The sequence below is a fragment of the Chelonoidis abingdonii genome, chromosome 14 (assembly GCF_003597395.2).
Source record: "Chelonoidis abingdonii isolate Lonesome George chromosome 14, CheloAbing_2.0, whole genome shotgun sequence".
Taxonomy (NCBI): domain Eukaryota; kingdom Metazoa; phylum Chordata; order Testudines; family Testudinidae; genus Chelonoidis; species Chelonoidis abingdonii.
Genome location: NC_133782.1, coordinates 39738956 through 39804722, shown reverse-complemented (window position 1 = coordinate 39804722; position 65767 = coordinate 39738956). Strand labels below are relative to the sequence as shown.

Sequence of the window (65767 nt, the reverse complement as noted above, 5' to 3'; positions counted from 1 at the left end):
TGGTAGAATACTCTGGAGGGTGGGATAGGGAACAGGGACTAAACAAATTAAGGACTGGGCCAAAAGAACCTGTGTGGTTCAACAAAGACAAGTGCGGTTCTTGCACTTTAAGCGTTAGCGAGTAGTATCATCATGCACAACTAGGGACAACATGGCTAGGAAGCAGGTTCCAGAAAGTTGGACGAGAAGTGTGATGTTGAGAGCAGCATGTGCCCTGTCGTGCCAAAGGCTAAAGGATTTTGGGTGTAAAAGAGCGGGCATTGCCCAGCAGTCGCAGGATGATCATTACCTTATTCAACATTGTATGAGACCTCATCTGGTATCTGCTCAGTTTTGGGCTCAATACCAAGAGGATGTTGTAAAAATTGGAAAGAATCCACGGGAGGGAAGGAAATGATCTGGGCGGAACTGTATTGCACATGACATGAAGGACTGATGACTGGTGTTTTAGTCTGCTCAGAAGAAGATCGGCGGGATCTTGACTAGCTGGTTTCAAGTACCTGAAGGGAGTTCAGAAGAAGGGTCTAGACTGTCTCATGGTGAGTGAAGACCAAGAGTGAGGTGTAGGAGTGAGAGGTTAGGGTAAAGAAAACTTTTTCATTAGGGTGATGAAGCACTGGAATGGCGTTACAGCGAAGCTGGTAGAATCTCTTCTTAGAGAGATTTTTAAGATGAGGCTGACAAACCTGGCTGGGAGATTAGTTGGATTCGTCTCCTTGAGCAAGGGGTTGGGCTAATGACCTGCTGATGTCTCTTCCACCTGATTTCTCTGAGAAAGATCGATTGTGGCATTAAATAAAACGTGTTGAGCGTTTTTAAACTAGGTGGGAAGAGCTGACCTTGTTGGGGAGGAGACATGGTTCAGACGAGAGTATCCTTATGGAAGATCTACTAATGGAGATTCTCTGTGTCCTAATAACAATATGGTGTATAACGATAGTGGAGTTTATAGACAGAAATACTTTATATCTCTTTTGACTGTAAGGGTTAACAAGTTCCAGTAAGTGGCTTGTCATCTGATCAGAGAACCTCGGGACAGGATACTTTCAAATTTGAGGAGGAGTTTTGTGTGGTGCTGTTAGTTTTTGGTTGTTGTTCCGCTGGGGCTCAGAGGACCAGACTGCAACCCAGGTTTCTCTCCAATCTCTCCGTTACAGGCTCTTTAAGTTCAGAATAGTGAAGTACTAGGTTAGATAGGCAAGTTAGGACTTTGTTGTTTTCTTTATTTGCACAATGTGCATTTGGCTGGAAGAAGTTTAATTGGTATTTGGCTGGGGAGTTCAAATTTGTATTTTGCTGAAAGGATTTATTTTGTACTTGTATAGTTAGGCTGAGGGATTCCCAGTGTCTATAGCTGAAAGACCTATACCTATTCCATCTTAAATTTACAAAGATAATTTTACTGTTTTCCTCCCTTAATTAAACGTTTTCTTGTTTAAGAACCTGATTGTTTTTTTTTAATTCTGGGTGAGCACCCCAGGGAGGGGACCCTAACTCGCGTAGAGTGAACGCCTGTGAAGGGATTCACCAGGACTTTGGTGGGGAGAAAGGAGATAGGGGGGAGAGAGAGGCTTAATTTCTCTCTGTTATTAAGATTACTGTCTCTGTCAGCAAGAGTCGGGGTAAAGGAGGGGGAAAGAGAAGGAGGGGGGAAGGTGAATTTTCCTCTCTGTTTAAAGATTCAAGGAGTTTTGAATCACAGTGATTTTCCAGGGTAACCCAGGGAGGGGAAGCCTGGGAGAGGCAATGGTGGGGGAAAGGATTTACTTTCCTTGTGTTAAGATCCAGAGGATCTGCGTCTTGCTGTCCCCGGGCAAGGTTTTGGGGGGACCATAGTGTACCAGGCACTGGAATTCCTGGTTGGTGGCAGCGCTACAGGTTCTAAGCTGGTAATTGAACTTAGAGGAATTCATGCTGATACCCCATCTTTTGGACACTAAGGTTCAGAGTGGGGATTTATACCATCACAGGAGGAGAGGATGGAAGAAGATAAAAAACAGGTAGAATCTGATGAGAAACAGTCAAATGAAGAAAAAGTCCCATTCAATTACATCATGTAATGGCAGACAGCTAACTAGTGACAAGTTTTTAAAGTGCTTAAATACCAAACTTAGAAGCCTAAATCATAAGATGGGTGAACTAGAGTGCCTCTTATTAAAGGAGGATATTTATATAACAGAAACTTGGTGGAATGAGGCTAATCAATGGGACACAGTAATATCAGGGTACAAAATATGTTGGAAGGACAGAACAGGTTGTGTTGATGGGGGAGGGGCACTATCTGTGAAAGAAAGTACAGAATCAAATCTTAAATGAACCAAATGGTACCATAGAATCTCTATGGATAGTAATTCCATGCTCAGGGTATAAGAATATAGCAGTAGGGATATATTACCGACCACCTGACCAGGATGATGATAGTGACTGTGAAATGCTGAGGGAGATTAGAGAGGTTATTAAAATAAAAAAACTCAATAATAATGTGGGATTTTAACTATCCCCATATTGACTGGGTACATATCACCTCAGGACTGCAAAGATAAATTTGCTTGACACCTTAAAGGCCTGCTGCTTAGAGCAGCTAGTCCTGGAACCCACAAGAGGCGAGGGAATTCTTGATGTAGTCCTAAATGAAGCACAGGGTCTGGTTCAAAAGGTGAATATAGCTGGACTGCTTGGTAATTGTGACCATAATATAATTAAATTTAACATCCCTGTGGTGGAGAAATCACCACAGTGGCCCACACTGAAGCATCTAATTTCAGAAAGGGGGAACTACACAAAAATGAGGATGTTAGTGAAATTAAAAGGTACAGGGCCAAAAGTGAAATCTCTGCAAGGTGCATGGAAACATTTTAAAGAGACCATAATAGAGACTCAAATTAAGTGTATATCCCAAATTAAAATAACATAGTAAGAGAACCAAAAAAGTGCCACTGTGGCTAAAGAACAAAGTAAAAGAAGCAATGAGAGGCAAAAAGGCATCATTTAACATGTGGAAGTTAAATCCTAGTGAGGAAAATGGAAAGGAGCATAAACTCTGGCAAATGTTGTGTAAAAATATAATTAGGAAGGTCAAAAAATAATTTGAAGAACAACTAACCAAAGACTCATAAAGTAATAGGAAAAATTTTTTAAGTACATCAGAAGCAAGAAGCCTGCTAAACAGTCAATGAGGCCACTGGACAATCAAGATACTAAGGGAGCACTCAAGGATGAAAAGCACATTGTGGAGAAATTAAATGAATTCAGTGCATCGGCTTTCATGGCTGAGAATTTGAGGGAGATTCCCAAATCTGAGCCATTCTTTTTAAGCGATAAATCTGAGCAACTGTCCCAGATTGAGATGTCGTTAGAGAAGGTTTTGGAACAATTTTTTAAATTAAACAGTAATAAGTCACCAGGACCAGATGGTATTCACCTAAGAGTTCTGAAGGAATTCAAATGTGAAATTGCAGAACTACTAACTGTACTCTGTAACCTGTCATTCAAATCAGCTTCTGTACCAACTGATTGGAGGATAGCTAATATGATACCAATTTTAAAAAAGGGCTCCACAGGTGATCCTGGCAATTACAGGCTGGTAAGCCTGACTTCAGTACCGGGCAAACTGGTTGAAACTATAGTAGAGAACAAAACTGTCAGGTACATAGATGAAGATAATTTGTTGGGGAAGAGTCAACATTGTTTTTGTAAAGGAAAATCATGCCTCACCAATCTACTAGAATTCTCTGGGGGGGTCAACAGGCATGTGGACAAGGGGGATCCAGTGGATTATAGTTGTACTTAGAGTTTCAGAAAACACCTTTGACAAGGTCCCTCACCCAAGGCTCTTAAGCAAAGTAAGCTGTCATAGGATAGGACGGGAATCCTCTCTCATGGCTTAACTGGTTACAAGACAGGAACAAGAGGTAGGAAAATGGTAGTGTCAGAATGGAGAGAGGGTAAATAGTGTGTCCACAGGGGTCTGTGTTGCACCCAGTCCTATTCAATACATTTCCTAAATGATCTGGAAAAGGGAACAGTGAGATGACAAATTTGCAGATGATTCAAAACTACTCAGGCTAGTTAAGTCCCAGGCCAGACTGTGAGAGCTATTAAAGGAATCTCTAAATTATGGTGATCTGGACAATAAAATGGCAGATGAAATTCCGTGTCCGTAAACGCAAGTAATGCACCCTGGAAATAATCCCAATTATACATATGAAATGATTGTGGTCTAAATAGCTGTTACCACTCAAGAAGAATCTTGGAGTCATTGTAGATTAGTTCTCTTGAAAACATCCACTCAATATGCGTTGTAGTCAAAAAGCAAAAGAATGTTAGCGATCATTAACAGCGGGATAGTAATTAGAAGAAAATATCATATTGCCTCTATATAAAATCGATGGTATGCCCACATTTTGAAACTACATTGCAGATTGGTCGCCGCACCAAAAAAAAAAAAGATATTCAGAATTGTAAGGTACAGGAAAATGGCAAGAAAATGATTAAAGGTATGGAACAGCTTCAGTATGAGGAAGAGATAACAAAAAATGTGACTTTTCGCTTGGAAAGAGATGAGTAAAGCGGTGAATGATTGGACTATAAAAATTACGACAGTGTTGTAGAAAAATAATAAGGAAGTGTTATTCACTCCTATAACCACAAGAACTAGGGGTCACGACATGAAATTAATAGGCAGCAGGTTTAAAACAAACAAAAGAAAGTACCCATTGGCCTGGTATGTTGTGAAGGCTAGGCTATACAGTTCAAAAGAACTAGATTAATGCATGGAGTATAGGTCACCAATGGCCTGTTAGCCAGTAATGAGCAGGGATGTTCCTAGGCCTCTGTATGCTAAAATGCTGGAATGAGTGGGACCGGGAAATGGATCACTGATGTATTACTGTTTGTTCTTTACCTCGGGGGCACCTGGCATTGGCACTGTTTAGATGACAGATACTAGCTAGATGCGACCTTTTTGATCTGACCCAAATTATGACCGTTCTTATGTTTGGTAATTTAGATATAGAGTTCCCAGTGGCCACTTGTCTGTCTGGAGATCTTCTGATGTTCTACAAAGCGATTGGCTGACCCAGCTCCTAATTCCCCTTTTGTATACACTAGTTACATAAAACATGTAAATCAAGAGTATTGCATAGCTGGTCAAATGCGAGCAAAAGCATAGGTGAGGAAGGCATGTGTTGTTATTTGGTTGTCATGGTTTTTGTTCTATGGCAACTGAGTTAGATATTAAGGATAGCCCAGCCAGCTCTCGGCCGGTTGGCGAGCTCTGTGATGTGTTAATAAATCGTAGTTTTGTAGCTGTCGCTGTCTGCTCTCAAGTGATTTCTTTCCATAACCGGCTGCCCCCAAATATAACAGATATCAAAACAGGATGCGGGTTTTGGTTTCTGGGTCATTTGTCTGGCAGATGTACATATTTCCCGACTGCCTGTTTTTCACAGAGTTGAACCCCAGCTCCAAGAAAACGCCAGAAGTTAGGTAGAGCACAGAGGGTCAGATTCACCCCTCCTCCCTTCTGAATTTCTAACTAACCTAAGTTATGCAAAGATCTTATCTAAATAATATTCCCTAGCAATAAGCAAAGTTATTGATGGACCTTATCCCAATAGCTAGCAGTGCTTAGGCACTAGTTTTTCTTATTTTGTCCCTTACAGTGGCAGCATTTCTAAAACAAAATATTTCCATTTGGATGCGGGCCCACAGACTGATCCCAGAAATTTTTATTCTCATTTCAAATGATTTCTTTTCTGTTCCCTTGAGAGAGGCAGCAAACATCTCCAAAATGAGAATCCAGCAGAGAGAATGCGACAAGGAACCCATACAACTCTCTCCAGAACTACATGGAAACTTAGAAACGGGACTGAATAGCAATTAGCAAACTGTTCACCGCATACCGTCCCATCAGTAATACAGTAGACCTCAAGTAGAACACCTCAGGTAATAGAGATTGTCATAACCACTAACAAATATTATTGTTGATTTCAAAGTTTACACCTGAACATTGACTTGATACAGCTTTGAAACTCTCTATCAGACAGAAAATGCTGGCTTTTAACCTACTCTCAATTAAATGAAACAAGCACAGAAACAGGTTTCCTTACCTTGGTCAAAGTCTGTTTTTCAGTTTCTGTCTTTTTTTTTAAGTAGTTTTTTTAACACGGTACTTGTGGGACTGCGAAGACTCTTTTACGGCGCTAGCTAGGGGTTATTTCCGCTTTCTCGGCAGCCCGGTCACTGCTTAGGACACGGCCGCCAAGTAAACTCCATTTTAGACAAGAAATAAGAAGTCTCTTTTGTACTGGCCGTTAAGCCAGTGGGCGGCACACGCCTGTGGAAAGCCCCGGCTGGACCGTTAGGCAAGAGGTACACCGCCTTTGGAAACCATTTGTTATGTATAGCTGTTTATTGCACTCTCTATATATAGCTGCCAAAGCTTCGATCCCGCCTTTGACTCCACATCAGGCAGAGCATTCGGTTGCGCTGTGGTTCCCACTCCGTGACAGCAATTTGCCCAGGATTCCCGTTGCGGGTGTGTCATTTACCTCATTAAAGCAATAACTCAACAGCGGTGTGTGTGTGGCCTCATTGGTTGCAGAGCACCTGGGTAGGCCCCGTACCTTCCCAAGAACCTCTACAGTACTTTACTAGGGAGTACTGCATTATTTTATTTATTGTATCTGTGTTAGCAGGTTGACCACCCGCTCCAGCTGGAAAGGGCGCTCTGGAAACAGCCGCTTGGCGTGAGCTCGAATCTCTGCGGTAAGTCGTAGCAAACAGATCCAAAGACAGTGATTACCTAATTAATAAACAAAACCACAATTGAGGCGGCTTAACTGGGGCTACTTATAAGGTGGGATATGAATTAGCATCTCCACTCATGGCTTAGTGTAGAGTGCTGGCAGCTTCTTAATGCACAAACTGCCTTGGCCTTTCCAGCTGTGTGTTCCGGGTTCATACATGGGTAGCAATCTTCTTAGCCGGGGACCCCTCGCTTCCCCCCCAATTATCTTATTCCGTGCAGGTGGTGGTTTTGTAGGGGGAATGATGAGGTTCATCATGATGTCATTTTCTCCCATCTATATACTCTTTTTCCCATTTCTTGGAAAGCTCTTTTGCTGCTGCTCTGGGGTAGATGTTCCCATGTGTGTGCTGTTCTCTGAGGGTTGCTTTCTATGTACACGTCCTGGTGGGTTAGTCCTTGTGCTTGTGGACAAAAATGCCACACTGGGAAGCCCCGGAGAGGGGGGCGTGGGGGATGGAAGGGCATTGATTTGGCCTGGGGTTTAACGTCGTAGGGACCTGGGAATAAGGCCTTTCTTCGTTGGGAGGGGTGTTGGACGCCTCAAAAACGTGTTTCAATAACACACACAGCCAAACTTCATAACTTCGCAGGGGGGGGGTGTGCGGGGAGGGCTAGCGACATACAATGCGAACGGGGGGGGGGGGTCGCTGGGATGGTGCGGGGGGCGGGTGGCGGTGGGGCAGGGCGGCGGAGCAAGAAGACGGAGGTGTGTGGAGGGAGGCGGTGGGATGGTGGAGCGTGTGGGAGTTGTGCGGGGGTGGGAGGTTACTGCAGCGGTCTGGGTGCGCACCGTTGAGTGCCCCCCTCCGCCCCCAAGCTGGTGCCGGTAAGACCCCTGGCGCGTGGATGGGGGAAGTGGGCTGCACGGGGCAGCTGGGGCCATGCCCCTGTGAGAGCTGGGAGCAGGGGAGAGTGGGCCTATGAGCAAAGAAGCCAATGGGCCGAAGCGCGAGAAGATCTCCAGTGTGGTCTCTGACTGTGGATGCCGGAGAATTTGACAAGGCACGTCGCGACGTTTTGCTGGGCCGGAAACTCCGCCCACTGGGCGGACTATGAAGCCTTAGAGTGAGTGCAGGGCTGGGGAAAGGCCTTAGGAGCTGAGAAGCCCTAGGCCGGCAACTCCCCAGGATGCAGGGCCTAGTTCTAGGCCCACCCCGGTACTGGGCTTGCAGAGGGGCAGCCTGAGGGTGGGTAAAGGCAGCCAGTCCAGACCCCTTTGCCTGTGATGAGTGGCTGATACTGCAGTCAGCCCCAGTGAATGGGGGCTAGATGGAGACTGGGCAGTAGCCAAAACTGAGGTGAAGTGGGGATAGTGGGTTGGGGGTTCCCCATGGAGGGAAGACCCAGACTGGTGGGGTGCTGCCAGGGGGCAGCACCTCAGTTAAAGAGGCACTGGGGTCCAGGGAGGGACAGGGGGGCCAGAGGACAGGCGGATCACTGGCCTGCAGAGGGTTGCTCCAGGGCTGGAATGAGCTAATTCCTGCAAGTCACCAGCAGGAGGCGATGCAGGGGCTTATTTGCACGTCTGAAATCTGCTTCTACCTCGTTGGGTACTTCCGATTCCAAATGAGGTGTGCAGTTGACTGGTCAGTCCATAACTCTGGTGTTCATAACTCTGAGGTACTTCTGTATGTAAACATTTAGTTCAAGCAACAACATTAGAGCTCAGCTTTAAGCTACTCCTCAGGCAGGTGCTGTGCAATCCAGAGGGAGATCGTACCCTGCCCTTTCCCAGCTTCCACTCATTGGGATGACCCAGCATTCACCCTTACAGTTCTTGGCTGAACTCGTTCTGTGGGGGAACGTCCTGCAGGCTAGCCCTGCTCCTGAAGCATGGGGATGAGATTCCTTAAAGAGGGCATTCCCTGCCTGGTATTTGTGACCATCTCTGCTCCAGGACTGGTTCACATAGTGTCAATAAACAAGTTACACTAAGGAATTACCAGACTCCAGATCACTAGATTGTCCTCCCTGGCAAAGCAATCTGCAAGGCCCTGATTTCTGCTGCTGCTTAGCAAAAGGGAGACAATATTGAGAAATAAACAAATAAACATTAGCAGGCACTAATCACATCCAAGTTCTGTGGGAGAAATATTTCCATTAGGTTTGTGTGTGTGTATCTGTGTGTGAAAGGGAAAGAGAGCGAGAGAGAAAGATTTCCTGTCATGCAAATCTTTCATTTGCAAAGTAAAGATTAAATTTACTTTACATTCAGTCTTCTGTGTGTTTGTTAAACTGCACAGCTTCAACACCCAATCTGGCACACCTGACTGATTTCAGCCATTATTATTCATGCACTTGTTCTGCTGAGAGCAACGGGACAATTTACATGAGTGAAGGTTACTGAGCAGAGGCGGTCTCTGCAGGACCATACACTTTATGGGCACTGTTATATTTCTGCCATGAACAGCAATGACCTCATAGAGCAGGGAGCAGAAGGGCAATTCCTCTGGTTGTGGGAGGTTGGTTGCATCAGGAAAGTTGTTTGTACAATCTGCGCAGAAAACACAGCGCTAGGTCCCCAGGCTCAGTCCCTTCGGAGGTGGACTCAAGGGAGATGCAGCCTGCCATGGAGAAGGATACAAATATAAGGAGATATCTGCACTTTGTAAATGAAAGGGGAAGAGCATGTTGTAAGACAGATTATGGCAGCTGTTCGTCCATTCAGGTAGGTGCAGGTCTATTTACTGAGAAGATCCAGCCTGAATCCTGGCCGCTGAACCCTGAGATATCAGAGCTCATCTCTTCAAGCTTCTCCTGTGGTTACAGGTGAGGTCCATCTTCCTGACAGCATTTCTATAGCACCTTCCAGACAGGGCATGTGTGTGCTTTTTGAATATTAGCAAGACAAGGCGGGTGAGGTGATATCTTTTCTTGGACCAACTTCTGGTGGTAAGAGAGACAAGCTTTCAAGGCAAACAGAGCTCTCCTTCAGCTCCATTACTTCTTCCATCTTGCGTCTCTAATATCCTAGGACCGAACTGGTGACAATAAAACTGCATACAATGTTTGAATTTTAGCATTTTTGGCTGCAGCTTCTCACAGCAGAGCCAGTTGATGTTAAACTGCACCATTTAACAATGGAGATACATGTCTTATGAAATGTCCTCAGCTGGGGATCTGGCCCATTGACTCCAATGGAGCTAGGGTCGATTGACTGGGATCTGGAACAGTGTGAGTCCCCAGATCACCCATTTAGCACATGCCGGATGTGCTCTGACTTCACTGTCAGTATCTTTGTTCCCCAGTTCCCTTCTCATCAGCCCTCAATCATTATGCAGAGCGAGAGTCACACCCCAGTTAGGGTTCATAGAATCACAGAAGATTAGGGTTGGAAGGGACCTCTGAAAGTCATCTAGTCCAACCCCCTGCTCAAAGCAGGACCAATCCCCAGACAGATTTTTTTTTAGCCCGGTTCCCTAAATGATTGAACTCACAACCTTGGGTTTAGGAGGCCAATGCTCAAACCACTGAGCTATCCCCCAGATAGCACATCAGCCTGACTTTGCCCTTTCCTAAAAACCACCCTGAAGAGAGCTGTATGTTGTAATTGTTTCATAGTCAACACAGGGAATGCGACTATGAAACAGGAAAGCCATTGCCAGTGCCTCATCACGTCACCACCACCACCATCATCATTACATGAAGTAAGGAAGAACTGACTCCATTTCATAATTTATGACATAAACAGGTCTGTTGTGGAGGTAAAAATAATTATTCCTTTTCCTGTAGGACACTAAAATTATGATTTTACCAAGATTGATTATTAAACTAACTCCTGTAAATTTGAACAGAAGATCGGTGCCTAAGGACATTAGATGTTATTGAAAATCTTGATGTAAGATTTGTGTTGAAGTATTCATTGATTTTTGACTCCTTCTAAGAGATGACATGATTCTGGCAATGACCACAGTACAATGCTGCTTTGAAGTATCATTGTTAAGCCCCAATATGTCAACAGATGAGATATGACAGCATGTCAAAAAGGGGTCAGATCAGTCACATCACTAATTGGGCTACCAGAGAAATGGGCTGTTATCGTAGTTGTGGCTCTGGTATAGCAGAGGGTGAGTCTGCAATGATACCACAGTTCTGTTCTCAGACTGAGACTCCTGGCACTTTACTCTGAAGTCTCTATTTAGCCTTAACATTTCAGTGGGTAACTGGAAGCGGGGGAGGAGTTTTTCAAAGTTCATGGAATGAATTCCTGACACTTGATTAACTTTCAGCTCTTTGTTCTTCCAATTAGGTTGATACGGCTTGTTTTCTGGTTCCTAAACTCAACCCATGGCAGACAGAGACTGGGGAAACCAAACGGCCATCACAGAATTCATCCTCCTGGGATTCGGGGATCTCCCTGGGCTGCAATTTTTTCTCTTCCTGCTGTTTCTAGTAATCTACATAGCAACTGCAGCCGGAAACACTCTCATGGTTGTGCTAGTTGTGGCTGACCAGCACCTTCACACCCCCATGTACTTCTTCCTGGGGAACCTGTCCTGCTTAGAGATCTGCTATTCCTCCACCATCCTGCCCAGGATCCTGGTCAGTCTCCTGACTGGGGACAAAACTATCTCAGTCAGTGGCTGCATCACACAACTGTATTTCTTTGGTGGTCTGGTAGGTACAGAATGCTATCTGCTAGCAGTGATGTCTTATGATCGGTATTTAGCAATATGTAAACCCCTGCACTATTCAGCTCTGATGAATGCCAGGTTTTGCCTCCAGTTGGCAGCTGGGTCATGGTTCAATGGTTGTTTGGGTGTTACCATAATTGTATTACTCATGTCACAGTCAGTATTCTGTGGCTCGAATGAAATTGACCATTTGTACTGTGATCCCATCCCACTGATTAAACTTTCCTGCAGGGACACACTCCTCATCATGTTGTTGAATTTCATCCTAGCCTGTGTATTCACCCTGCCTCCGTTCCTGTTAACCCTGACATCCTACGTCTGCATCATCACCACCATCCTGAGAATCCCTTCCACCACTGGGAGGCACAAAGCCTTTTCCATTTGCTCCTCCCACCTCATTGTGGTAACAATTTTCTATGGAACCCTAATGAGTGTCTCCATGCTACCAACACTCGATACACTGAGAGTGCTAAAGAAAGTGCTCTCTCTTTGCTACACGGTCCTGACTCCCCTGGTGAACCCTCTCATCTACAGCCTGAGAAACAGAGAGGTTAGGGAAGCCTTGAGCAAAGCACTCAGTCAGTATGTGGCTTTCAAAAAAACATGCAGAGACTCCTAGATCGTTACTGAGGCCGAGGTTTGCAAAGCTGCCCGGCTGATTTCGGCAAAGAGCCACCACTGATATCAAGTTGAAAACTCCCATTGAATATGTCAGGGCTGATGGGGGGAAAGCAATGTAGATGATCTGCACGGAGTTACTGAGGCAGAATGTTTATAGTCTCCTGCTGTGTCCATCTAACAAAGAGGAAGATGAGGTTGTGGAGAATTCTATCCCCCTCTCATGTCCAGCAGCGCAGCACTGACACATACAAGATGCTTTTTTTTTCTGCATGGTTTTGACTTAACGTTCACCTTATGTGAGGAGTGTTGATGGCATCTGATAATGCACAGAGCTGTCTTGTCATGTAAAGCACAAACTCCACTAAATAAAAGTGCAAATCCCTGTGTATATTCCCTGTTGTTCACTGTTACTCTGTGTTCGACCATAACATCTGGTAATTACATTCCAACAGCCTAATGCAAATAAAACGGTGCTGGTGACTGTATCAGAAAGTTTGTTGCTGTAAATCATTTCTTGTGCCCCCAAGGACAGACTGGAGGTCAGTGTTTTCCATCTAAATGGAAGGGCCAGAGAGGGAGGTGGCCATAACCATGGTCGCATCATGGAGTTTCCAACTGGGGGTGGAGGGAGACATAATTTTCACCATTTTTTTAATTCTCAGCACAAACCCATTTTTGACGAAAATAAATGTATGAGTAATAAAAATACCAAATCCTGGTGCAGCATGTCAGGCTGTCAGCCTGGGACACCTGCCACCCCCAAAAAGGTGCCTCTAGCCATCCCCACCATACCCCCTTGCACACCAATCACCTGCATTGCACTCCCACAGCCTGGATTCAAACAGCCAGATCCCAGCAGTGACCTCTGGGTGCTTCATCAGGAACAGCTTCATAGCTCTTCTCTGGGCTAAGGCTGGCTGTGTCCAGCTCTGGCAAAGCACCAGTCCCAGGCTCACCGGGCCCATGAGTGAACGGAGGTTGGGCAACCAGAAACAAGAAGACTCAAAGGCCAGGTGAAGAGCAACAGTCCTGAGACAGTGGGGATTGCCAGGGTGCCAGGAGAGGTGCACATGTAGAACTGAGTCTGGTCCTGGGCTTGGACCTGTCTCATAGTCACTGAGAAGGAACTCAGCACATGGCACTGCAGGGCAGAAGCTGCTCAGCTGCTTACAGCTGCATTGAGCAGTTCAAAGGGAAGGAACATATCACACTTCAGGGTGCAATCCAGATTAGCAAGAGCTTGTGTCACTGTGCCCTGCAGTCTGGGGTGCCTCACAATGCTTAGCTGTTGTGGGTCCCAGCCTGGGCCATTCACAACCAGTCACCAGCATTCAGGTCACACCCCGAATGTCTATGAATAGCCATGGCCCTGGTCCAGTAGCTCTGTCCCAGAAGCCTGTCTGCTAACATCAGCCACAATCTGTCCTCCACCAGCCCTGTTTAGCACTTGCAGAGTGACCCCAACACACTCTGAGCCCTGGATCTTCATCCAAAACTAGTGTTCTGCATTGACCAGCTCTCTCCAGGACAGTTCTTGTATTATATTGTTGGGTCTATGGAGGTTAATGTATAGCAGTTTTCTAACTTCCTTGGAGTTAGCAAACAGTTCTGTTTAAACACAGACATTGGATTAGTTTGTTTAACTACAAAGAGGTAAGTTTTAAGAAAGAAGTAGAAGACATTAAGGTCAATAATGTTTAGAAGAGAAATGAAGATAAAACATTTGATAGTAATTTAACAAAGTAGATTTGGTTTAAGGTGACAGTCTAACCAAATGTTTCCAGCAATGCCCTAATTAGGATGAGGCGAGTGAGGCACTTGCCTCAGGTATGCAGAGCCTAGGGGCGCAAGTGTCAGCTGCTCTCTTGGCTGCTGGTGCCTCTGTCTATGGCAACCAGAGATGCTGGCTGGCAGAGAGCTGAGTCTGAGGGCTAGCGAGCAGCTGGCTGCTGCAAGTCAGGAAGGGGAGAGGTAGGACAGAGAGGCACACACATGCTTCTGAGACGTAGCCTTCCCCTCCCCCGGCACTCACCTGGAAGAGACACTGAGGGGGCTTCTAGTGGGAGACAGGATCATTGGGAGTGGACCTCACTCATCACCTGCGCAGCTTCTGGGGCTTTTGTGAGTGTTTGACCCTGTGATCTGCACACCCCGCCCTTAGCCATCACGCCGGCAAACTGAGCAAGGGGTAGCCCCATCCACTACCCCTAGTGAGGCTATGGCGAGAGACAGCAGAGGAGGAAGAAAGCCTCAATTTGTTAACCTGCTCACTCTCTGGTTTTCAGTTTGAAATGTTTGATGGCTGTCCCATCTCCATCAGCACCCACCACCCTCAGATCCCACACTCCTCTTCCAGCCTCCAAATTCTGTCCCAGAGCCTGCACCCCAGACTCCATCCCAGAGCCCAACCTCTCAACTGTCCTATACCTCAATTCACTGCTCCAACCCAGGACCTGCACCCCAGACCTTCTCCCTCCACCCAAATGCTTGGCAGGGTTATGCCAGGCTCTCATGATGGTAGTTACAGGTACTTGCAAGCTAGGTAAGAGATTTTTAAAATAGATGTATATGAAAGAATCAGAGCCCATTCCTGATATGGGGGTCAACTTGGGATGAGATTAAAAAGGAAATGGGGAAGGTGTTAGGGGACACAGAGGGATGGGGGCTGGCTGAGGAACCCACCCTCCTTTGTTAATGGGTAGTGGAAGGAGGTCTGTGCCCATGGGGACAGGATGCTTTCCAGGGAAAGGAGGCACTTCAGCCCATTTGTAAAAGGTTTGAAGTAAAGGCAGCATTATGGAAGGCTGCCAGTAATCTTTCAAGTGTGGTGCTACTCCAGGAAAGGCAACTGGAGGATTGTAAATTAGAGTTAGGGGTGGCTAAAGATAATTTGGCACTACAGGGTTTGGAGTCAGAAGCAGAGTCAAGAGTCCACCTTAAGAGACAGAGCTGTGACTTGGTCATAGTAGAGTGAAGGAAAAACGTTTCAAAGTGAAAACCAGAGAGCGAGCAGGTTAACACATGGAGTTACTCAGAAACAGTGAACTGCAACAGAGAAGAGCAATCCTGTAATCCATCTGGCATGCAGACAAAAGCAGCAGACACTGGGGGAACAAATTCAGAGTTTACAAGAGCAAGTAAAAACTCCCATTCCTTTCCCAGAGCAAGGATAAAAACTAAGAGTAAGTGTTCCCAACTGTTTTAACCCAAAGAGCTCTACTCTTTGCTCAGAGCTAACTATATCCTTGTTTGCTTCTTAACCGCAGTTTGCTAAATTTGGTGTTGTTAGCCTATACTTTAAAACAACCTCACTGGGTTAATTGGTTGCTTTTCGCCCCACCCCCCTTTCGCACTTTGGTTTTTCTGACATTTTAATGGAGGGTACTTTGGATACTTATGTGAAATGGTTTTGTGGACAAAGCATGACAGGGGTCCGCTGTATTCCACTGAATTTTTTAGAGTAAAAGACTCATGGGCGGCCATAGAGACAAATGTTTTCCTGCCTTTTTGAACAATCCCAAGGTAAAGAAAACACAGACTAAGGCAACTGTGTCGCCGGGATTGTACTTGGTGGCTTAGCCGTGGTCTACACTACGAGTTTAGGTCGAATGTAGCAGTGTTAGATTGATTTAACCCTGCACCTGTCCTCACAACAAATCCATTTTTGTCGACATAAAGGTCTCTTAAAATTCATTTCTGTCTTCCTCCCCGATGAGGGGATTAGCGCTGAAATTGACCTTACTGGATCAAATTTGGGGTGGTGTGGACGCAGTTCGACAGTATTGGCCTCTGGGAATGGAGGGTGGCGTGGCCGCGGTTTGTCCCTCAGTGGGGCTGTGGGGTACCCCACCGCCTCGCTCTAGCTCAGTGGCGGGCGGCCCTGCTGTCCTGGGAACTAATACACACTCGGCTGGGGGGTTCAGACCCTGGGTGGGGCTGAGTCAATAGTCTGAAATCGGCTCAAGCCCTAGGTCAGGGTGGAACAGCGAACACTGAGTCCGAATGCTCAGACCCTCAGGCAGGGCTGAGCAGTAACAGTAGTCTTAAGCCCGGCCCTAGGTCAGGGTGGGGCAACAAACACGGCTGAGCAGTAATCATAGGCTTCAGCCTCCTCAGGCCAGGGGAAGGCGGAGTCTGCCACCCTGGAATGGAATGGCAGGGGGGACGCAGACCCTTCCACTCCACTGAGTCCCAGCCCGGGGTCCTAGCAGTGACAGAGACTCGCTGCTGTCAGTGTGGATCCTGGCCACAGCACACTGACATTGGCTCTGGCATTGTTGCAGCCAAATGGGGGATGGTTGCCCCCGGGATACTTCCGCACTCCCCCTCGTAAGATACCTGAGTCGGCGTAGCATCACCGGTGGTCTTGAACACCATCGGCTCCTTGGGTAAGTAGCTGACTGTAGGCTCAGCTGCTCCTCAGGGTTGCGGGCAAGAGGCAGGCTCGGGTCTTTCTCGGTGTAGCTGGAGCACGGTGGCAGGCTCGGCCAGTCTTCCTCCGGGTAGCGTGCACAGGGCAGGTTCAGCCATCCTCCTTGGGGTAGCGAGCGCGGGGCAGGCTCAGCTGGCCAAGTGTGAGGTCCGACTGGCAGTGGCCGCAGACATCTGGCCCCTGCGGTGGCTGGGCCTTGACTGAGCTCTGCAGGCGAGCTTTTATACTTCTGGGTCTGCGCTGTGACCTCTGAGGGGCAGGCGCGGGGCCCAGTGGCTCCCCCCATGGTGGTGGTAGAGGAGGTTTGTCCCTCAATGGGGCTGTGGGGTATCCCACTGCCTCGCTACAAGGAGGGTCCACTGTAACCACTCTGGACAGCACTCTCAACTCAGATGCACTGGCCACGTAGACAGGAAAAGCCCTGGGAACTTTTGAATTTCATTTTGTGTTTGACCATGGTGATGAGCTCAGCGATAACCATGCAGATCGCATCAGCACAGGTGACCAAGGACTTCCAGAACTGCAAAACAGCTCCAGCATGCACAGAACGGGAGGTACTGGATCTGCTCGCTGTATGGGGAGATGCATCCATGCTATCAGAACTCCGTTCCAAAAGATGAAATTCTGTAACATTTTAAAAAATCTCCAAGGGCATGAAGGACAGAAGCTATAATAGGGACTCGCAGCATGAAACTTAAGGAGCTCAGGCAAGTCTACCAAAGAGCCAGAGAGGCAAACAGCCACTCCGGGTCAGAGCCCCGGATATGCCGCTTCTATGATGAGCTGCATGCCATTCTAGGGGGTGTCCCTACAACTACCCCACCCCTGTGCATGGACTCCATCAATGGATTCTCACACAACAGGGATGCAGATTTTGGGGATTAGGAAGAAGAGGAGAAGGTTGAAGATAGCATACAGCAAGCAAGAGGAAAAACCATTTTCCCCAAGATCCAGGAACTGTTTTTCACCCTGGATCTAGTACCCTCTCAACCCACCGAAGGTGGGCTCCCGGACCTAGAAGGCGGAGAAGGGAGCTCTGGTGAGTGTACCTTTGTAAATATAATACTTGGTTTAAAAGCAAGCGTGTTTAATAATTAATATGCCCTGAAGACTTGAGATGCATTCATGGCAAGTACAGCGGCTGGAAAATCTGTTAATGTGTATGGGGATGGAGTGGAGATCCTCCAGGAACATCTCAGTGAAGCTCTCCTGGATGTACTCCCAAAGCCTGTTAGTCATGTGGTGGGGGAAGAGGTGAAGTGATCATCCCAGGGAATTGGGATGTGGGGGGGAGTTAGTTAGGTTTGTGCTTCATATTAACCCAAAAACCGCAGCCCGTCCTTTTTAAATGGCCAACCCAATGGGTGCTTGGTATGTGAAATGAGGGAGCTACTGTTTGAAACCATTCCCACATGATATGAAGACTGCGGCTTACCATAGCTGCCTGCAAGCTGAATTCTGTTGCCCACCAGCCCTGTGTGTATGATCTCTTACATTAAATTGGCAGGCCTTCAATATAAGATGCAAAATGCAACTGTGTAAAGAAAGCACACGTGCTATGTAATCTTAACAGCTTGGTTCACTGTGAAACCATCTACCCTTTGTTCTCTAAAATGTGTCTTTCTCAAGACTACTCTCCTTTTTTTTCCTCCCCCAGCTGAAAATGTTTCAACACTCTCTGTATCATATTTGTCCCAGTGGCTAGTGAAGATTAGAAGTTGAAAAAACCACACTCACGATGAAATGTTCTCTGAGCTCATGCAGTCCTGTCCCCAGCAGAATGCATGGATACAGACACTGTCAGAGTGCAGGAAAGCACAAAATGGATGCAAGAACATGTGGCCGGATCAAGATGATAGGTCGCATCAGCATGATGAGAGGAGGCAGGATGCAATGCTTAGGCTACTAGAAGATCAAACTGATATTCTTCAGTGTATGGTTGAAGTGCAGGAAAAGCAGCAGGAGCACAGACTACCCCTGCAGCTCCTGTGTAACCAACTGCCCTCCTCCCCAAGTTCCATGTCCTCCTCACCCAGATCTCCAAGAACACATCTGGGGGCATCCAGGCACCCAACCACTCCACCCCAGAGGACTTCTCAAGCAACAGAAAGCTGCCATTCAATAAATAAGTTTTGAAGTGCAGCGTGAACTTGTCCTTCCCTCCTCGCTTCCTCCACCATCCCACCCAGTGCTTCCCTCCTCCCCAGCCCTCCAGGCTACCTTTGCATTTATCCCCCCATTTGTGTGACAAATTAATAAAGAATGCATGAATTTGAAACAACAATTAATTATTACCTCTGCAAGTGGTGATCAAAGGGGTGAGGGGAAAGTGGATGGCTTACAGAGAAGTAGAGTGAACAAAGGGGGTGGGTTTTCATCAAGGATAAACAAACAGAACTTTCACACCATAGCCTGGCCAGTCATGAAACTGGTTTTCAAAGTTTCTCTGATGTGCAGCGTGCCCTGCTGTGCTCTTCTAACCGCCCTGGTGTCAGCTGCACCTAATCAGCGGCCAGGTGATTTGCCTCAACCTCCCACTCAGCCATAAATGTATCCCCTTTAGTCTCACAGATATTGTGAGCACACAGCAAGCAGTAATAACGATGGGGATATTGGTTTCACTGAGGTCTAACTAAGTCAGTAAACTGCGCCAGCGCGCTTTTAAACGTCCAAATGCACATTCTACCACCATTCTGCACTTACTCAGCCTATAGTTGAACAGCTCCTTACCACTGTCCATTGTATCTGTGTACGGCTTCATAAGCCATGGCATTAAGGAGTAGGCTGGGTTCCCCAGTATAACTATAGGCATTTCAACATCCTCAAAGGTTATTTTCTGGTCTGGAAAGAAAGTCCCTTTCTCCAGCTGTTCAAACAGACCAGAGTTCCTTTAGATGTGAGCGTCATGTATCTTTCCCGGACATCCCATATTGATATCAGTGAAATGTCCCTTGTGATCCACCAGTGCTTGCAGCACCACTGAAAAGTACCCCTTGCAGTTTATGTACAGGCTGCCTTGGTACTCCAGTCCCAAGATAGGGATATGCGTTCCGTCTCTTGCCCCACTACAGTTAGGGAATCCTATTGCAGCGAAGCCATCCACTATGAACTGCACATTTCCCAGAGTCACTTCTTTTGATAGCAGCACCTCTGTGATCGCTTTGGCTACTTGGATCACAGCAGCCCCACAGTAGATTTGCCCACGCCAAATAGATTCCGGACTGACCGGTAGCTGTCTGGCATTGCAAGCTTCCACAGGGCTATTGCCACTTGCTTGTGAACTGTGAGGGCTGCTCTCATCTTGGTATTCTTGTGATTCAGGGCAGGGGAAAGCAAGTCACAGAGTTCCAGGAAAATGCCCGTACACATGGGAAAGTTTTGCAGCCGCTGAGGATCATCCCAGACCTGCAACACTATGCGGTCCCGTCAGTCTGGGCTTGTTTCCCAGATCCAGAATTGGCGTTCCATGGCATGAACCTGCCTGGTTTCCACCATGATGTCCAAATTGCCTGGGCCCGTGCTTTGAGATAAGTCTGTGTCCATGTCCTCATCACTGTCGTCACCGCGCTGCTGTTGCCACCTCACCTGCACTTGAAGTTCCTGGTTCTGCATATACTGCAAGATAATGTGTGTGGTGTTTACCGTGCTCATAACTGCTGCGGTGACCTAAGCGGGCTCCATGCTTGCTGTTATATGGCATCTGCATGGAAAAAAGGCGTGAAACAATTGTCTGCCGTTGTTCTGACGCAGGGAGGGGCGACTGATGACATGGCTTACAGGGTTGGCTTACAGGGAATTAAAATCAACAAAGGGAGTGGGTTTGCGTGAAGGAGAAACTCACACACCTGTCACACGAAGCCTGGTCAGTCATGAAACTGATTTCAAAGCCTCTGTGACGCGAAGCATGTCTTGCTGTATTCTTCTAATCTAATTGCAAACAGCCTAGTCAGCAAACAGCACCAGCAAGATTTTATACATCCAAAGGCACATTCTACCACCATTCTGCACTTGCTCAGCCTATAGTTGAACTGCTTCTTACTACTGTCCAGGCTTCATGAGCCATGGGAGCAAGGGGCAGGCTGGGGTAGGTGTGACCACACCATTCTGCCAGCTGGGAGAGCAGCCTGAGGCAAAAGCCTCCAACTCACATGATATTCCAGGCAGGACTGAATCTCCATTAGACGAAACTTAAAGAAAAGAATGACCTGGAGTCACTCCCATTTATGTCCAGCCGCCCTCGACTGACCTCACTGAGTTGGCAGGAGCAACCAGGAGACAGCAGCAGACAGTGCAATATGGCTGCTAACCATCTGTGCTAACTTGCAAAGGCAAGGAGCTGCTGCTGTGTAGCAATGCAGTACCGCATCTGTCAGCAGCACCCAGGAGATTATGGTGGCAGTGAGCTGAGTGGGATCCATGCTTGCCGTGGTATGTCATCTGCACAGGTAATCCAGGAAAAACGGCAAGAAACAATTTTTTGCTGTTGCTTTCACGGAGGGGGGCGGAGCTGACGACATGTACCCAGAACCACTCGCGACAATGTTTTTGCCACATCAGGCATTGGGAGCTCAACCCAGCATTCAAATGGGCGTCACAGACTGCAGGAACTGTGGAATAGCTACCGCAGTTCAACGCTCCAAAAAATCGATGCTAGCCTCGGTAATGTGGACGCACTCCGCCAACTTAATGCACTTAGTGGGGACACACATAATCTACTGTATCAAATCAATTTATAGAAAATCAACTTCTATTAAATCGACCTAATTTTGTAGTGTAGACATACCCTGAGTCTTTATCAGTAGACTGTACCATTTTAAGAAAAAGTGTAAGAATCAACTCAATGATGCTGCAGAAACAGCAGCTGATAAACACAGCACTCTGAGTGAGAGATTGGAGGGTTTAAGTTCACAAAATCATGGTGGCAGTGAAACTTTAAAAGCCACGGCAGCAAAGACTAATATAATAAAGCTCAGATATGATAAACTGAAGTGGAAGTAAGTGATTTAAAGAAAGAGAGTGAAGAGTTAAAAGTAGCTTTTGCAGAAATTAGTACTGCAGAGGTTGGATGGAAGTAAACAGTTGGGAACTGTGGAAATGTTAAAAGGTAACACTTGTGGTAATATAAGAAGGGAATTCTTGGTGTGATAATAAAACCCAGTTCTGTAAATGTAACTATATGTGCAACTCTGTACATTCACATTGGGTGGAACCTGGAAGCTAAACCAATGATACAAAGGGGTCAGGTAGCCACTGCGAGCGCAACTCTGTTTTATCCCCAGAAGCCTCTACAGCTATTCTGAAAGAAAACGGGCCCTTTTCCCACAGAAACAGTTTGTAACTAATCAATTCCGCGAGACAATCTGATTTAAATTATTTGAAAATTGGACAATTTAATCAAAATGACTAAAAGAATATAAGGGGTTTCCATTGGAACTTGATTGCACAAAATGGAAATGTCATCTGTGTACATTTGTATAAAATTAATTGGAGTAGTTGAAGAGATATTAAGTAATTTTTTTAATTTTAAATGTGATTGTGTATATATGTGTGTGTAATTATATAATGTTCCTTTTAAAAAATCATAAACCAAGACTCCTGGTTTGTAAAACCCTAACTGGAAAATAAGGTTATCACTCGCTGGGGGGTCCCACAGGTAATTGACTCTGACCAAGGAGCCACCTTCTGGTCAGACCTCATGGGGGACATCACCAAGGTCACCAGAATTATATATTTGTTCTGTATTGCCTGTCACCTGCAGGCTGCGGGGCAGGTAGAGTACATGAGCCACACCATCAAAAGTAAACTGAAGGGGGGAGGGATAGCTCAGTGGTTTGAGCATTGTCCTGCTAAACCCAGGGTTGTGAGCTCAATCCTTGAGGGGGCCACTTGGGGATTGGTCTTGCTTTGAGCAGGGGGTTGGATAGGTGATCTCCTGAGGTTCCTTCCAACCCTAATAATCTTAAAAAAAAAAAGAGGGGGTAGAAATGGAAGGGAGGAAACTGGTCACCATTAATGTCATTTATCTTAAGGCCAATAAGAGCGGGAGAATTAAAAGGTGCAGGATTCTCCCCCATTAGGCTCTTATAGAAGGGTGAGTGACATTACAAAACAAGCCAGCCCAATAGTATATCAGGTACAGTTTGGGCTGGCAAAGAAAACAAGCCATAGCTAAACTGGTTCCATTCCCCACAGTTGAAATCATGGAAAGGATGTTTTAAGCAATAATCTGTCTCCATCAGGGGGCTAGGAACTATTTCTTTTGTTTTTCAAACACTGTATAGAGAAGCTGGCGCCAGCGGGAGAACAGCCCAGAACACTGGCAGTGTACTCCCACCACAAAGATTGTGTTGTGTGTTTTGTGTTTGTCTTGCTATCACTGTTATTTTGGGGGATATTATATAAGGAGAGTTAACACATGTAGACCTCTTTGTCACCTGTCAGGGCCAAATAACCTCCTTAAAGGTTTCCTCAAAGGAAAGGATCGTGCACTCTGAACAACAGCAGGAAAGAAGTGCACAAGAAGCCTGGTTTAACATATTAAATTCAAATATTTTTTGTAATAAATAATTAGTATAATGAATGTACTATTATAGTTAATATAAGGTATAACTTAATTAATAATACATAATGTACATATTATTATGAAATTATATGTGTTGTTTAATAAAATAATCCTGGTAGGGCTCCATAAGTAATACCATTTAAAAAGGAATTAAAGACACTGACTACCCATTGTGACAGGGTCAGGCCAGATGGCTACAGGAGAGTGTTCCTGTTGGTTCACACAAAACTATTCAGCAAATTCAGCCCAAATTCACAAATAGTTTAGGTTGACCCCAAACAGCATTTTTCAGTGAATAAACTAGTTATCCAAAAAATTGCACTCAGCTCTACTCTGAACTAACTGTCCACAAAAGCCCCTCCACCTCCAAGCCAACATTCATAGACTCATAGACTCATAGGTCAGAAGGGACCAACATGATAATCTAGTCTGACCTCCTGCACAAAGCAGGCCACAGAACCCTACCCATCCACTTCTATAAAAACCCCTAACCTATTTAGTTTTAGTATTCAAAATGTGGTTTGAAGCCCTCAGAGAGAATCACCAGCAAGTGACCCATGCGCTATCGCGGCAGGGAAGGCGAAAAACTCCAGAGCTCTGCCAATCTGCCCGGAGGAAATTCTTCCGACCCAATTATGGCGATCAGTAACTGACGTGGGCAAGGCTCCCCAGCCAGCAGTCATGGAAAGCATTCTCTGCAGTAAATCTGATTCCCATCCCATCACCATCCCATTGCAGACTTGAGCAGACCTTGGATAATCCAAGCATAATTGCAAATAACTTCCTATATAACATCCTTCCATGAACTTATAAGCTTAGTCTTAAAGCCAATATGTCTTTGCCCCATACCCTCGAAAGCTGTTCAGAAATTCATCCTCATGGGTTAGAAACCTGTCTAATTTCAAGTCTGAACTCCTAGTGTCGTTTGTACGCCATGCTGGCCTTGTGTTACATTAAGTATAAGCTTGAATATTCCTCTCCTCTCCCTAACGTTAATCCCTGATATATTTATATATCAGCAAGCAATATCCCGGGTCTTCTTTTGGCTAGCTAAACAAGCCAAGCTCTTTTTAAGTCTCTTTCATAAGGCAGGTTCCTTCCTTGGATATCCTAGTAGCCCGTCTCTACCCTGTTCCAGTTTTGAAACTCAATCTTCTTTAACATGTGAGAACGAACTGCCCACAGTATTCCAGGTGAGGTCTTCAACCAGCGCCTTATACAAGGTACTTAACATACCCTTATCTTTCTGGAAATACTCGCTGATGCACCCTAAAACCACATTTGCTTTTTTAATGGCCATATCGCATTGGCGGCTCATAGTCATCCTGCGTCAACCAATACCCCAAGGTCCTTCTCCTCCTCTGTTGTGTCCAACTGATGCGTCCCCAATGTATATCTAAAATTCTTATTATTAATCCCTAAGTGCATGACCTTGCACTTTTCACTATTCATTCCATTTCATTCAGATCACTAAAACCAGGAGCCAGATTCTGGCACCAGACTGATGTGATAATTGGGCCTAAAAATTTACCCTGAATGTTGATGGGAAAAGTTAAGAAGGGAGGCAGAACTACTGAATTAGTCCAGACGAAAAGGCCTACTGGTATTGCTCAAGGACTGTGTTAAGATCATGATGGGCAAACAAGAAAAGTGTGGAATCAGAGATCAGTGAACCAAATTTGGTGTATCGCAAACAAGGATTAATTGGTTGATGAAATAAAGAGGACAGGGGTTATTCCATCCACCACTCCCTTTGGGGATCCTTACAGAAAGACACTTCAGGGGGTAAACCTGGCAAATACAGTGAGATTCGCCATCATGGCTGCCACCGCCACCATCTCCCAGAACCTCAGTCTTTCATCATCCTGATCTTGAAAGATGTCCTGATTTGATTAGGAAAGAGAGGGTCCCAGATGTCAATGTCACCTCTGCAGGCTTCAGCTGAATTCCAAAAGCCATTTGGGATGAAATGGGATTGGACTGTAACAAAAACAGCTCCAGACCATCTCAGGTAACTTATTCTCCTTTATCTCCATGGACAGTTATTACCATTGCACTCAGCTCTACTCTCAATACCATCTAAGAGACGGTCAGACAAGAGGGTTTTTACTTGTAACAAGTCTTTCAAGCTAAAGGGAACAAGGGATGTTGTTAAAATGAAAACCTTCTTTCATACTTTACATTTCAAATGCTTTAATAGTTTTTCCTTCTTTTCTGTATCTTTAATAAAAGGTTGAAAGAATTGTTAATGGTGTGTTTGTCATGGCACTGAAGGGGTTAGGTCTCTGTGTAGCAAACCCCAAACCTTGTTTGAGACTATTTAATGTTGGACAGTGACCAGGTTATGTTAATGCCTTTGGCTCATGCGTCCCATCTAAATTAACACAAGACCAACAAGTCAGATGTTGCCTCTTTTACTCACAAGGAGCAGTATCTTACTCCATAAGTAGACCAACTGTGCAAGTTGTGTTTTTGTCCATCTTCCCTGTTGAAGGAAAAGGCCCAGGTCGGGACCATTAAATTGTGGAAGTAAGCACGTGGTTATGCAGGTGTTGTCAGAGACAGGGCTTTGGATTCTTTGACCATGAGATGTTGTTCCAGGAAGAAAGATTGCTAGGAAGAGATGGGATCCACCTAACGAAGAAGGGGAAAAGCATCTTCACACACAGATTGCTAACCTTGTGAGGAGGGCTTTAAATTAGGTGTGCTGAGGGATGGAGACCTAAGCCCTGAGGTAAATGAGATACCAGGAGGAAACACAGAACGCATCTAAGACGACTGGGTTAATCAGCACTCCCAAGCAGAGCCCTTATAAGTCCCTGGATGCAGTAGGCTGGGTCGAGCAGCACTTCCAAGCTATCACCCTCATAGGCCTTTGGACTCAGTAGGTTGGTTCGAACAGCATCTCCAAGCTGTCAGCCTCATATGCCACTTGCACTGCACTAAAATAGAGCATGCCTGAGCAGGCTGGGTCGAGCAGCACTTTCAAGCTTCCATCTCCTCAAGTGCCCCTGGACTCAGCAAACTGGATCAAACAGCACTTCCAAACTGCCAACCTCATATGTCCCAGGTTCAGCACTTGCCTTTCCCCACATTCATGTTATAATTGTTCTGGTAGTAACCCACTTGATAAGCAAACCACACAGAATTTTTGGATGCTGCAGGGATCTTTTAGTTTAGGTACGAGGAGCGTTGCTGAGAGCGAATGAGGAAACTAAAAAACACCCGGTGTGGGGGTGAGAAGCAACCAGCTTAATTATGAAAGTTATTTATGGCCAGGTAATAATCATAGAGGAGCCAAACAAACAAAACAGTTATGATATTAAATCAACTTAAATTCAATTATAAAAGTCAGGTTTACAAAACTATAACTGATCACACAAGTCATGGTTAGAAGGCTATGACTAGAGAGAGAAAGAGAGAGAGAGATGGTTTCTCATCGCTCCATGACACTTGAATTGATCAGGGGTCCCAGGTGGTCGCAGACTTCTCTTAGAGAAGTCCGTAAGCACCTCCTATCTCTATGCATTTAATGCAATGGGCCAAATTCATCCTGAATGTAACATTGTGCACTCCAGTGGTGCTACACCAACTGAGCCCTCTGAATTTTAACAATCCCCTCTGAAATCTGTTTGAAGTTGGAACATTTTTCATCATCATTGTAAAAGACTTTTTAATAATGCCCCATGGGACCCATTAACTTGAACATCCTTCTATTGTTAGCTGATCAGCAGAGCTTCATTTTCAAGGGATCAATTGATAAAAATTACAGCTCAATAGTGTGTTGTAATAAAAGTCCATAGGGCCACTACATCAGGTAGCTATCAAGGTGCCTAGTTACCAATGTGTTGGGCACCTGAAATACAGCTAAAGTGTATATATATTTTGATTTTTTACCCATTATGTTGATCCCAGTTTCAAGCTGACTGCAAAGCTACATTTGGTATTTTCCATTGCTGTTTGCAGTGTTGCAGCTGTATTTGTCCCAGGATATTAGAGAGACATAAGAACAGAAATACTGGGTCAGACCAATGCTCCATCTATCCCAGTATCCTGTCTTCCAAAATGGGTGAGGTAAATTTTTTTTTGGACAAGCTTTTGAGCTACACACCACTCTCCTTCAGGTCTGGGAAAAATATTCACAATGTTCCAGCTAAATTCAAGATGGAACAGATTGTTTTGCATAAGTCGTTAATACTTATTCTAGGGGACCATTCAAGGTGAATTGATCTATTAACACCTCTGCAGCCATAGGAAAAGAAGGGAGTTAGTGAATTACAGATGGTTGTCATAAATCCAGTGTCTCTGTTCAGTCCATGATTTTTAGTGCCTAGCAAAGTGATGAATTTAAGCTCCTGGGCTCATCTCTTGCAAGTGTTGGGCAGGTTTTCTTTGAGGGTGAGGACTGAGAAGTCATATGTGGAGTGATGGCTTTGGGAAAAGTGTTTCCCCGCAGCCATCATGGTGTTTTTGTCTGTAATTATTTAATGAACAGAGAGGTGGCAAAATTTGCAGATGATACAAATTACTCAAGATAGCTAAGTCCAGAACTGACTGCAAAGAGTTACAAAATTATCTCACTATACTGCAGATGAAATTCAGTGCTGATCAGAGCAAAGTAATGCACCCTGGAAAAAGTAATTCCTGATATATATATAGAAAATGATGGGGTTTAAATGAACTGTTTTCACCCAAGAAAGGGACCTACGCGTCATTGTGGATAGTTCTCTGAAAATGTTCAGCAGCAGTCAAAAAAGCTAACAGAATGTTAGGGACCATTGGAAAGGGATAGACAATATCATAAAGCCACTATATAAATCCATGGTCCATCCACACTTTGAATAATGTGTGCAATTCTGGTCATCCCAGCTCAAAACAGATATATTAGGATTGGAAAAAAAATTGGAGAAGGGCAACACAAATGATTAAGGGTATGGAACAACTTCCGTATAAGTAGAAATTTAAAAGACTGGGACTGTTCAGCTTGGAAAAGGGATGACTAAGGAGTGGATATGACTGAGCCTGTAAAATCATGACTGCTGTGGACAAAGTGAATAAGGAAGTGTTCCAAACTCATAAGTACTTCTTCACGCAAGGCATAGTCAGTTTGTGGAACTCATTGCCAGTGGATATTGTGAAAGCCAGAAGTATAACTGGGATTTAAAAAGAATTATATAAATTCATGGAGGGTAGGTCCATCAATGGCTATTAGCCAGGATGGTCAGACGCAACCCCATGCTCTGGGTATCCCTAGACTCTGATTGTTAGAAACTGGGAGTGGATAACAGGATAGATCACTCGATAAATTGCCCTGTTCTGTTCACTCCCTCTTAAGCATCTGGCACCAGGTACTATATGAAGACAAGATACTGGCAGTGCTTAATTTACAGTGAAAGAGGTGCCAGGGCTCAAGAAATTAAGGTACTGAGGCTCAAGCCTTCTTTTTTTACCTGTCATATATCTGACACAATAGGTGCCAACTCTGTGAGTGCTCCAGGGCTGGAGCACCAACAGAAAAATATGGTGGGTGCTCATCACCCACCCCCTATCAATTTCACCCCTTCCCTCCAGCACCTCTCACGCACCAGTGATCATCTCTTCAGCAGCATGCAGGAGGCGCTGGGACAGAGCGAGAAGTAGCGAGGGCAGGGTGTGTTCAGGGGATGGGGCGGAACAGGGAATGATGAGGCAGGGAGTGGCAGAGCAGGGCAGGAAGAGGCAGGGAAGGCATAGGGCCTCGGGGAAGGGGAGGAGCGGGGGTGGGGCCTGAGGCAGAGCAGGGGAGAGCACCCCTGACACAATAGAAAGTTGGTGCCTCTGTCTGAAACAGCTGGGGCTGTGAACTCTCAAGCCTAGAGATGCCAGGGCCAGGGGCAGCTCTATGTTTTTTACCTCCCCAAGCACGGCAGTCAGGCAGCCTTCAGCGGCGTTTCTGCGGGAGGTCCGCTGGTCACGCGGATTCGGCAGTGTTTTTGCGGGTGATCTGCCAGTCCCACACCTTTGGCATACCCGCCACCGAAGCACAGTGACTGACATGCCGCCCTCTGTGGCTTGCTGTCCCAGGGATGCGCTTGCTGCGCTGGTGCCTGGAGCAAGCCCTGACACAAATTAAGCACTTGATCTGGGCTAGATGAACCATTTTTCTAATCCAGTAAGGCACCTGGGAGTATAACTGAGAGAGAGCTTCCATATATTTTAATTCATAATTGATATAATTCAAAGTAAAAATCACAGCACGGTCTGTTCTTAGACTAAAAATGCAGGTAGGGAGTCAGAAAAAATGAACAGTAACCTGTTTCTGCCGAGTTTCAAACCAGGGACATTTTGCATATTAGGTGAACATGAGAACCAATACACTACGGGGCTTTTGTATGTTAGGTGAATGTGAAAACCAGTACACCATGGGCTTCTCTTTTTTTGCCATAGACTTTGCCGAATGCACAGGAATGTTTTATCTAGCTACAGAAGCTACCTAATGCAATGTCTATATCTATGGCCTTCCTGCTCACAAAGCAGTCATGTCCCCGCCCAAGGCTGATACAGCGTGGAGTGCATGTGATACAGCGACCTGGCTTGGGTAGGATTGCTAGTGAGGCATGATACTTTGGTTGTTAAGCAAACACAGCATTTTTTCCTGGCCTCTGCCACTGAATCCTTCATGCATTACGCTGTGCCCTATCAGTGCTGGAGGACTACATAAGCTAGAAAAACATGTCATCGTGAGTGCATTTTTTTTGCCTTCTAATTTGCAATAACTTCAGGGATGGAGATGATAGGGGGAGGGTAAAAACATTCTGGGGACTGCATAGTCACCTGTGCTGCTGCGTGCTGCTGAGTTTGCCATGCTGCCCAAACAGGAAATGAAATTCAGAAGTTCCTAGGGCTTTTCCTGTGTACCTGGCTGGTACATGTAAGTTCAAAGTGCTGTCCAGAGTTGCCACAATGGAGCAATCTGGGATAGCTCCTGGAGGCCAATACCGTCGAATTGCATCCACACTACCCCAAATTCAATGCGGCGATGTCGATTTCAGCACTAATCCCCTCGTCGGGGAGGAGTACCGAAATCGATTTTAAGAGCCCTTTAAGTTGACAAAAATGGCTTTGTTCTGTGGACGGGTGCAGGGTTAAATCAATCTAACGCTGCTAAATTCAACCTCAACTCGTAGTGTAGACCAGGGCTCTTATTCAAAACTGATATGGCCTTAATTCAGGTTAGTTTTTAATTCCATTTTCAAAGTGAATTAAGCTAAACCAAGGTAAGGCCACTGTAATTCCAAATGAAAGTGTCCACAGTAGGGTTTAATGCAGTTTAGCTAATCCACTTTTAATTCATATCTTTAGTTTATTTGGATTAACTTTCTTGAGTATCCCCATGTGGACAAGGCTCCAGAGTGTCAACATTGGCATCATTAAATTTATTCCTAAGTATCTGTAGCAAGGGAATAAATAAAGAAAGCAAGCCTGGCTTTAGTTTTCAGACTGGTGCTCATATAACAGAATCATAGACATGAGAGGAGAGAAAAGAACTGTAATGTGAAAACTCAGGCACAAGAAACTGTTTGGTAATTATACTTTATTTTAATAAAAAGTCCTAATTTGAACTGGACAGCCCCAAAACTTCTAAATCTTTCATGAAAACCTTTTCCTCTCCATCAGTCTCCTCAGAGCAGCCTTCACCTCCTGGTTCCTTAGGCTGTAGATCATGGGGTTTAACGTGGGGGTGATGACAGTATAAAACAGGGCCACCACTCTGTCCACTTCTGCTATGTGGCTGGACTTGGGCTGCAGGTACATAGCGCAGGCTGAGCCGTAGAACAAGATGACCACAGTGAGGTGGGAGGAGCAGGTGGAGAAAGCTTTGTGCCTTCCCTCGGATGAAGTCGTCTTCAGGATGGTGTAGAGGATGCAGGCATAGGACACCAGCACCATCAGGAAGGGGATGACAGTGATTATTAGGCTGATTAGTACAATGAAGACCTCACTCCTGGAGGTGTCCCCACAGGCCAGCTTCAGCACAGGGTGGATGTCACAGAAGAAGTGGTTGATCTCGTTGGGCCCACAGTAGGGCAATGAGAAGATCCAAATCACTTTGCCCATGGGCATCAGGATTCCACAGAGCCAGCAGGCAATGGCCATCTTGGCGCAGGCTCTGGGATTCATAATGGTGGGGTAGTGCAGAGGGGAGCAGATGGCCCTGTAGCGGTCATAGGCCATCACAGCCAGCAGGTAGCACTCTGCTGTCCCAAGAGAAAGGATGAAGTGCATCTGGATGGCACACCCAGTGAAGGAGATGGTCCTCTCCTCAGAGACAAAGTTGACCAGCATCTTGGGGATGGTGACAGAGATGTAGCAGCTCTCCAGGAAGGACAGATTCCAGAGGAAGTGTTGCCCATCAGGGAGATGGTGTAGATAATGGAGAAACCTACACAAAGTATTGCTCACGTCACTGGATCCTGGGAGAAGCCAAGGAAAATGAATTGGGTCACCATGCTGTGATTCCCCTGTGCAGTTTCACTGGTATAGTTCATCTGAAGAAGGAAGAGGAAAAATATTTTGTATGTTGGCATTATGGGCCAGCTCATAGGGACACAGGAATGGAAGGGACTTCCTGGGTCATTCAGTGTAGTCCAATCCAATCCAGTCCTGTTTACTGCAGGCAGCCCTGTCATATCATCCCATTCGTAAACTGACTCAGCTCCAGTTTCTAACTGGGTAGGTTGTCTGCCCCCCACTCCTCTGATGGGGAAGCTGTTCCTGCCTATGTGTTCTTGTGGCAGCTTTGTTCTTTAGATTCGATAACTCGTCTCTCTCCCAGAGTTTACCTCTTTCATGTATTTATAAAGGGCAACCAGATCCTTCTCAGCCTGCATTCTTCTAGGCTAAAAGCGACAAGCTCTGATATTCTTTTTGGTTTCATCAGCTGGTATGAGTTGGTGGAACCACGCTGACATCTATCTATCTATCTACAAGAACTTTACATATCGGCAATGGAAAACAGCTGGGAGTCCCTGTGTAAACAGACTGGCTATTGCCTGAACTCCAGCTGGAAATAATCCTCAAAGAGGGGAGAATAATATAAGAATGGAAAGAAAAAACAAAGATCACCTCTCTCTTCCACTCCTCTCTGCTGATGGCCGCAACAATTCCTGAAAAAACACCAAACGGGGGGAGAGGTCATGGTTTGAAGGCAGCCAGTAAAGTCTGTAAAGAGCAAATGGTGAGAAAATTTTTGACTTTTATGCTTCATTACTTGTGATCACTTAAAATCTATCTTTCTGTAGTTAATAAATTTATGTTATTGTTTTATCTGAACCAGTGTGGTTGGACTGAAGTCCTTGGAATCCTCCACTTGAAATAAGAGGATTTGTGCATATCATTTTGCCTTGATCAGCCTTTTGATTATCCTCCCTTGTGTCATTAATGGGGGGGTAAGGCTGACCTAGGAGAGAAGGGCTTAAAAGCCAGAAACTAAGCCACCAAGGGGAACTAGTCAAGAGGGGACCGCAAACAGGAGAGTTTGAAAGCGGGTTTGTAAGATGGAGTTGTAATATAATTGCTATGGTTAGGAAAGGCTGCATCGCCAGTGCCAACACTGCTTCTGTCTCCTCCACCAGCACCTTCACCAGACAGACAACCTGACCATGGATGCCTCTATCCAGAGCCTGGTGTGGATTTGCAGAGACTGTGGCCTGCATTTCCCACTCTCAGAAAGCCAGGCTGGGGAGACCATCCAGTATGAAAGGTGCCTGCTTCTGCAGTCTCTCAGGAAGCAGGTGGGAGGTCTACAGGTGGAGATGGCTAGGCTGAGGAACATCCCTGCCCACGAGGAATTCCTCAAGAGTATCCAAGGCTGAGAACATTATCCAGCTACAGAAGAATGCTGTAACTCCACCGGGGACGAGGATATGTCTCTGTGACAGGGAGGACACTGGCTGCTAGTTACTTCTGGCAGCAGGCAGTACTCCACCCCTACTCCCAACCCACCCACCTTAGTGACGAGGGACTATTATGCTGCCCTGGCAATAAGCAATGATGAATCACCCCCAGAGGTGGAGGGGAAGCCATGTACCCTCAAGGATGGGATGATCAAAGCCACAACTCCCAGGAGGAAACGTAGGATTGTGGTGGTTAGTGACCCTTTTCTGAAGCGGACGGAGGCACCCATCTGTCACCCTGAGATGGTATCCCAGGAGGCATGCTGCCTTCCATGGGTCTGTATCCAAGAAGTTATGGAGGGGTTGTCAAGGATCATCTGGCCCTCTGACTACTATCCCCTGCTACCGACACATGTGGGCACTAATGATACTATGAGGTCTGACCCAGAGCAGATCTGAAGAGACTACAGAGTTCTGGGAGGAAGTGTGAAGGGGTTGGGACCGCAGGTTGTGTTCTCTTCAATCCTTCCAGTTGAGGGTAGGGCCCCAGACAGGTACAGATGCATCCTAGAGGTCAATGCCTGGCTGCGAGGATGATGTCACCAGGAGAGCTTTGGCTGACAGCCCATCAGGTGGGCAGTTGGGGAGGGAATAGCCTAGGAAGTTTACCAAACTGGGGAGTGAGGCAACTGGGAGATCTGGACAGACTTGGGCTGGGCAGCCAGGGTTGCCAGCCACCGAACAACTGGCTACCTGGGGATTTCAGGGAACTTGAGTAAATGGAGCCAGAGATCTCTGGGGAGTGGGGAGCGGGTGAATTGCGGATCTTGGACAGCCCAGAGTCTAGCTAACAGGAGAACCCAGGGACTCACCAGGAAGGGAGCTGGATGAACTGAGCAGCCTACTTGCCCATCCATCAGCCAACCAGGTGATTGGCTGGTTTCCATCAAAAGTTTTGACAAGTTCAACACATTCTGGCAGGACATTTTAATTCCATTGAATTAACGTTTTCCAGTGGAAAACTGCCAAAGGCCCTAGAGACAGAAAGAGGCTGGTGGCTCCTACTGGAGGGGAATTAGATATAATCTCTATGCATGACTAGTGTCTGTGTGGAAAGACCGTGACTAGGCAGCACAACTATTATACAAGAATTCACTGATTTTTAAGGACAAAGGGAGCCGTTATGACCACCTATGCACAGGCCAGAGAATTTTCTCAAGATTAAAGATGCCCATTTTGAGTTCAGTGGAGTTACTCCTGGTTTACACTGGAGTGAGTAAAAAGATAATTAGCCATATTGACTTATTTCTGTTTACATGGGATTAAAGGAGAAGAGAATCAGCTGCTCTGACTTCAGTGGAGTTACTACTGATTTGCAGTGGGGTGAGTGGAAAGGACCCATCTTGAGTGGTTCAGTGATCAGGTGTCTGTTGGATCATTTTCTATCTCTTGATTTACTTTTTTGGGGGGACTTAAAGTAAACCCCCTTTCTTTAAAGTTATAGTCATGGAATCCTACTTTCTATATGAGGGCCCAGTGGTGAGAGTCCAGGACTTGGTGTCAGACAAAGAGTCAGAGGAAAGTACAAGAAAAAAATGATTAACACTAGTTTATGTGAAAGGAGAATCCATTGTCCTCAGTGCAGCTTCTCCTGGTTAACACAATGGTGAGAGTATGTATGTAGGATGAGTCCCATTTACCTAAATAAGGGTTACCCCAATTTACTTGGAGATGAGTGAGAGGAGAATTCATTGAGATGCCTGATTTACACAAAGGTGGGTAAAAGGAGAGTTAAAACCTTTAACTTTATTTTAACATGGTAAGTGAAAGCTAGTGTGGGAATGGAGCATCAGAAGAACAACACTGAAGACTGGTTCTTTTTCAAACAATACTTTGTAACCAAAATGTTCAGCTTCCAACTCCACCAAACAGCTTAAGCAGAGGTCTCAAAATCCCAGCCCATGGGCCATCTGCAGCCTGAGAACCTCCCCACTGTGGGTCGTCGAGGAGAGACACATGCAGGCATGCTGCTGGCAATATCTGTTGCAGGATCCATCCACCACAGTTCCCATTGGCTGGGGAGAGGGACAGCGATACCATCACTAGTCACCAGGCAGAGTCAGCCATGGAGGCAGCACCACTTTTTTCCACAATGAATATAAACAAGTCAAAATACCAAACACAACTATCTGATGCACACCTTGCTGCAGTCCTGAAGGTTTCAACTGCTCAGTCACTGAGGTCAAACATCAACAAACTGACAGAACTGAAGCATTGTCAGGTGTATAGCAAACTCTAAAAGCTCCCTGGCAGGTGAAGAATTGTATAAAGTTGTATGACAGTTTTATTATTTCTAAGAAATTCGAAATGAAAAATACCATATAAATGTTTTCTTTTCTGAACATCATCTTCAGTGACATTATTGGCCTGCTGGGAGATTTGAGGACTGGCACTGGCCCTAAGGTAAATTGAGTTTGAGATGTCTGAGCTAAAGCCTCTGGGAATACCCACTACAAGCATTCTTGTATCTGTAAAATAGATTGTGTCTTTTGAGTAATTCAGGGAGGGAATTGTGATGTGTTGCCCCTTCCCCACTCTGAGGTGCCACCTGATGTACTGGGGGTACCACTGAGCTTGCCTGTTCCACCAGCCTGGACTCCCTTGCCCCGTCCTTCTGAGCCAGGGCCTCAAGACTCCTCTAGCATACACAAAGGTAGGGACATGCCAAGATGTAGAAAGAAACAGACACTGAAATCAGCTCTGGATGGGAACAATCAGCTAAAGGATTGCCCAGCAATCAAGTGCACACTCCCTCTGCGGTGCAAAAAAAAATCGTATTGTCTTGCATTGCACAGAGAACTGTACAGTGCAAGCTAATGAAAATCACCCCCTCTCTGAATGTGGAGAAAGATATGCACAGCTTTTTGCCCCCAATTATGAATTGTACAAACTGGGTTAGAGAAGATGAAAACAACTTTATTAACTACAAAGGATACATGGAAACTAAGCTTAATACTCCAAAGAAACTGGCTAAAAGCATCAGAGGGGTAGCCGTGTTAATCTGGATCTGTAAAAGCAGCAAAGAATCCTGTGGCACCTTATAGACTAACAGACGTTTTGGATCATGAGCTTTCTTGGGTGAATACAGGACAGATGCATGGCTAAAAGGACTTATTTCTCACCCTAAATAATGTTTTAAGCAGGCTGAAGAGCTTCCTGAAGACAAACTGCTCTTGCTTGCCACTTACAACTCCAGGTATTCCTTTTACAGGCCAGACACCTTCTAGCCTGGGTTCTAGCCTTCTTCCCCAGATCAGTCTTAAGTGTTTTCAGCAGTCATCTGGGGCAGGGATTCAGTGAAGAACCGACAACCCTGACACTATGTCCCATATTTTTCAGAGAGATATTGTTACGATATGAATATGGCATATCTAATATGTATTTTATGCAAGATGGCTTATGTGAGATATCATTGGAAAAGCTATGATTTACTGAATATGATAGTTATGATTTACTGAATGTGATTATCTAATTTGTATGCATGCATCATTTCTGTATCTAAAGTTAGGCATATCGACTAAGTAATAATTACATCTGTGTGTGTACTTGGGAAAAGCCCACCAGACAGTAATAAATCAGGCTTAATTGGCCATTAGAAAAAAGACAATGAGTCTTTGAAGAAGTGGATCTCCCATCTGCCTGGATTTCCTTCCTGTGGACCTTGCAATTAAACCTGATTTCATAGTTGTTTTGACAATGCAAAATCAGGTGGTAAGATCATCTGATACAAAATACCACCTTGGACATTGCTGGTATTTTTCCTCTGTAGGGGGAGGGGGATCAAGCAAAGGTTTTCTGCCTCGAGTAAATCCTTTTTAAGGTTGGGGAGGGCGTTAATCTTGGCTTTCCTGCATTGCCTACCTAAGAAGAAAGACCTGAAGGGACAAAGGAACTAACTTGAGGGGAAAGGCAGGAGTGAGTCCAGTCCAGGGGTCCAGTCTGTAAGAAGAAATAACTGGAACTCTAAGTTACTGAAACTCTACAACTTGCCTAAAATAACATTTAGGGTAAGAAATTACTTCTTGAAACCAGTCTCTTTAAGTTATTAATCTTAATATGCATGTTTTGTTTTATTTGCTCAGTAATCTGCTTTGTTGTGTTTTCTATTCCTTATAATCACTTCAAATCTGCCTTTTACAGCTAATAAATTTGTTTTCTTTAGTATGAAACTCAGTTTGTGCAATTTCTGACTGGGAGGGCAAGAGGTTGTCCATATTTTTCTTCACATTGAGGGAGACGGTACTTTTTATGAGCTTGTGCTGTGCAGATCTTTCTAAACAGCGCAATACAGTATTATTTTAGGTTTATTCCCCAAATGGGGTGTGCACGTGAGTGCTGGGTGAATCCTCTCACACAGAGCTAACTTCAGTCTGCATCTGCAGCTGGGTGTGTTCCTACCTTTGTGTGTGTGCTGCAAGAGGCTAGAAAACCTGATTCTGCAAAACAGGGAGAGGGAATCCAGGCTGATGGATCAGGAGTGGCTCAGTGAAACCTCAGTACATCAGATGGCATCCGAGAAAGGGGGTCTAACCTGTCACACTGACCCATTGTGTGGACTTGTCCTGGTCATGTCACTTTTCTGAGACATAATTCCCTCCAAGCTTTCTTGTTTGTAAAGCACTTTGAGATCTCAGATACTATGGTCACGGGGACCATATAAGTATCTAATTAGATAGATAGACAGTAAAAAAGAGTAATTCTTAACATTTTTGCTCATTTCTCCCTGAATTCTAAGCTATTGTATGATGCAAAATTTCTGCATTTTTATTCTTTCTTTTTTTCTCAGTGCTCTCTTGCCATGTCTTTTTTGAGTGTATTGCTTGTTGTACTTTTCTTGAATTTCTTTTGTGAATGTTTGGGTCCCATTGGGTAACTTCTCCTTCCCTTTGGACTAGAAAGAACAGTGACCTCATCTAGTAGTTTAATTTCTATGTCTAATATTCTTGCTAAAGAGAGGCATTTCTTTTAAGATAAGCCATTCTCTTTCCATCAATTTCCCTCTCAGGTTCAAAGCTTGACTTTTTTGACACCCTTATTCCTATGGTCTAAAAATAAATATGCTATTAACTTTCCCTTCTCATTAATTTACCATGCCAATCAGCAGAGGCACCTAGGGAGATTCACGTTCTCCTCTCAGTGATGCACAATGATGCAGAAGAGAAATTCACTTTGTGGGAATAGACAAATGACAAAAAAGCACCAAGCAAGGCAGTAAATCCAGTGCACTTTGCCAAGAACAACCAGGGCTATTTACTAAAATCTCAGACATGCATGGAGAAAACAAAGAGAAGGACTCACCTCCAGATCCCAGAACTTCTCATGAAGAGGGCATGTCAGAGACTCAGACTTGACATATGTTCATCTCAGAGGTAAGCAAATATTTTATATCAGATTTAAAGACATCAGAAGGCATCAAAAGACATGTTATCCCCAGTGCCCAATGTATGGTTATTTTGCCCTCAGGCTGGTGCCTCATCTGATGACAGAGGTGCAACAATGTTATGTGCTTTTTAAGTCCCTACCAATACCAGGGTGTGGCAGATGTATGTAGGACACTCTGGGCTTCTTCTGAATCTGTGACAGCCACACTGGAGGTGGCAGGAGTTCTTGGTGAGGCAGGGAGGTGTCTATCCAATCATTGCCGTTCAAATCCAAACCTGGGCTTGAATTTGAAACCAAGATATACCGTCAGGAATAGGAAATAACCCTGAGTGTTAGAGCCTGGGTCAAATCCCATGGAATCTGTTAGAAATCTATAATGGTAATAACCAGTTGTGACAGGGAAAGTGGGTTTAGATTCATTTCTGAGTGTATGCAGAAAGCTGTCCATGGTCTAACTCTAGCATAATAAGAGAACTGGTGGGCCTGTGGTTCAGGATGCAAAAAATGTGGGTTCTAGTCTTGGGTCTCTGCTGACCTGCTCTGTGACCTTGCACAAGCTGATTCTCCTTTATGTGTCTTCCTTCTAATTTCTGTAGGCAGAATCATGGTCCGGGTCTGGATTGAATTTTTCCTCCAGGTATTTTACCTTCTTCTGCAGCATGTGGGTGCGGGTCACTTGCCAGGATTGTGTGGTTGGGTCTCACTTAATCATTTCCCTGACATTGTGGGGGCCTCCGGCACTATCTCCTGTGGGCCATAGGTGCTGACTTCTGCTCCTGCCTGTGGATGCTCTACCCCCTTCCCCCACAACCTGTCCACGAGGCCCCACCCCTGCCCTGCCCCCATGACAACCCCTTTCCCAAAGTCCCTGCCTCAACTCCACCCACTCCCTGTCCCTATTCTGACTCCTTCCCCAAATCCCTGCCCCAGACTCACCTCTTCCCCACCTCCTCCACATTCCCGCTCCTTCCCCACAACCCAGAGCAGACAAACAGCTGGGAGGTAGGTGGAGGAGTGGGGACAGGGTGCACTCAAGGGAAGAAGGGAGTGGAGCTTGACTACTGGGGGGGTGCAGAGCACCCACTAATTTTTCTCTGTGGAAGCTCCAGCCCCAGAGCACCCACAGAGTTGGCACCTATTCTGTGGGATGTGGCTTGAGTATTGGCCTACTAAATCCAGAGGTGTGAGTTCAATCTTTGAGAGGGCCATTTAGGGAAATGAGGTAAAAATCTGTCTGGGGATTAGTCCCCCTTTGAGTAGGGGCTTGGACTAGATTACCTCCCAAGATTCCTTCCAGCCCTGATATTCTATTCTACCTAAAGAACAAATACTGAACAGGGGAAGGCGATCCCATGTGGGAAAGAAGAAGGTTTGGACAGCTAGTTGTGCTATTTAACAGGGTGAGACAGTCTTGATCCTGTCTAGTTTATAAGGCTTAGATTGCATTTTTGTTTATTTCTTAGGTAATCTGCTTTGATCTGTATGCTTGTTATTTATAATAACTTAAAATCTATCTTTCTGCAGTTAATAAATTTGGTTTATATTTTTTACCTAAAACAGTGTGTTTTGCTAGTAGCGCTTGGGGAATCTGCTCAGGAACAAAAACCGGTGCACTGTCCTCTCCACTTTGATGGGTGGTGGACTGGGTAATAAATTTATACTGGTCAGGTTTTTGACCTGGCAAGCTGGTACCTCTTGGGTCCTAGGCTGGGGAGAAGTCTTCATATAACTGCAGGTGTGTAAAAGTTTGTGTGAGTGCAGGACTAGGGGTGGTGTGAATCTTGTCACAGCAGCACAGTGTAAGAGGAAATCCTGGCTGGTGAGACAGAAGGCTCAGTGGCACCCCAGTTCCAGGTTGTATCCCGGGGTGGCCCGTCACACCAGGAAATGCCCTGGTCAGGAGGGAGAGAGAGATGGGTGTCCACCCAAGAGGGGAAATGGTTGGGGAACTGGGACACTGTGCTGGACCTTAGAGGGGGAATGTATGTGCAGTTGCCTTGAACTGTGACAGGTCCTTTCCCACAAGAATTAAGAGATAGCAAGATAGTGGAGTGCAGGTGTAGCAAGATAATGGAGTGCAGGTGGTTACCCCGCTCCTGCCCTGAAGGGCTTAAAAACAGCCCTGGGAGGGGGCTGTGGCTGGAGAAAGCAGCTTTTAGGCTGGCCTGATTGGGGGAAGTGTCTGCAGCTGGGGCCACTCCCCAAACAGACTCAGCTGGCCCTATAAAGGCAGAGAAGCCAGGGGCAGATGGACAGTCTCTCTCTGCATCCAGAGAGAGAAGAGCCTGGTTGCAAGGAGCTAGAGACAGGGTACCTGAGTGGACCAGGGCTGGGGAAAGGCAGAGGAGCTGGGGAGCTCCAGCCTGGAAAGCCCCAGGCTGCGGCCTAGCATTGGGCTAAAAGGTACTGGGGGTTGCAGAGGGCAGCCCAGGGGTAGGCAGGGTCCAAACCCTCCTTGCCAGTGATCAGTAGGCTGATACTGCAGTCTGCCCCAGGGGCTAGATGATAACTGGCAGTAGTCTTATACTGAGGTGAGGTGGGAATAGTGGGTGGGGGTTCCCTGGGGAGGGGAGACCCTAAGACTGACGGGTTACTGCCAGGGCACAGCACCCCAGGTAAAAGGGCACCAGGGTCCAGGGAGGGACATGGGGGCCAGAGGACAGGAGCATCACTGAGAGGTCTTCAGAGGGCACTCTGGGGTTGAGCTGAACTAATTCCCCGAGAGACCAGCAGGAGGCTCTGCAGGGGTGAGTCCTCTTGTCTACAGCAGGACAAAATGAAATGGAGCACATTTCAAATCCTCTCATATATTAGTCATTTCTCATGGAGCCATTCAAATGAAATCCATGAGACAGTGTATGTGATTAGGACAGGTCAGACCCACCTTCCACTGAAATTAGACTCAGTCTTTCACATTGAAGTAATTGGGATTTAAACATGCTCAGCATCTCTCAGAATTTGGCCTCTCTCTTTCACACTATATTTTCAGATTGTTTCTCTTGATCCATCTATTTAGCTGTCTGTGTACTGCTAACTGGAGGTGGTGGACTTGCCATTGTATGGAGGTTTTAAAACAAGATGAGACATCCTTCTAAAAGGCATATTTTAATCCATCTTCTGAGAAGAAGAATATATGGCCTGTGTATACAGGAGTCTAGATCAGATCAGGGGTTCTCAACCTTTCCAGATGACTGTGTCACTTTCATTTAAATTAAGATGGTTAAAGCAGGATTTTTATTCTTCATAGCATCCTAGAATATTACGGTTGGAGGAGACCTCAGGAGGTCATCTTGTCCAACCCCTGCTCAAAGCAGGATGAACCCCAACTAAATCATCCCAGCCAGGGCTTTGTCAAGCTGGGCCTTAAAAACCTCTAAGGACGGAGATTCCACCACCTCCACAGGTAACCCATTCCAGTGCTTCACCAACCTCCTAATGAACAAGTTTTTCCTAATATCCAACCTGGACGTCCCTCATTGCAACTTGAGACCATTGCTTCTTGTTCTGTCATCTGCCACCACTGAGAACAGCGTAGCTCTATCCTCTTTGAAACCCCCCTTCAGGGAGTTGAAAGCTGCTATCAATATCCCCCTCACTATTCTCTTCTGCAGACTAAATAAACCCAGTTCCCTCAACTTCTCCTCATAAGTCATGTGCTCCAGCTCCCTAATTATTTTTGTTGCCCTCTGCTGGACTCTTCAATTTTTCCACATCCTTTCAGTAGGGGGGGAGAGTGTGCAAAACTGGATGCAATACTCCAGATGTGGCCTCACTAGTGCTGAATAGAGGGGAATAATTACTTCCCTCAATCTTCTGGCAATGCTACTGCTAATGCAGCCCAACATGCTCTTAGCCTTCTTTGCAACAAGGGCACACTGCTGAATCATATCCTGTTTCTCGTGTAATCCACAGGTCCTTTTCTGAAGAACTGATGCTTAGCTAGTTAGGTCCCCAGCCTGTAGCATTGCATGGAATTCTTCTATCCTAAGTGCAGGACTCTGCATTTGTCCTTGTTGAACTTCATCAGATTTCTTTTGGCCCAATCCTCCAATTGGTCTAGGTCACTCTGGATCCTATTGCTACCCTCCAGTGTATCTACGTCTTCACCCCAATTTAGTGTCATCCTACAATAAAGTTTCAAAGCTGTATTTAGTCAGTGCTCAGTTTTAAACTTTTGAAAGAATAACCATAACGTTATGTTCAGAGTAATGAAAAATCTCCACTCCTGAGGGATTTGTAACTCTGAAGTTCTTCTGTATTGTGTTATTTTGACAAATAAAATATGCAGAATTTGAATTTTAGAATGTTATGCGCAGAAGTTTTAATAACTTGGCAATGAATTTTTAATGTTCTGGTGAAGAATTCCCTCAGAAGTGACCTTTTCTGGCCTTTATGAAACAGCCCCTCTCTGGATTTTTCTCTTCAACTCTTTGGATAAGGGAACTAGGTACTCACTGAAATGTGATTTGGGCACTATACTGAAAATTCCAACGTTAAGAATGAAGGTTTCTGGGGGTTTATATAACTATTGATTTATTTACATTAACTGTCACATTGTAGGTTAGATATTGGGAAACACTTTCCAACTCTATGGAGAGCTGAGCATTGAAACAGCACCTGTGTCAAAGGGATTTGGGACCCTAACTCCACTAGGCACCTTGGGAAATTGATTCTGCAGAGTTGAGGCCCTACAATTCTTACTGATGCCCGGCTTCCCTGGGTCCGGCCAAGCCCTGACGTGCTCCCAGTGACTGAGCCAGCACTGCCGTGTTTGGCATCACAGGAGTTCTGCCTGTTGCTAGGTGGTATCTGCTTCCTCTGGCCATAGGTTGCGTCATGCCCCAAGGAAAGGGATCTACATGCCATGGAGGTGTCTGAAGCACTTAGGGCCGGCTAGACACCATGCCCTCAGAACTTGCCCCACAGACATTGCACTTGTTGCAATCAGTTTCGGGGACATTCACTGGAGCAGCTCCCTGTCTTTGAACTGCTCCGTGCAGTTGGCAGCACCTGAGCACAGTGCTACGTGCCAAGTCCCTTCTCAGTGACCATTGGACAGGCCAGCCTCAGGACTTGTCTTGGTTCTACATGTGCACATCTCCTAGAGCCTTGAGAAACCCCCAGCTGGATATGACTATCCCCATTGACCTGGCTCTGAGTCTGCTTTTTTGTGGTTTCCCAACATCTCTGCATCATGGGCTTGATCAGCCCAGGGCTGCTACTTTGCCAGAGCTGATCACAACTGGGTGTAGCCCACATAAGAGCTATGAAACTGTTCCTGCTGAAGTGCCCAGAGGTCACTGCTTGGATCTGGCTCTTTGCATCTCCCTTGGGATGTGGAATGGAGGTGGATGATTTGCTGGGGATTGGTCCTGCTTTGAGCAGAGAGTTAGACTAGATGACCTCCCGAGGTCCTTTCCAACCCTGATATTCTATGATTCTATGACTCTATGGTGGGAATGGCAAGTTTTGGGGGTATCAGGTTTCCTGGTATGACGTCCCCACATACTGCACCAGGAATTAGTGTTTTTATTCCCCAAACATGTATTTTTGATCGAAAATGGCATTTTGCCAGCAATAAAAAAAATTGGTGAAAATTTTGTTTCCACTCTGACCGATACCCAGTTAAAAACTGCAAGATGGGAACATGGTGGTGGCCGCCTCCCTCCCTGGTTCTTCAGCTGAGATGGAGCACACGGACTACGGCTCCGACTGGATTCTCCTTTGTGTCCCTGAGGGCATAAGAAATAATTTGGAGTAACAAACCTTCTGAAACAGTCACTCACGATGTTTTATTTTTACTAGGCTGTCGGAATTTGGTTACCAGATTTTGTTGTCTAACTCAGAGAAAGGATCAACAGGGGATGTACACAAGGATTTACTTTAATATTTACTAGAGTTTGTGCCTTACACAACAAGACAGCTCTGTGCATTATCAGATGCCATCAACACTCCTCACATAAGGTGAATGTTAAGCCAACACCATGCAGAAAAATACCAGCATCTTGTATGTGTCAGTGCTGCGCTGCTGGACATGAGAGGGGGATAGAACTGCCCACAACTTAACATTCCTATATGTTACATGGACACAGCAGTGGACCATAAACACTCTGCCTCAGTAACTCCATGCAGATCATCTTCGTTGCTTTTCCCCGTCACCTGTGACATAGTCAATGGGAGTTTTCAACTTGATGTGTGTGGGGGTTTATTCTCTACGTGCCCCAGGCCACTTTGAAACCCTCATCCTCAGTAATGATCTTGGAGTCTCTGCATATTTTTTTGAAAGCCACATATTGACTGAGTGCTTTGAACAAGGCTTCCCTGACCCCTCTGTTTCTCAGGCTGTAGATGAGGGGGTTCACAAGGGGAGTCAGGACTGTGTACCAAAGAGAGAGCACTTCCTTTAGCATGCTCAGTGTATCATGTTTTGGTAACGTAGACAATCATTATGGTCCCATAGAAAATTATCACCACAATGAGGTGGGACGAGCAGGTGGAAAAGGCTTTCTGCTTCCTGGTTGTGGAAGGGATTCTCAGGATTGTGGTGATGATACAAACATAGGACGTTAGGGCTAGTAGAAATGGAGGCAGAGTGAATATGAAGGAGAGCATGAAATCCAATTCTTTCCTGGGTGCTGGCTGGTGAGTCTTGCCCACATGCTCAGGGTTTAACTGATCGCCATATTTGGGGTCGGGAAGGAATTTTCCTCCAGGTCAGATTGGCAGAGGCCCTGGAGGTTTTTCGCCTTCCTCTGCAGCATGGGGCATAGGTCACTTGCTGGAGGATTCCCTGCAGCTTGAGGTCCTCAAACCACAATTTGAGGACTTCAATAACTAGTTTAGGGGTTTGTTACAGGAGTAGGTGGGTGAGATTCTGTGCCCTGCATTGTGCTGGAGGTCAAACTAGATGATCGTAATGGTGCCTTCTGACCTTAAAGTCTGTGAGTTTATGAGTCTATAATATGATCAGGTGTGTGCATCCCCAGGAGAGTTTTATCAATGGGACGGGATCACAGTAGAAAGGGTCAATTTCATTCAGGCCACAGAATACTAACTGTGAGATGAAGAATATAAAGATAGCTACAGGCAAACAGCCATTTATCCAAGTTCCAGCAGCCACTTGGAGGCAAAACCTGGTATTCATAAATGCTGAATAGTGCAGTGGTTTACATGTTGCTAAATATCTATCATAAGACATGGCTATTAGCAGGACCGGCGCCAGAGTTTCTGGTGCCCTAGGCAGAATTCTGGGGGAGGTATTTTGTGCCCTTTCCACCGGGCGCGAGGGAGCTTCCAGTTCTGCTCCCATCGCGCCGCCAAAGAAGGACCCTCTACCGAAATGTTGCAGGCAACAGCGGCAGTCATTGAGCTGCTCAATTACCTCTCGCTGTTTTCCACGGCACGTTGGCAGAAGGTTCTTCTTCGGCAGCGTGACTGGAGCGGAACGAGAAGCTCCCATGTGCCCCATGGGGAGCGTACAAAATGCTAGCCCCCGAATCCTGGAGCCCTAGGCGACCGCCTAAGGTCACCTAATGGAAGCGCCTGCCCTGGCTATTAGGTGAGAGCATTTTGTACCTACCAGACCACCAAAGAAGTACATTTGTGTCATGCAGCCACTGGCTGAGATGGTTCTATCCTCAGTTAGGACGCTGTGCAGTATCCTGGGCAGGATTGTGGATGTGTAGCAGATCTCCAAGCAGGACAAGTTCCCCAGGAAGAAGGATATCATGTGAGTGTGCAGGTGCTGATCAGCCACTATTAGCACCATGATGAAGCTGATCCTGGGCACAGTTGCCATGTAGATCACTAGGAATAGCAGAAAGAGAAGTGTTTACAGGTCAGGGATCTCCTCAAATCCCAAGAGAATGAATTCTATGATGGCCATTTGGTTTCCCCAGTCCGTGTCTGCCATGGGTTGAGTCTAGGAACCACAAAACAAGCTGTGCAATCGAATTGGTAGAACAGAGAGCTGAAAGTTAATCAAGTGTCAGGAATTCTTTCCATAAATTTTGAAAAAGTTCCCCCCCCCCGGGCTTCCTCTTACCCACTGAAATGTTAAGGCTAAATATAGTTTCAGAGCAAATTCCCTGGAGTCACAGTGTGAGAAAAGATCTTTGGTATCCCTGCAGATTCACCTTCTGCTGTATCAGAGCACTCACTATGATTACAACAGCCCATTTCTCTGGTAGCCCTATTAGTGATGTGACTGATCAGACCCCTTCTTGATCTGCTGTCATATTTCATCTATGAACACACTGGGGCTTAAAAATGATTCTTCAAAGCAGCATTGCATTGGTGGCCATGGCCAGGATCATGTTTTGTTTTAGGATGAGTCAAAATCAATGAGTCCATAAACTCAAATCTTCGACTGAGATTTTTCAATAACATTTAGTTTCCTTAGGCACCGATCATCTGTTAGAATTTATGAGAGTTAACCTAGTAATAGATCGTGGTAAATTCTGAATTTTAGGGTCCTACAGGAAAAAGAGTGAACATTCTCACCCCCAGAAGAGATCAGTTTATATAATAATTGTGAAGTGGAATCAGTTCTTCCTTACTTCATGTAATGATAATGATGATGGTGGTGGTGGTGGTGGTGACATGCTGAGGGAATGGCAACGCCTTTTCTGTTTCAGATTTGCATTTCCTGTGTTATCTATGAAGCAATAATAACATACAGCTCTCTTGAGGCTGGATTTTAGGAAAGAGGAAAACCAGGCTGATGTGCAAATCTAATTGGAGTGTGACTCTCTGCACTGCATAATGTCAGAGAGCTTATAATACAGGAATAAGAAAAGCACTGGGAAAGAAAGATGCTGCTCCTGAACTCAGAAACAATCTACCATGTGCTAAATGTGATCTAGGCTAGTAACATTTTATTACTACTTGTCCCCCATGGGGACTCACACTGAGCCAGATCCCCCATTGATGTCAATTGCCCATAGCTCAATTGGAGTCAATGGTCCAGCTCCGCAGTTGAGGACCTTTTACAAGACATGTATCTAAATTTCCTCATTGTTAAATGTTGCTATTAACCCCGACTGGCTCTGCTGTGGAATGGTGAGCAGAAATGGCTAATATTAGAAACTTGTATGCAGTCCTGTTGTAGCCATGTTGGTCCTAGGATATTAGAGATGCAAGGTGGGTGAGATAATAGACCCGAAGAAGAGCTCTCTGTGGCTCAAAAGCTTGTCTCTCTCATCACCAGAAGTTAGCCAACTTAAAGATATCACCTCACCCATCTTGCCTCGCTAATATTCACAAAGCACACTCATGCCTTGTCTGGAAGGTGCTGTAGAAATGCAGTCAGGAAGATGGAGCTCCACCTGCAACCACAGCAGAAGCTTGAAGCGATGAGCTCATAAGTCTCAGGGTTTGGCTTCCAGGTCCCAGGATCCAATGCTCAATTTCTTGTCTCTCATAATTCTGCAGAAACTACATTTAATCAGTACAGAGACCTGTATCTATCTTAGTGGACGATCTTCTGCCACAATTTCTTTTGAATTCCTTTTTATTCCTCTGTTTACAAAGTGCCAACATCTCCTCATACTTGTATCCTTCTCCATGGCAGGCTGCGTCTCCCTTGATTCACCTCTGAAAAGGCTGCGCCTGGGCAGTTAGCACTGTGGTTTCTGTGCAGACAGTACAAACAACTGTCCTGATTAAACCAACCTTCCACACCCAGAGGAATTGCCTTTCTGCTCTCTGCTATATGAAGTCATTGTTCTGCATGGCTAACATGTAACACAGTGCCCTGCAGAGACTGACTCTGCTCAGTAATCTTTACTCATTGCAATTATCCCTTTGCCTTCAGTGGAAAAATTCCATGAATAGCAATATCTAAGATGAGTCAGGCTCACCAGATTAGGAGTTGAAGCCGTGCAGTTTAACAAAGACGCTGGAAACTGAATTTAAAGTAAATATATTCTGTACTTTGCAGTTGAAACATCTGGATGAAGTAAATTCTTCTTTGCATCTCACTCTCTCTTTCTCATCCAGAAACCCACAAACCCAATGGATATATTTATCCCAAGGAACTTGATGTGATTACTAACTGCTAATGTACACCTATTTACTTAACGGTATTAAGGATCAATTTGAAAAACTTGTATTTAGGTTATAAACTGTAAATAGAAACTTGAGTGAATGGTGTAATAAATGCATGAAATATGTACATTTTGCAGCCATTTGCCTCACCCAGGCAGTCAGGGAATTGACTCATATCACAGACAATCATGAGCCATCATTTCTGGGATCTGTCACCTGTGATGACACAGAGTCTGCCTGGATAGTGAAAATGAATATTCAAGGCAAGGCTATGACTTTATAAATTATTCAGGAGTCGGCACCACAGTCATTGCAGAACGGACTTTCAACCACTCCTAAAGATGAGGTTGTGATGGGTTTGCACCCCTGGAGTGCAGTTTAGGAGCTGGTGGAACCGCTGTGCCCTCCAGCCATCCAGATGGGCTGGCCACTCTTATACTGCTTTTCTGGTGACCACACAAACAGCTTCCCCAAGCCCTGTTATCACCCATCACAACAGCAGATGGTGCCACAACCCAACTAAGCTAACTGAGTGCTTTACCTAAGCCACTCAAGGACAGACAGCCAATTTCACAGCTCCCCAGCCATGCACTTTCACTGGAGTATAAACCCAGAATTATACCATTTTACACTGCACAGGGATCTGTACAATGTAAGCTCATTAATATCGTTTGCTTTCCTCTTGATGTGGTAAAGATATGCACAACAAGGCGAGATTTTCCCCAGACACTTCACTTGAAACTCACTTGTCAAGAAAAAAACATAAAACAGGTTTATTGACTACAGAAAGATAGATCTTAAGTGAGTATAAGTGATAACAAACAGATCAAAGCAGATTACCTAGCAAATAAACAAAAATACAAACTAAGCATAACATACTAGAAGGATAGGGCTTGAATCAGCAATTTCTCACCCTGACTGATGATACAAGCAGTCCTCCAAGTTTCCATATACAGGATAGAAATCCAGGATAGATAGACCAGCACTTTCCCCAGTTCAGTCTTTGTTCCTCAGATGTTTCCAGGAGTTGTCTTGTGTGGGGAGTGAGATGAGGAGATGATGTCACAACCCACCTTCCATAGCTTTTCCATAAGACAGGAACCCTTTGTTTCAAAATCAGTTCCCAGTCCAATTTGTGGAAAAATACAGGTACCAAAATGGAGTTCAGTGTCATGTGGTTTGGTCACATGCCCTCAAATGCCTTGCTGGCTCGTAGCAGCCATTACTTACAGGCTGCTGAAACATTTACAGGAAGGCTAAGCTCTCCCATGGTCCATTGTCTTTAATACTTAGCCATCAGCACTGTCTAGCTTCTTCATTGTTGTACCTGAAGGGGTAGCTATGTGAGTTACCCAGAGTAAACACATTTGAAATACAGATACCTAGTCAATACTCATAACTCCAGGTATTAAAATGACACATGCACACAAATAGGATACTCATACACGTCAAATCATAACTTTTCCATAGACACCTCACAAAACATGTCTTGTACAAGATGTATCATAATTATGTCATAATCATATCATAACTATACAACTATGATGAATATGCTGTGCAGTGTCACAGAGGTTACGTGACACAGCTCTGACTAGCCCTGGAGGTATTCTGATCTTCATGGGCCATTTACCATAGAAACAACTTACAAAGACAGAAATCTATGCATTCAGAGTGCATGTAATCAAGGATCAAGGACCAACAACCTTGTCAGCTGCAGCAATGCAGTCATGACAGGCCTAGTGAGAAAGGTGCAAGAACTCAAGAGAGGATTTGATGATATTGGACTTTTGAAAGGTGATCCAGTACAAATCAACTTAAGAAACAATGCTTAACGAGACACTGTACAAATATCTCTACCAGAGAGCCCTTGGCAGAAACGAACTGCACATTTATGTGTGTGCAGAGGGAATCATTATCTGGTGATAGTGGACTATTTTTTTGGCTATACAGAAAACAGAATCACAGAAGTGTAGGGCTGGAAGGGATCTTGAGAAGTCATCTGGTCCAATCCCCTGCACTCTTGGCAGTACAAAGTATTATATAGACCATCCCTGACAGGTGTTTGTCCAACCTGCTCTTAAAAATCTAGAATGATAGAGATTCCACAACCTCCATGATCAATTTATTTCAGTGTTTTTCCTAATGTCCAGTCTAAACCACCCTTACTGCAATTTACGCTCAGTGCTTCTGTTCCTGTTCTCAGAGGTTAAGGAGAACAATTTTTCTCCCTCCTCCTTGTAACAACCTTTTATTTACTTGAAAACTGTTATCATGTCCCCCCTTTGTCTTCTCTTCTCCAGACTAATAATAATGTACTGAAAAACATAACAAGTCACAGTGTAATTGACGAACGGAAGTGCACTTTTGCTCACTTTAGTATCCCATAACAATAAGTGATGGACAGTGGGCCATAATTCATTGGAAGGCCTGGAATTCCACTTCGGCTTAGCAGAAGGGAGACAATATTGTTAAATAAATAAGTATACAACAGTAATTACTAATCACCTCCTACTTCCTTGGGAGAAAAATTTCAGTTGCGTTTGTGTGTCTATCTGTGTGTGATAGAGAGACAGAGAGAGAGATTTCCTTTCATCCAAATATTTCTGGTTTAAACTACAGATTAAATTTAATTTACGTTCAGTTTCCTGTGCTATCGTTAAACTTCACAGCTTCAACATCCAGTCTGCTAGACCTGACTGATTTTAGCCATTGTTATTCATGCACTTTTTTGCCATTAAAGATTATGGGACAACTGATATGAGTAAAGATTACAGAGCAGAGTCAGTCTCTGCAGGGTCATGCACACCATGAGCTCTGTGTTACATTTCAGTCATTCAGAGCAATGATCTCAGACAGCAGGGAGCAGAAAGTCAGTTATTCTGGGTATGGGAGGTTGTTTGCATCAGGACAGTTGTTTGTACTGTCTGCATAGAAAAAACATCGCTAAGTCCCCAGGCTCAGCCCTTCAGAGGTGGACTCAAGGGAGACGCAGCCTGCCATGGAGAAGGATACAAGTTCAAGGAGATGTCTGCACTTTGTACATTGAGGGGGGAGAGCTAAGACAGATCACAGCAGCTGTTCGTCTGTCCATGTACATGCAGGTCTGTCAACTCAGAAGATCCAGATTCTGCAGAATGATGAGACAAAAACTGCAGCTGAAGAACCTGAGTTCTGGCAGCCAAATGTAGAGACATACAAGCTCATTGTTTCATGCTTGAGCCATCCAGGTTAGCTTCCTGACTACCTTTCTATATCTCCTTCGAAACCGGGGCATGAATGTGTTTTGTGAATATTAAGAGTTTTGGCCTCACCTTCCCACAGCAGTGCCAGTCTGTGTGAATAGAACCATTTAACAATGGGGAATTTGAGATACATGTCTTGTGAAAGGTCCTCAGCCAGAGATCTGGCCTGTTGACTCCAATGGAGCTACAGCCAATTGATTCCAGCTGGGGTCTGTCTCAGTGTGAGTCCCAGTGGTGGTGTGGGGACAGCGAGCGGTGATAAAACATGAGTAGCCAAGATCCCAGAGTAGCACATGTCAGATGGTTTCTGAGTTCAGAGACAGCATCTTCCTTGCCCAGTGCCCTTCTTGTTCCGGTATTATCAGCCCTTAGTCATCATGCAGTGTGGAGAGTCACACCCCAGTTAGAACTGCAGATCAGCCTGGTTTTGCCCTGTCCTGAAAGCCACCCTGAAGAGAGCTGTATATTATGATTGCTTCATAGGCAACACAGGAAAGTCGAATAGAAAACACAAAATGCATTGCCAGTCCCTCTGCATTGCCTCCGTTTCATTATTATTATTACATGAAGTAAGGAAGAACTGACACCACTTCATAATTTATGGCAAACTGATCTCTTGTGTGGGGATGAAAATAGTTATTCCTTTTCTTACAGGACACTGAAATGCTCAATATGCCAAGATCTATTATTAGATTAACTCCCATAAATTCTAACAGACTCTAGATGGTATTGAAAATCACACTCCAAGATTTGCATTGATGGAGTTATTGATTTTGACTCCCCCAAAGGTGACATGTCATGGTCACAAGAGGAACACTGCTTTGAAGGATCATTGTTAAACCCCAGTATGTCAGTAGATGGGATATGACAGCAGATCAAGAACAGGACTGACCAATCACATCACTAATTGGGCTACCAGAGAAATGGGCTGTTGTTATCATAGTTATTGCTCTGATACGGGAGAGGGTGAGTCAGCAGGGAGACCAAAGTTCTGTTCTTGGACTGAGACTCCAGGCACTTTGCTCTTAAGTTTTTATTTAGCCTTAACATTTCAGCAGGTAACCAGAAGCAGGGGAGGAGTTTTTGAAAATTTATTAAATGAATTCCTGACACTTGATGTTCTACTGATTTGATTGCACAGTTTGTTTTATTGTTCCTAGACTCAACCCATGGCTGACACATGCTTGGGAAACCAAACGGCCATCACAAAATTCATCCTCCTGGGATTCAGGGATATTCCTGACCTGAAATTTTTTCTCTTCCTGCTGTTCCTAGTGATCTACATTGCAACGGTGGCAGGAAACATCCTTGTTATGGTGCTAATTGTGGCTGATCAGCACCTTCACACCTCCATGTACTTCTTCCTGGGGAACTTGTCTTGCTTGGAGATTTGCTACACCTCCACCATCCTGCCCAGGATGCTGGCCCATCTCCTAACTGGAGACAGAACCATCTCAGTCAGTGGCTGTATCACACAAATTTACTTCTTTGGTGTTCTGGCAGCTACAGAATGCTATCTGTTAGCAGCAATGTCTTATGATCGGTATTTAGCTATATGTAAACCCTTGCACTATTCAGCTCTGATGAATGCCAGATTTTGCCTCCACTTGGTGGCTGGGTCCTGGTTAAATGGTTGTTTGGCTGCAACCATCTTCATATTATTCATGTTACAGTTAGTATTCGATGGCCGGAATGAAATAGACAATTTCTACTGTGATGTCATCCCAGTGATTAAACTTGCCTGCAGTGACACACGTCTGATGGTGTTGCTGGATTTTATCCTAGCAGGTGTATTCACCCTGCCTCCGTTCTTACTAACCCTGACATCCTATGTTTGTATCATCACCACCATCCTGAGAATCCCTTCCACCACCGGGAGGCAGAAGGCCTTTTCCACCTGCTCCTCTCACCTCATTGTGGTGACAATTTACTATGGGACCATAGTGAGTGTCTCCATGCTACCAACACTTGATACACTGAGTGTGCTAAAGAAAATGCTCTCTCTTTGCTATACGGTCCTGACTCCCCTGGTGAACCCTCTCATCTATGGCCTGAGAAACAGAGAGGTCAGGGAAGCCTTGAGCAAAACATACAGTAAATATGTGGCATTCAGAAAAATCTGCAGAGATTCCTAGATCAATCACTGAGGTGGAGATGTTCAAAGCTGCCCAAGTGGTTTAGGCAAACAGCCCCCACTGCAATTAAGTTGAAATTACCATTGAATATGTCAGCGCTGATGTGAAAAAAAAAATGGACATAATCAGCATGGAGTGACTGAGGCAGAGTGTTTATGGTCCCGCACTGTGTCCATGTAACATATAGGAACATGAGATTGTGTAGAGTTCTTTAACCTGTTTTAACCTACTGTTCAGCAGTGTAGCACTTATATATACAAGATGCTGGTATTTTCTTCATGGTGTTAGGTGCACATTCACCCCGGGTGAGGAGAGTTTATCAAATCTGATAATGCACAGAGCTGTCAGATTGTGTATGGCACAAACCACTAAATTGTAGAAAACACAAATGCTTGCCCAGTCCCTCTGCATTTGGCCATCCGTTTCTTTATTATGTACAGACAGTAAGGAAGAGAACTGACACCATTATAATTTATTGGCAACTGATCTGCTTGTGTGGGGATGAACATGTTATCCTTTTTACGGGACCACTGAATGCCTAATCTGCCCCAGATTATTATTAGTTAACTCCATAATTCTAAAAGATCTATGATGGTATGACAATCACTCAGAGATTTGCTTGGAGTTATTGATTTGACTCACCCAAGGTGATGTCATGGTCACAGAGGAACGAGCTTGAAGGATCATGTTAAACCAGTATGTCAGTTAGATTGGGATCTTTTGAAGCGAGATCAAACAGGCTGCCATACTCACATATTGGGCTCCAGAGAAATGGGCTTTGTTATATCAGTTTTGTCTTGTCGGAGAGGGGTGAGTAGCGGAGACCAAAGTTTGTTTCTTGGATGAGCCTCAGGCTTTGTCTTAGTTCTTTATTTAGCTTAAATTTCAGCAGTAACAGAAGCAGGGGGGTTTTTGAAATTTATTAATGAATTCTGCACATTGATTGTTTACTGATTGATTGCACATTGTTTATTGTTCTAGACTAACCATGGTGACACATGCATTGGGAACCAACGGCCTCCAAAATTATCTCCGGTTCAGGATATGGTCCTGACCTGAAATTTTTTCTCTTCCTGCTGTTCCTAGGTGATTCTTGCAACGGTGGCAGACTCCTTGTTATGGTGCTATTGTGCGATCAGCACCTTCACCCTCCTGTACTTATCAAAGCAAATCTCTGTGTAGATCCCCTGTTGTTCATGGTTTCTCTGTTTTAGACAATGAAATCTGGTAATCAGATTCTGACAGCCTAATACAAATAAAACACAGTGAGTGACAGTATCATAAGATTTGTTTTTCCAGATTATTTCTTATACCCCCTGTGGCGGGCCTAGAACCACAGCTCCCCTTTGTGGCAGGGGTAGGATGGGGTGTCGGTGCCTCACCACTCTCCAGTCCTTGCGTTCACCTCTCTACGGGCGATCGGTTATGGCCTCTTGGCCTTCTTCCCCTCTACCACCTCTGTCTGGCGGGGAAGCGTGGCCTAGTGGCCAGAGTCCATACAATTCTCCTTCATAGGTGCGAAAGCGTGGCCTAGTGGCCAGAGTCCATACAATCCCTCTTTGCAGGTGCGGTAGCGCAGCCTAGGGGCCAGAGTCCATACAATCCCCCTTCACAGGTGGGGTAGCGCGGCCTAGCGGTCAGAGTCCACAGAATCCCCCTTCACAGTCTGGGGGTAAGCTGAGGAAACCAAACACCCGAGCACGCCCATTGGCAATTCAGAGCCCTAAGGTGGAAACCAGACATGTCATTTACCTGACACGCCTACCACATTGTGAAAAATTGGGATGCCTGGATATCAGGAGCAAGTGTTAAATCTCCAGAAGAGTTGGCCTTCCTAATGCAAATTGAGCAGTTCTTGGAGGGTGTTCCTGAGGAAATTGAAAGGTACATCCTAGATGGGAAGCCAAAACTGTAATCGAGGAGGGGGAGATTGGAGCCAAATGGGTGGAGGTGGCAGAAAAGAAAAAAAACGGAAGCAGTTGGAGCGAATATCAGAAGGGGCAACTCAAAACAAAACTCTATCACAGGGGGCAACCCAAGGCCCCACCTACATCCCAAGGAAAACCCCCCACACCCCTTCCAGCAGCTCCCAGTGGCCCAGAGCAGTGAACCGTGGCAAGTGGGAGCCGCGATTGGCCAGACCTGGGGACGGCACAGGCTGAGAGACATACTGGCTGCTGCTTCCAACAGCTCCCATTGGCCCAGAGCAGTGATCGCTGCTCCAGGCCAAGGCCGCCTTTTCTTTGGCTTTTAGTGTTTCTTATACATCTGACCCCCTTTTCGACTCCCGACTAGTTGCTTGACCTTCTCTTGGGAAAGGAGTTTTACATTCTGTGATACAGCATGGCCAGAGGGCAGCATAAGAGTGTTAGCAGGGGGCCTTATTCCCTGCCAAGGGACCTTATTTCCCTGCCAAGGAACGAAGGTTTTGTTTTTAGATTAACTAGAACAGTGTGGCCAATTAGAGCACCTGACTCCAATTAGAGCACTGACTCTCACTTAGAGCACCTGACTTCACTTAGAGCACCCTTGACTCCAGTCATGGGATATAACCTGCTTCAGTCAGACAGGGAGGTGGTAGTTGAAGGAGAAAGGTTGGATTGGAGCAGATGCACATTGAGAGGAAGAGAGGTTTGATCCAGGTGAGAAATAGAGGTTTGGAGGAGTGCTGCGGTGGAATTCGGAAGCCCACAGAACCCTAGGTAAGGGGCACCCAGGCTGTGTATAGAAGAGAGGCGAGAAACCTTCACAAGCTGACGGGTATTGAGAGGGATGTAACCCAGGGGAAGAAACCGTAGTCAAGTTGGTCACCCACAACCCAGGCCCCTGGGTTGGACGGGAGTTAGAGGGCGGGCCAGGTCCTCCCTCTCCACTCCCCTCCTCCAAGGACACTAGGGAGTGATTAAGAACTGGTTCAGAGGCAAGCAATAGCGCCCTGAACCTACCCCAGAGAAGAGAAAGCGCGAGAACCCAGCAGAACAGCACTGGCAATTTGCCACATGTGGTGTCAGTGGGATGGGATCTTCGCGCTGGGGAAATAGATCCAGTGGGGGAGACATCTCTCGCTCGGACGACCCGTTGGTCAAGGACCCCTCTTATACATTGCCACGCCTGCGTGACCCCCAGCAGGAGGCTCCAGGGTCCAGGCCAACTCGCGCGCGCGACAGATTCAGCAAAGACTAATCAGCTGCTGCTGTAGGCTGCTCAGGACCGAAGACGCTGGACTAACCTACCCCATGAAGCTCCATGGAACTCCGGACCACCGCGACCATCACGGACTAGCCATTCTCCTTCAAAAAAATTAACAATGATTGTGGAAGCATACCTCCTGGGCTTTGATGAACATGAGGAACAGCCCTGTGGGGGGCTGCCAAACAATGCTGGTGTTCCGCCCCATTCCGTACCCAGAAGGTCTATTAGATATGTGCAGAAGCTGCAGCAATACTTTATTCCCAGGGTAAAGGCAGAGATTCCTGGCCAGGTTCCGGTTCCACATGGGCTTCGATCCCCTGGACATCATCCACAGCCAATGGATGATTGATGCACTGATACAATGAGCCGCTGTGGTTTGCCCAACGCGGGATAAATTGGAATGTGCCAAAGAGGATTTGGAGGAACAGGACCCAACCCAGAAAGAATATTATTGAGCATGTAACACAGATGCGAGAGCGGATAACTCGAGTAAGCCCCGATAGTACGGGAGCATTTAGAAAAAGCACAAGAAGCACAGCGGACATATTACAACCGAGGGCGAAAATGCGAAGATTCAGCCGGGGAAGTTGATGGTGGTTAGTGGCCGACCACAGAAAGCAAACTCCTAGCCAGGTTGGCACGGACCATATGAGATTATGGAAGCCATTGGAGAAGTGAGTAATTATAAGGTTAGACAACCAGACCGCCGGAAGCCAGAGCAAATATACCACATCACTTACTGAAGCCTGCATGACAGAGAGACGTGTCTGGTCACTTGAGGCTCTACTCAGGCAGACGGCCCAACAGGAGCACGGTAAGATATCTCTTCTGACTTAGACCCAGAACAACGGATGGAAGTCATTGAAATGAATCCACCGGAACCAGGAGTATTTTGTACCCAACCAGGTCGAAACGGCACTAGTCCAAGCATCATATTGTCACCAGCCCGAGTAAGGGTGACGATAAGACATATCGAATACGGGAAGCTAAAAGGAAGAAATTAGGATGGAAGTGCGAAGATGCTGAACTCGGGGTCATTGAAGAATCCCACAGCCAGTGGTCCAGTCTGATGTACTAGTCCCCAGCTCTGATGGCACCCTGAGGTTTGTAAACGACTTCCGGAAATTAAATGAGTATCCCACTTCGATGCCTAACCGATACCATGCATGACGAGCTGGTTGATCAGTTAGGCAAGGCCAAATACTAACCACCCTAGAATCTGACCAAGATTTGGCAATCCTTCCTGGCCAAGGTATGCCAGGCAAGACGCTTTTTCTAACACGATGGCCTGTTCCAGTACAAGTCCTCAGCCTTTCGGACTCAGGGGCCCTGCCACATTCCAAAGAATGATGGATAAGTTATTACGACCCTGCAACTATGCCGCCGCTATCTAGACGACATAGTTATACATAGCCCGGATTTGGGAGACACACTTGGACAAGTGGGAAGCAGTGCTGACGCTTTGTCGAAAGGGCTGGTCCTCACTGCTAATCTCTGAAATGCGTGAATAGGATAGCTGAGGCCAAATACCTCGGGCATGTCGTAGGGAGAGGGGTGGTGAACCCCAATGACAAGGGAGGCAATACAAGATTGCTGACAATACCGCAAGAAGAGGTCAGAGCATTTTTGGGTATAGTTGGAATACTATCGGAGATTCATTCCTCATTTTTGCCACAGAGCGGGCCATTTGACGATCTTGATAAAGCTCGGGCCCCGAGATAGTGAAGTGGACAGATTGTGGCGGAAGCAGCATTTGCAGATTTGCGGACAGCCTATGCTGCCATCCGTACTGTCATGCCCAGCTTTGAGAAGGAATTCTCCTGCAGACAAGATGCCTCGAGGTGGGACTCGGTGCCGTCCTTTCCCAGATGGTAGGGGGAGGAGGAGCACCCCATCTTGTACTCAGCCGAAGCTCTCCGCAGGAACAAAATACGCGGTTTGTTGAAAAAGAATGTCTGGTGATAAAATGGGCTATGGAGACTCTCCGTACTATCCTCCTGGGCGGCAGTTTACCTTGTGACTGATCACGCCCGCTCCAGTGGATGCATAGGAACAGAAAAGAAACGCCAGAGTGACACGGTGGTTCCTCTCTTTGCAACCTTTCCATTTTCGGCTCCGCATAGGGCTGGAAGCCACACGGCAACCCTGATGGATCTCACGCCAACACTGCCTCTCTCCGATAGCCCAACCTTGTTTTGAGCAGGGGGGGGGGATTGTGATTACAGCATGGCCAGAGGGCAGCATAAGAGTGTTACAAGAGGGGCCTTATTCCCTGCCAACGGAAGAAGGTTTGCTTTAGATTAACTAGAACACTGTGGCCATTAGAGCACCTGACTCAATTAGAGCACCTCCTCACTAGAGCACTGACTTCACTTAGAGCACCTGACTCCTATTGGCACCTGACTCAGTCATGGTATTAAACCCTGCTTCAGTCAGACAGGGGGTGGTAGTTGAGGAGAAAGGTTGGATTGGAGCAAGAGTGCAGATTGCAGAGAGAAGAGTTTGTCCAGTGAGAAATAGAAGTTTGGAGAGGGCGTGGATTGGGAGAGGCAACAGAAACCTAGGTAAGGGGCACCAGGCTGTATAGAAGAGAGCGAGAACCTTCACAAGCTGACGGGTATGAGAGGGATGTAACCCAGGGGAAGAAACCGCTAGTCAAGTGGTTCACCACAACCCAGGCCCCTGGGTTGGGACCCTGGATAGAGGGCGGCCCAGGTCCTCCTCTCCATCCCTCCCAAGGACACTAGGGAGTGATTAAAGAACTGGTTCAGGGCAAGCAATAGCGCCCTGACCTACCCAGAGAGAGAAAGCGTGAGCCCAGCAGAACGTACTGGCAATTTGCACACATTCGTAATTCAAACTTACCATAAACCAGTAACATTTTAACTCTGTTTCTCATCTTTTCTCATTATTTCAAAAAAAACTATCTGTCTGGGCAGAAGCAACACACATTGTCTTGTTCTTTGTTCACACGTTAGTAAGAATATAAAAATATGAAAAGTCAAATGGGCAAAAAAACCTCAATTATCTCAGGCTCCCAAACAGGACTAAATACTATATTACCATCACTGACACAGACCCTCACATAAGGAATGCACTGGATCTCATAGAAAATCCTGCTAACGTCTGAGAACTGCTGCTCTTGTGTATCCTGTTGTTGCCACAATGTTGCAATCAGAATCATAGAAGATTAGGGTTGTCATCCTCAGGAAGTCATCTAGTTCAACCCCTGCTCTAAGCAGGTCCAACACAACTAAAATCATCCTAGCCAGGGCTTTTTCAAGCCGGCCTTGAAAACCTCTACGATAGAGATTCACAACCCCTAGGTAACCCATTCCAGTGCTTATCATACCCTCCTAGTGAAATAGTGTTCCTAGGGCATGTCTACACTTACCTCAAGCAATGATCCAGCAGCACTCTCCGTTGACTCTGGAACTCCATCGGAGTGAGAGGCGCAGGCGGAGTTGAAGGGGAGCATCAAGCAGTTGACTTACCAGAGTGAAGACACCACAATAATTAGATCTAAGTAGTTGACTTCAGCTACGTTATTTACATAGCTGAAGTTGCGTAATTTAGATCGCTCCCCTCCCAGTGTATATCAGGCCCTAATATCCAACCTAGACTCCCCATGCAACTGAGAACTGCTGCTCGTTTGACATGTGCCACCACTGAGAACAGCCAAGCTCCATCTTTTGAATCCCCTTCAGATTGTTGAAGGCTGCTGTCAAATCTCCTCTCACTCTTTTTCTTCTGTAGACTAATAACCCAGTTCTCTCAGCCTTCCTCGTAAGTCATGTGCCACAGCCCCTAATCATTTTCGTTTGCCACGCTGAGACTCTCTCCAGTTTATCCCATCCCTTCTGTAGTGGGGGAACCAAAACTGGACGCAATACTCCAGATGTGGACTCACCAGTGCCAAATAGAGGGGAAAAAATCACTGATCTGCTGTCAATGGTCCTACTAATCAGCCACAATATGCCATTGCCTCTTGTAACAAGGGCACACTGCGATCATATTCAGGCTTCCCGTCCACTGTAGATCCCCAGGTCCTTTTGGCAGAATGCTGCTTAGCCAGTCAGTCCCCAGCCTGTAGCAGTGCATGGGATTCTTCCTTCCTAAATCAGGACTCTGCACTTGTCTTTGTTGAAGCTCATCAGATTTCTTTTGGCCAATTTTCCAATTTGTCTAGGTCACTCTGGACCCTGTCCCTACCCTCCAGCAATATCATCTCTCCCCCTAGTTTAGTGTCATCTGCAAACTTGATGAGGGTGCAATCCATGCCATCATCAAGATCATTAATAAACATGTGAACAAAACCGGCCCAGGACCAACCTGTGGGGCACACTGCTTGATACTGGCTCCCAACTAGACATCGAGCTGTTGATCACTATTTGTTGAGCCCAACAATCTAGACAGTTTTCAATCCTACTTATAGTCCATTCATCCAATCCATACTTCTTCAACTTGCTGGCAAGAATACTGTGGGAGACAGTAGTGAAAGCTTTGCTAAAGTCAAAATATATCACATCCACCACTTTCCCCATATCCACAGAGCCAGTTATCTCAACAAAGAAGGCAATGAGGTTGGTCAGGCATGAATTGACCTTGGTGAATCCATGTTAACTGTTCCTGATCACTTTCCTCTTGTCCAAATGCTTCAAAATGGATTCCTTGAGGACCAGCTCCATGATTTTGCTGTTGATTGAAGTGAGACTGGCAAGTCTGTAGTTCCCCAGGTTCTTCTTCTTCCTTTTTTAAATATGGGAACTATATTTGCCTTTTTCCAATCATCGAGGACTTCCCCCGATCACCACGAGTTTTCAGAGATAATGGTCAATGGCTCTGCAATGAAATCAGACAACTGTCTCAGCACACTTGGATGCATTAGATGTGGACCCATGGACTTGTGTGTGTCAGTTTTTCTAAATAGTCCTTAATCTGTTCTTTGAACACTGAGGGCTGCTCACTTCCTCCCCATACTGTGTTGCCCAGTGCAACAGTATGGGAGCTGACCTTGGCTGTGAAGACAGAGGCAAAAAAAGCATTGAGTACTTCAGCTTTTTCCACATCATCTCTCACTAGGTTGCCTCCCCCATTCAGTAAGGGTCTCACACTTTCCCTGACCTTCTTTTTGCCAGCATACCTCTAGACACCCTTCTTTTTACTCTTCACATTTCTTGCTAGCTGCAACTCCCATTGTGCCTTGGCCTTCCTGATTACACCCCTGCCTGCTCTAGCAATATTTTCATTCTCCTCCTTAGTCATCTTTCCAAATTTTCACTTCTTGTAACCTTCATTTTTTACTTTAAGCTCACCAAAGATTTCACTGTTAAGCCAAGCTGGTCACCTGCCATATTTGCTATTCTTTCTGCATATTGTGGTGGTTTTTTCTGCACCTCCAATAAGGCTTCTTTAAAATACAGCTAGCTCTCCTGGACTCCTTTTCCCCTTATATTAGCCTCCCAAGGGATCCTACCCATCAGTTCCCTAAGGGAGTCAAAGTCTGCTTTTTTGAAGTCCAGGGGCCGTATTTTGCAATCATGCTGTTGTGTGTGATTTCATTCCCAGTGGCTATACTTTATTACAGTGCACACCTGGCAGTAGGTAAGAAGTGAGGAAAGATGATATTGTGCTGTCTAGGGCCACTAGAGGGCAGAGGAATGGGATAGGTGTGAGGGTGCTGCCCGGTGGATAGCGACTGAAATGGAAGTGTAAGACAGGAGGAGTTATGCTGCCTAATCACCAATGGAGGGAAGTAGAAAGTGGAGTGAAGCTGTAGAACAGTGTATGAGTGTCAAGGAAAGGGCCCTGAAAACAACAGGACCTCGATGCTAACTAATGAATGGTGCATAGTAGCCGATGTTAAGGAAGGAGAAATGGGCTGTTATACTGAATAATGGGCAGCAGGGGGCACAAGAGAGTGAAGATTTAGAAGGAGGCAGAAGAAGAAGAAGAATCCGCTTGAGGAGAGCAGACGGTTAAAAGAGAGTAACAAGCTGTCATGTTGTGAAATTAACTCTAGATGGTGGCGAAGTGTGGCAGAAGTGAGAGGTCAGAAATAGTAAATAGTGACCAATGGATTTCAGTAGTTAATAAACTATCCGCAAAAATGCTGTGATGCTGTAAAATGTTCACTAAGTGGCAACATAGTGCAAGAATGAAATATGGGATAGAATTCTCTGAAATGCCCACTGGATGGCAGCATCTATGGACTTTTAATAAAGGGGCAGTGCAAGTACATTATAATAGCCCATCTCCTGGGACAAGTATCTTCCAAAAAATGTAAGCTGGCGTTTAATCATCATCTAAAATATTTTCCCCATAGGCTCATTAGACTTAAAATAAGATGTAATTATACAAGAAGCATTATCTGCAAGTCCTATTATTAAGGTCCCATTGGGCATTGTTTGCCCCAAAGCTTTGGAGAAACTAAATTAACCAAGTGGGAGAATGACTGAAGTAGGATGATAGTAAAAAGCATAAAGACATCAATGTAGATACCAGTCTTTTTACTGAGAAGATCCAGTTTCTCTAGAATGATGAAAGACAAGAATCTCAGTGGAACCTGAGTCCTGTCCCCTAAACACTGAGAAATAGGAATTAATCAACTCAAGCTTGAGCTGTCCTGTGGATAGAGGTAGGCATCCACTCCCAAACTGCTGTTACATCACATTTATATATCAGCAGCCAAACAGAAATATCAAAGTGCTTTAGCAGTGGAGAATTAGCAACTGAAGCTTCTCCTTCTGTGATTGCTAAAAGGTAGCTAAGGGTAAAAACTCTAAACCAGTAGCAATAGACAGAACACTATGGCCTGTTGCTCAAAGGGAAAATTCCCGGAATCCAATATGAGGAAAGTCCCTTTGACTTCCTCTGGAGAAATGCATGAACCCAGTCAGGGTCTGGAAATGAGACACACATATTTACCAATGAAGGTAATTAATCACTGGGACAATTTACCAAAGGGTTATAGTGGATTCTTCATCCCTGGCAATTTTAAAATCAAGATTGGATGTTTTTTCCAAAAGGTGTGCTGTAGTTCAAAAAGGAATTAATTCAGGGAAGTCTGGATGACCCGGGCCCTTCTGGCCTTGGAATCTGTGAATAAAAGGGAAGAGATTCTAACTGGGGTGTCAGACTGTCTGAAAGATCATGTCTGTGGGGAAAACCCATCAGACTGCACTTGGAGGATGCTAGGATTAAGTGGAATCTGCATAAACTGGCAACGCAGGGTAATTAGAGAGACAAGGTGGGTGAGGTAATAGACCTCTGTGTGGGTCGAAAGCTGGTCTTTCTCACCAACAGAAGCTGGTCCAATAAAACATATCACCTCACCCACTTTGTCTCTCCAATATTCTGGGACCCACATGGGTTCTACTACACTGCGTACGATGAAAGGGTTTTTTTAGGTAAGACAATATGCACACCAAATATTATTGTTTTAACTCTCTTTCCCTCTGCTGGCTACATTTCTGTTGACCAGACAACCATACTTGTTTTTTAAAGAAGCCTTCCTAAGTCACTGTGAAATAAAAGTTATTAACTTTCTTAGCAATATAGTTTGAAATTTACAAATTGCCTTAATGGATTTAGGAGCCAACTCATCAAAGAGGATTTGGGTGCCTAACTCTTTTAGAGTGCTATGAAAGTCTTAGCCTACATAGTCTACGTCTTCTTATTACCAACAATGAATTCCCAGCACAATTTTAATAACCTTTCCAGCTTCCACAACTTGCATAATGAAAAAGGTTTTCAACACTTATTAATATTTCCTACAGGTGTATATGTGACAATATCTGTTGGGAATTTTTTATGTTCTGGAATTATGCAATTGTGTGAAAGTTCTAAAGGGATATTTATTGATTGGAAGGACACAAAGAGCCATTAGATCCTATAACTTGGCCTCCAAGACTAGAAGTGTAGATTGATTGTTATGGATTATACACAAATATTAGGTTATTCTCAGTAATATTAGCTCACTTTTGGACAATTTTGCCTTGAGAAGAGATGAGATTACAAAACATATATTGATATTTTTTCTCTTCTATGGTTTTTATTCTTCCTAGATACACCTCATGGCAAATACAAATTGGACAAATCAAATGTCCACCACAGAATTCATCCTCGTGGGATTCGGGGATCTCCCTGAGCTGCAAATCTTCCTCTTCCTACTGTTTCTACTGATCTACATTGTGACTGTGTCCGGGAACATCCTTATCATTGTGCTATCTGTCACTGATTGAAACCTTCACACCCCCATATACTCCTTCCTGGGGAACTTATTCTGCTTGGAGACCTGCTACACTTCCACCATCCTGCCCAGAGTGCTGGCCAGTCTCCTGACCAGGGACAAGACCATTTCCATCGTGGTTGTTTAACAAAATATTATTTTATTGGTTTCTTTGCAGGTGCAGAATGCTATCTGCTAGCGGTGATATCTTATGATCGGTTCTTGGCGATATGCAAACTGCTGCATTATGCTGTCCTCATGAACGGCAGGTTCTGCCTGCAACTAGCAGCAGGGTCTTGGATAAATGGATTTCTGGCCATGACCATAGTAATAGTTGTTATGTTACAATTAATTTTTGTGGCCCCAATGAAATTGATCATTTCTGTCTGTTATAGCTATCCCCCTATTCCATTTTGTTTCTTACAGCTGTCCCCATACTCCATTTTGTTTTTGTTCTCCTGTGGCCTCCCCTCCCTGGCTGTTAAGTTGTTTAGCAGGGCCACTGCCCTTCTCAAAGGGAGGGCCCCTTAAAGTTGTTCACCAA

The 65767-nt window shown here is 45.4% G+C and overlaps 3 protein-coding genes and 2 pseudogenes across 3 annotated transcripts; 3 read left to right on the top strand and 2 right to left on the bottom strand.

Annotated features, from left to right (window-relative positions):
- The first annotated feature begins 11095 nt into the window (after window positions 1-11095).
- Window positions 11096-12064, top strand: LOC116830100 (olfactory receptor 6N1-like). The gene has a single exon (XM_032789357.2). The coding sequence runs from the start codon at window positions 11099-11101 to the stop codon at window positions 12062-12064; it is 966 nt and encodes a 321-aa protein (XP_032645248.1). The 5' UTR covers window positions 11096-11098.
- An 18625-nt stretch (window positions 12065-30689) lies between these two features.
- Window positions 30690-39335, bottom strand: LOC116830096 (olfactory receptor 6N1-like). Its single transcript, XM_075072113.1, has 2 exons — window positions 39314-39335; window positions 30690-31513 (listed from the first exon to the last, which is right to left on the bottom strand). Exons 1-2 carry the CDS (start codon window positions 39333-39335, stop codon window positions 30690-30692), a joined length of 846 nt encoding a protein of 281 aa, XP_074928214.1.
- A 5254-nt stretch (window positions 39336-44589) lies between these two features.
- Window positions 44590-46940, bottom strand: LOC142047721 (olfactory receptor 6N1-like; annotated as a pseudogene).
- Window positions 46941-52835: 5895 nt separating this feature from the next.
- LOC116830101 (olfactory receptor 6N1-like) lies at window positions 52836-53908 on the top strand. The gene is given in 2 exon segments (XM_032789358.2): window positions 52836-53765; window positions 53768-53908. Coding segments are annotated over 2 exon segments (1071 nt in total).
- An 11160-nt stretch (window positions 53909-65068) lies between these two features.
- Window positions 65069-65767, top strand: part of LOC142047720 (olfactory receptor 10A7-like) — a 2586-nt pseudogene continuing 1887 nt past the window's right edge.

What these genes read in the sequence shown, in the direction of transcription:
- LOC116830100 (XM_032789357.2), top strand. Translation starts at nt 11,099, where the DNA reads ATGGCAGACAGAGACTGGGGAAACCAAACGGCCATCACAGAATTCATC.
- LOC116830096 (XM_075072113.1), bottom strand. Translation starts at nt 39,335, where the DNA reads ATGTGGAGGAGGTGGGGAAGAG. An exon ending in GTGGAGGAGGTGGGGAAGAG is followed by an intron (nt 31,514 to 39,313) that starts GTGAGTCTGGGG and finishes GGCTTCTCCCAG; the next exon opens with GATCCAGTGACGTGAGCAAT.